The sequence below is a fragment of the Ruditapes philippinarum genome, unplaced genomic scaffold, assembly GCF_026571515.1.
Source record: "Ruditapes philippinarum isolate M1 unplaced genomic scaffold, ASM2657151v2 ctg5751_1_1_1_1, whole genome shotgun sequence".
Taxonomy (NCBI): domain Eukaryota; kingdom Metazoa; phylum Mollusca; class Bivalvia; order Venerida; family Veneridae; genus Ruditapes; species Ruditapes philippinarum.
In genome coordinates this window covers 28,032-91,818 of record NW_026858599.1, presented here as the reverse complement: position 1 = coordinate 91,818, position 63,787 = coordinate 28,032, and the positions used below count along the sequence as shown (strand labels likewise).

At 31.9% G+C, this 63,787-nt stretch overlaps 1 pseudogene; it reads left to right on the top strand.

Moving 5' to 3' along the window:
* Positions 1-7,725: 7,725 nt before the first annotated feature.
* On the top strand, positions 7,726-26,341 carry LOC132753697 (uncharacterized; annotated as a pseudogene).
* The last annotated feature ends 37,446 nt before the right edge of the window (positions 26,342-63,787 follow it).

Below are 63,787 nucleotides of genomic sequence, written 5' to 3'. Positions count from 1 at the left end.
AACAGCTTGGAAATACATAATTGTTTAACTCTGTGATGCATTTGCCTGTAGTAATTTCAACATGAGGGATGTTTCTGAAAAAAAAACCTCTTAAACAAGGCCAAACTAAAATTTGCTCCCTCATTCATATCTTTTCACAAAGTTGCCAGCAAGATGCACATGAATTTGTAAATTCAATTATAGGGGATATGTCAAATATAATTAAAGATAACTTAGAAATTGAAGGAATGCAGTTTTGCTTACAATGTTATAAAACTACATATGAAAGAAAAAGGTCTTGAAATAAACTTGTTATAAATCTTCAACCTGATCTGACTCATTTATCCATTCCAACTGTATTTGAAAACATATTCTTAAGTGAAGATATACACTTTGCAGATTTCACAGTTGAAACATGTCATAAAGTGAGAAAAAAATAATAAGCCTTCCTGACACTTTGATTACAGTTCTTGGATGCTATGCAGTTCATAAAGGAAATTAATTATCATGTCATTGTTATGCAAGCATTGCTAATACTTCTTTTTCTGTATTGAAAACTTTGAACAAATATAGTTTTGCATGTTAAAAAGTGTTATTTCGGCCGGGTATCGTTTTAAAAAGATACGTTTTGTTATAAATATATTTGAATAAGCACAATGCTTAATAGTTTAATTCTTTGCTTATTTGTATGGGAAAATAGTGTGTAATTTTGATTGTGTGTGTTATGATTGCGGCATGTATAAATTGTACAAATTCCGAGAAATGTGTTCAATGTGCAGACATTCCGTTAGTACAAACTTATTATTTTATTAATGTACGTCAAACGTGTCTAAAGAACTAACCGCTATCGAGTTGATATCACATGTGAAAGTCACTTAATCTTAAAGTCATCTTAATACTGTCTTTCATAACTGCAAATGATAAAAACGAATGTCTTTAGATTTGACTTTTAAGCATACTCTTTGAAATTTGTTGATATGTAATAATATTTGATGTTATGAATTATTTTGAACAAATAAACATTACTATGTAGTGTAATTAGTATTCTACCAAATTAGATATTATCATAGTAAACTTAATGATATTAATTCCAGAGCGCATTATTTTCTAAATTAGTTTAATTAAATTGAATGCATAGTTTCATAGGCTTTAATTTATCTTTAAATGTGGTGTATAAACATACCATAACACATATTTACGACATGTGAGAAGACCAAACTTTAACTGATACGATGCAATTAGGGTAATTCTCTATTATATCACGACCAGTATCCGTTCGCATATTACTTATTCGTTTTTCTTTTATATTAAGCAAAGATATCTTTGCACCGTTTCTACTCTTTGATGTTTTTCTTTTGATATCATGTCTGATTAATCATAAAATATTTGTATAATCTAATTGACATTGAAGTAACTGAACAAAATAATCCAGAATACTTAAAAATAACGAATGCTTATCAATAAAACTATATTAAGATGATGTGTTATAATAAGTATTTTTGCTTTTCCACGACTTTTGAAATGTACAGGTCTATTGTTTGTGTTATAATTAATTTGAATAAAACATAAATATCTGTTTCCGGAAAATATAAAACGGGCATTCACTTAAAATGATGGCATGCATGAAATTTTACAAACTAACAAATTTCAAGCAATAGCTTTTTCACTTGTTAAAGTTGAGGGTAGTGTAGTGAGTATCCTAAATATATTCTATTAGCTGGAACAACCTTGTCCGATGTTTCTCTATTGGCCATTTGATATAATTTCGCTGTCCTTATAACCAAAAGTTCAATGAAAGGTTACTTGAATCGTGTGCATAGTTGTATGAAACTATTATACTTGAATTCATATTATAAAAGTACCTTTGTAACTTGTAATGGTTACTTGAACTATTTTGTGAAGGATACGAAGTAGCTCTTTGTATAAATATATGTTATAGGTTTAAGGTTCATTATGATTAATTCATATCACTCTAAATTAGCGAATCAAATCATATTATTTGTTGCGTCATTTTATCAAACTATATTCTATTCTGTTCCAATGAAATTAGAAATTACCAACAAACATTTTTACAAAGTTTAAATTTTCACTACAATGGCATTGGATCATTATATCTATTATATATTATTACCTAATACATACAAAGGAGAAATGAAATTAAAATATTTTAAGTTGTAACTTCCTGTACAACACCTTTAATAATATTAAAATATCTACTCCCTATCTCAATAATTGATCGATAAGATTCCGTATCAATAAAAAGACGTTAATATTAAAATATTACTGTCAAAATGACAATTAATAATTATAATCAACCATTTAACATACACTCACAGAAAAAGGGGAAAAACAGAAAATGCTTGAAGAGTATCTGAATTTTGACATTTCTATCATCGCAAAATTTACTTTTTCGAACGTCTTATACTAAGCCTGTATAAAAATGTAGATTTGAAGAAAGCTTCCTGTTTTCCTTATATATAACTCATCATACCTTTTAGCCTAAATGTCATATTAAAAAAACCCACATTGTTTATAATTATAATACTGTAAACATCTTTGTTTTTGTTTGTACACGAAACAGACGAGTAAAGAAAGTAATTTGACAAATTATGATAGAATATTCGTTTAGTTTATCATCTCATCGAACATTTAAATACAAATAAAATTTGTTATGTAACGACTTTTTTCCCTAAGAAAGAAACGGAAGATTATCATGCAAGTCGTCTTTTTAAAAATATATATATATCTTAACTGAAATGAACATTTCAATTTTGGTGAACCATTCATACACGTGGTTTAGGTAAAACACACATTGGTATTTAACAATATTATTGTTTAAATCTAAACTTAACTAAATTTCAACGGAAACAAGCGCATAAACAATTTGCAAAATCGGTAAGAGGCAATAATAACATAATTCATGACAAACATACGTAATATTTGTGATATGAACCAATATTGTAAACTGTAAAAGAAAGCTCATTTCTTCAAAGCTCATACAAATACATTGATTCTTGAAAAATCTTATAAAGATTTGGATTAACATAAACAATAGAGACAGCAGAAACACCACTTACACATAGATATTGATAAACTTTGACATCTCTTTTTTCTTTTCTATCTTCTCTTTTTTTTTGCATTCCCACAAGACAGTCATTTAATACTTTCGTAAAGAATCGTAACAATAAAGAAAAAGAAATGACGTAATACAATACTCTAAATCTGGTGAAAACGATAATTTGATATTCTTAATGATACGATGATATGGAAGAGGCATGCACATGGGATAAGTCTTCCCTATCAATGTACCCGAAAGTGTTGTATTATCATTATGTGGATGATGTTCAAGATTCGGCTGATAAGTAATACATTATTGTGGAAAATAAAAAAAAGATTATAATGTTCTTTCTAACCGTTGCTTTGTGGATTGATATTGAAACAGCATACTGATTGATATGACTGGACGATCGTACAGGGATAACTTTCTAGGAGTATACACTTAAGTAACTTCATGATAAATGTATGTCTATATAATAAGCCTATAGAAATAGATTAAGAATAAAGTAATTAACCTTCCAGAAAGAAATGAACTTTTACGAACAATTTTACTACATTAACCTAGAATTGAAATAGTGCATTGAAGCGATTCATGATATCTATAATGTTAACGTTTTATTGCATTTAACACAAGTATGGACTATTTCTAGGAGAAAGGCGACTATAGTTTAGAAGCTTCTTTATAAAAATCATGTATGCTATCTATAAGAAGGTGGCATTTTTGAATAGGCTTACTCCGGAATATGAATTGTTGGGGTTTTCACCAGCTATTCTGTAGGTTCAGAAAAGCTTTTACAATTACAGCATCGACAATATCGAATTATGATGACTAGTCTATTGTGATGGATAAAGCACCGTGAAGCTTTACGGTAGAAGTGTGTTTAAACCTACGGATTAGATTAGAAAACACACAGTCTATTGAGAGACGACACCCTACTTGTTATTACAACAATGTGTTCTTATACTTGATCAGTTCCAAGAAGCCGCCACATGTGAGTGGATACAAATTGAAAACATGTATTTACTTTCGAGGTTAAATAAATATTTTCAAATATCATGCCTCAATCATACTTGAGCAATTCGTTTGTGTCGATCATTTCTTACTCAAACTTTGGAGACAAAACAATAATTGCCATATTGAACTTTTTGTATGTAATCTTCAAATAAGCCATCTAATTATTTTAGCTACGATACTAGCTTAAGACTAAACATCAAAGCATATTGCACAATTCTTTGCATGTCTTTTTTTCTTAGAACATGTCGTCGTTTGCTTTTCTGACTGGATTAAGGGCTGAGACGATCCAATTATTGCTCAACATCACTTTGCATATGTCTTTTTTTATTTTTTGTTTCTTGTACAAGTATTTTGTATTTCATTAATGAAGTTCAACTTACTTACAATCCTTAATTTATGTTAAAAAGTAAACCACGTAACCGACGTGCATTGAACTTAAAGCATTTATTTCATACTCTAAATAATTTGCTTAAAACCTATATATATCATGAATGATACTTTCATTGAAAAATATCTTCTTTTCCCGTAAGATATTAAATTAAAGCCAGTGCAAATATATAATATTTCGTTTTCTTTACTCTTTGCCTTTTATATGGTATTGACACTTAAAACGAAAGGTTTGTTTTTATGTAATATAATCATGAATTGTGTGTCTTCCTTCGCTAGGGGCGTCCGTGGCCGTTGACTTCATACCACTTGCCCCTCACCGATGTGGGTTCGAATCCCGACAGAGACTTTTGATACATTCATGTGAGGAAGCTTTCCAGCTAGCTTACGGAACGTCGGTGGCACCTGAGGTCTTCCTCCACCAGTAAAGCTGGAACGTCGCGATATGACCTATACTGTGTCGATGTGACTCAAACCCAAAACAAACAAACAAACAAAACTTTCTACACTAAGATCTAAGACATTTTAGTAGAATTTTTTGTTCGTAAATGCCTAAAGTCAATACGAGTACTTTTTTAGCACATGTAATATTTAGTTTGATAATACAAATATAGGTTTGGCCCTTCGATATTATACCAGTAAACATTGCTCATAACGTTATATGCACCACTTATGTTTTGTCTGGCAATTTTATTTAAGATAAAAATAAGTAGCTAATAATGTATACTAATCCAGTTCATATCATCATGATACGATAAGATAAAACATGCCAACGATGCTGTTTCAAGCTTTAATTCTGTAAAATTTTTCTATTTATTTAATATTCATAAAACAAGAGGCTTTACCTTGTTTTAATTGTACAATGATTAATTTTATTTTGACCGTTTTATCTTAAGCATGTATATAGATATAAGTTAATGTAATGTAATGTAATGTGTAATGTGATTTTTTAAAAGCATTTTGATTTTCCTTAATTCAAAAGTTATTGTTGTTATGTTATAACCATCTTGGCGGTGTTCGTGTTAAACATTTCACTTACCATTTTCTGTTAATTATATTGTCAATAATTATAAGCAAAAATTAAAATTACCTATTGGAAAGGTACAGATATAATGCAGTGCGGTAGAGGAACGTGATGGCGTTGATGATTTTTTTTTTTAAATTAACATCCTCCTGAAAAGTATAGGATTCATTAAAAGACAAGCAAAAAGAAGTTGTGTTCTCAATATGTTGTTATCATTAGTCCATCGTGCATTGATATGAAACAAATAGATATAGCTGATAACATCTGATAAAGCGGTTTTCTGGTTTCGCCATTAATTAATAAAAAAGTTCCTACGAACGATTTTCTTTTTAGATTACTCTTTAACTTGTAATCTTGGCATTTTAGAGTGATGTATTTCATCGCACTACATTTATCATAGAAATATCTGAGGTACGCTACATTATAGTTTTTTTCATAATGTTTTTATGAGTGACATATTCTAGGAAGTTGTTTTTGAATTTCAAATTTACAATTATTATTATTTAGTTTAGTTCTGACATTTTCCGGATAACTACGTCTAGTGTTAATATGCTCGCTAAGGGCATGCGAAGTATGCGGTTCAAATTCAGATCCAAGTAACGGAAATTTGTTTTATGTCTTTGTTATAGTGATTTGAACATTTCTCCTCCAGATATTGGATATAAATATGCAAATCAAAAATATGGTTGTGATTTAAACATAGATATGAATATATCTACATAAGTACAATTTAGAAAAACAGGCCTAGCAATTATGTATACTTTACAACTTTTTATTTAGTTTGAAGATGCTCTTGAATAAAGCTTCACATTTATAGTTATTTGACGCGCCATTTACTTAATTAAATGTAGATGCATCCAGTGTACAAGATACGTGTACATATTTGTTCATTCAAACTTATTTCACTCACTCTCGATTGCGATGAATATAATTTTGGTAAGAAATGACTTTTTAAAAAATGCGTCACTCCTACTAGTAGCTTTATGAAATGACATGAGCTGCATTTTGCATGGATGAGTATATATATATCAGAATAACCGTTTGCATTTATCTGTAAGAGTATCACAAACGTACGTTATATTAGTCTGAAACTGAAAACTGAAACTGTTCTATTTAATTAAACGCCTATTTCTATATACATATTCAATGGCGTTGTACAAAAGGATAATAAAAGTATGTACATAAAGATAAAAAAACAACACATATGCATGGCAAATGAACTACAAAAAAATATGTTAAAGATATCAGCCGTGTAAAATATAAAGATTTAAAAACTTTAAAAAAAAAGAAAGAATAGTTATAAAAATAACAATAAAAAATAATTTAAAAGGAAATAAAAATTAATGGTTATTTCAGTAAAATTTCAAACACATTTCCACATCTCTATCAGTTTACAGCCCAATCACAATCTTAAAACAATGCGTAAAAATCTCTAAAATAGTAGGTTTTGACATTTTTCTTGAACATGTCCAAAGTCGAAGACTGTCTTATATACAGAGGCAATTTATTCCAGAGAGTTGGACCAACGGTACTAAAACTTCTGTCGTTAAATGTTTTCCTTTTGTTAAAGGGGACAGCAAAACAATAATCCATATTATCAACAGATCTGAGATTTGGTCTTTTTATGACAGGCTTGTGTAACAGTTCTGTTAGATAAACCGGAGCATTGCCCATAAAACAGTTATACATTGTACATAGTATTTTAAAATTGATCCTAGCTTTAATTTGTAACCAATGCAGTTCCAACAAAGAGTCTTTGGAACTATCATATTTTCCGCGTTGCAAAACAAGTTTAGCGCACTTATTCTGGATACGCTGTAATTTCTGTAACTCACTTTCTGAAATGCCAAACAATATAGCGTTGCAATAATCCAAATGTGAGATTACAAGCGACAATACTAGGATTTTTGTGGCGTCCTGAGTCAGATATTTGCGAATGCTCTTTATTCTCAAATAATTTAACACAGCAGTTCTACACTTGGTCTTAACATGTGTTGAGAATCTTAGGCCCTCGTCTAAGTAGGCACCTAAGTATCTTATGACACTGACATTTTGAATTTTATCACCGGCGATATCAATTTCTTTAATTGAACATTTACCAAGTTGGGCTTTACTACCAAACATAATGAATTCTGTCTTAGTGGTGTTCATTTTGAGTTTATTGGCATTCATCCAGTCATTGATGATTACAACACTGTCTTCAAGTTGCTTTATAGCGTTAAGTTCATTGGTCACTGAAGTTGGTCGAAAGCGTTGACTAGCAATGTGGTCATCAGCAAAGCCGTACACAGATATGGATGGTGGTATCACATCAAATAGGGTTCCCGCATATGTGAGATAGAGCCACGAACCAAGACAGCTCCCCTGAGGTACACTGCATTCCAGCAATCGTGGAGTCGATTCAGTAGAATTAACACTGACGCGACAACCACGAGGTCGCGAAAACAATTTGTTTTATCCCACCACATGTATGCCCTTCTTGTTTGCCGTTGCCGTAAAGAACATATGTTTCTAAATATAAAAAAAGATCTGGCTCAATGGATATTGCCTGTTCGGTTGAATCTTAAGTGTATACGTATTTTGATATTCTAGCGACATCATGACAGAGCTAAAACCTTTTCATAGATTTCCATCAGTTCGCTAAGTATATTGTTGTTTTTCTAAAAAAAATATTCGGATGGCGTAAACTAAGACATAAAAGCATAATTTACTTAGATTGAAAAAAGTATTAAAACGATACGATGATATGGGTTTTGTCATGCTAATACAAATATGATATAAAACGAATGTTATAATTACACCATATATATGTAACGCTAGTTTTGTACAGAAATAGAAAGACGGAAGCGCAATGGTTATATATGGCACCTGAACAATTTTGTTGTTAACAAATTAAAAAATTGTTTAATCTTTAGTTAGTTCAGTAAATACAAGTATTATTTATACAACCTACATGTATTTATGTCAAATATTATATCTGATAAGTAAATAAATTCAGACAATATTATCCTAGTTACTGTCAGTTTATCAACGATGGTTCATCAACTATATTTTAAGCATTACTCTTTTTAACGCGTTTATTAAGTTTACCCTTTTTAAACATGTGTAGAAAACTAGAATTTAATTACATAAATCACATACTGTAAGCAGTTATACGGCACATAACACTTTTGCTAACTCAACCAACATGATTTATTTCAACAGCCCATTTGCAGTGATTGAATTGGTAATGCGCATGCTTTATAACCGACACTCATATAATTTAGTTGGAAGGTATTGAACTAAAATAAAGCAATTTAAAGTGATCTTGAGAACCTTTCTTGACAGATTTAGTATCATCTAGTGATATCTATGCAAGGGCTAATTACATGAATTAAAAGGCAGGAAGAAGTAATATTTGACAATTGCTTCTTAAAGAACTAAATATAATAAAATAATCTCCCAATCTTGTCAAGATTGGTTTTAAACCTGACACACATATATATATTCACGAACCCAATTCTTTTGTAATACCGTATTATTCCGTGCTTAGTAGAATGTACCGCATATCTTAAGTTACTTTTTTGGTTTAAACGATATCAAACAAATAAATCTCAAATAATTATTTTTAATTAAATTTAAATGATTATCTTACTTGTTGAAATGTGTATTTTAAAGCAATGATTATTTTTTTAAATGCAGGAAAAATATATAGTTGTATGTGTGTACAATTAACGTCCGACTAATATTGTACAGACAACCAAATCACCAGACGCGTTACGGATATATATTGTGGCGCCTATATTGTTTATCATTATTATATGATAATATTATCAAAGGTTAAATACTCCTATGATATTCTTATAATTACATAAATATAGGTAATTCTAAAATACACATTACTTTACTTAATGTATATCCGATGTACATGTATTTAATATAATGATAATAAATTGAATTGCTAATAACGTCCTTTAGTCGGACATTTATCTGACATGTCTGTCACTAAGAATATGTGTTAAGCGATCAAATATTTTATTTACCTTCAAGAACATTAAAACAGTTTTATACCAAATGCTACTTTGCCAAAGTCAATTTAAATACTATGTTAATGTTTGATTGCGGAATTCCATTTGTTTTACTTGAACAGTGACAATGCTAATAGAAACATTATTCCCGCTCTGAAGGAAAAAGTGCTTTATGTCTACTTAAGAATTATATGGTATTGAGGGTAATATATAGTCTTATTGTGCTAGTGCGAGATTTACGTTATTATTTGTAAGCTCACTCTGTGAAACGAGCAACATTTGGAAATAAAATTATTTATAAGAATATTTGAATAAGCACAATGATTGTTTTTTATTCCTTTTTTGCTTATTCTTTTATGTGTAAACAGTGTATTATTTTGATTCTGTGTGTTATGATTGCGGCAAGCATAAATTGTACCAATTCCGAGAAACACGTGCAATTTGCAGACGTACCGTTAGCACAAACATATTGCTAAATTAATGTACGTTAAACGTGTCTATGTCTTCTGTAGTACTAACAGCTATCGCGATTATGTCACATGTTTAACTTACTTTCTAAAAACTGTTATCCAATACTGCACAATTTAAGTATTTCATGACAAGAATAACTTAAGCATACTCTTGGAAATTTGTTGATTGGTAATAATATGTGTTATTAGGTATTTTTTTGAACAAAAAATCCTAATTATGAAGTGTAACTTGAATTCTAGCTAATTAAGTATTACCACAATGAACTCAATGATTTTAATTCTAAAGCGCATTCTTTACTACATTAGTGTAATAAAATTCAAATGATAGTTTCATGGGCTTTAATGTATCTATAAATGTTGTGTTTAAGCGTACATAAACACATTTTTACGACACATGCAAAGACTTAACTTCAACTGATAGGGTGCTTATTGTGCCGTTAGAGTAATACTCTATGATATAACGACCAATTTCTGATGGCATATTACTTATTCGTTAATGTTAAGCCAATTTATTTGTGCTCCGTTACTGCTCTTTGATGTTTTTCTTTTGATATCATGTCTGTTTAATTGATTAATATTTATATAATCTTACTTACATCGTAGTAACTGAAACAAAATAATCAGACAGGATATTTCGAAATAACAGATGCTTATCAGGACAACTATTTTTGTTGCGTCATTTTACCTTTACCAAATTATACTCTATCCTGTTCAAAAATTGAAAATTATTAAAAAACATTGTTTATAAAATTGGAATTTTCTCTACAATGACGTTGGATACAAAATATCTAATTCATTTCTTTTATGCAGATGTTTATCTAGCTTCTGCAAAGACATAAGTTTATTTGGTCGTAAACAGATTGATTGCTTGTTACTTCTAAAGTTCAACTCATAATACCTTTATATGATGGATGTTTAAATATATCGACTCGAATTTGACGTTACGCTTTATTCACGTGTTGTCAATAAAAATATTATTGAGCAATGAATATCAAGTATAGTATTCCTTAAATTTGATTTACTGTTTTCTGTATATTCATTCGCATTATTCTATTCTACAAGAATGGCTTATTTTTAAAAAGCCGGCTTGTTCTGTTGGTATTCGAATTGAGTCATTATTTTTATCATTTTAAAGATTTTGAACTGAAAAAAATGTGTTTGTTTCATACCTTGCATACTGTATGGCAAAATACTAGCAAAATCGTATTTATCTTCAAGTTGATAATTACATTACATCTATACGACTCATATCTATTCGATTGTGAAATATCCCACATTGTAGTCTGAATTGTGTAAACTCATCTGTAAACAAAGTGCATTTATGTGTTAAACTAGAACTTAAGATATTTAATTTAATATACAGCATTTCGCTAGAATAGTTGAGAAAATGTTAATGCATTGAATAAGATACATGTACAATATTGGAACCAACAGTTTTTATTTACGATAAAACAGTCATTGGATAAAACTTTTTAGTGTTAAGTTAATACTTCAAATCTGATTCATTTTTGCCTCTATCGTTTATCTGTCTAAAAAATCTAATTTAATAATGGTTTAAAAAAATCCGTTTTTCTTTATTTTACTGAATCAACAGTAACCGCGTATGTAAAACTATCTTTATGGGAATAGTTAGAATTATCCCGTCTAAAAATAAATGAAATAAGTTGTAAAGATGTGCACATTTCACAAAATATTTACGATGTATTGATACTTATTGATGTTAGAAACGGAATAGCCAGTAGTGGTGCCAATTTCTTGTCTATAATTAGCGTGTTCATATTACTTTCACCGAAATAATTTCTAGATTTATGGTCTTTAATATACATGTATTATGCATTCTCTTTATTCTGATCACAACTTCATGGTATATGGATATGAGGCATAATGAGTTCTACTTGCCACGCTTATATTTAAGGTCAGCATAAAAAGGTCAAGGTAACTTGCACCAGTATACATTAAATTCATATGAGATTGCAGTTTAATATACAACGTTCAATGTGAAGAATCGGAGCACGCTGCTCTTATTTATATTTTGACTCGAAATATTTCCTACGTACATGATTTATGGTATTGATAACCCAAAAGCAAGACAAAAAGAATTACATTAAATAAATAAACACATAATGCTTATATGTTTAATGCTTCCATGTTACTAGATCTAAAACATATCGATGTGTTTATATCGACATATTCGAAATATGCATTTCGTAGCACTATTTTTATTCCAGAAACATCTTAACTGTGCTGATAACATGACGTTTTGGCATATAATTAAGATAAAAACAAATTTACATGATTTTACTTTTGAGACAAATCGTGTAGTATTTACTTATTTTTAAGGTTTTTGTAAATGTCATCTTGAAAGTTATCTGAACATGTGTCACAAATCATTGTAACAGCTTATGTTTGGTAAAATACATTGTATATATTTACTTTACATTTTTTGTATAATCCTTTTTACTTAGATAGTAAAGGGTAATAATCAACACAACAATAATCAGCCCGGTGTTCTATGTCCTGTCACGGGAATACAAATGCGTTCATGAAATGAAGGTAAAATATACAATTTACACCATAGATATGTATCATCATAGTTCTGTTCAGAACTCTGAAGACTTGAGCGTTATGCCTGCGTTCACTCTGGAAAAAAAACTTTGGCAGACTGCAATATTTAGTTATGATAGTGATTTGTTTATCCTCCTATTTTAGTTTAGTAAACACTAGTACTATTTATAGATTCTACTTATGTTTATCTGTCAGATAGTATATTCAATAGCTAATTCCAACACTCAATTATCCGTTTGTTACTGTCAGTTCAGCCACGTTGGGTAATCGAATTTAATTCATGTTTTATTCTGTCATATGCGTCTATCTAGTGCATTGTTTTTAAACATGTGTAGAAAACTAGAATTTAATGACATGGTCACATACTGTAAATAGTTATACGGCACAAAACACTTTGGCAAGCTCAACCAATAATTTATTTCGACAGCCCAATTGCAGTGATTAAATTGATAATGCACATGCTTTCCAGTCAATAATCAGTAAATTTACTTAGAAGAAAATTAAAGAAATGCAGTGATTTAAATTGGTGTTTTTTTTTTAATTTGACTTATTGTGTATCAAACCAAGCCTTTTAATATTATGGAAAAAAAAGAAGGGAATCAGCTGTGTATGACACGCCTTGTACAATTATCAAAACACAAAATGAGAAGGAAATGATTTCTTAAATCATTGTTAATAATTTGTTACACTTAATCGTTCATATCAAAGATTTAAGAAATACCGTATTTTTCCATACCTAGAGATTAAAAGATAATAGGCGGTTTCAATTAATAACCCACATTAAGTTTATATAATTGTGTTTAAATTATACTCAGTGATTGTCTTATTTGCTAAAACATGTAAAATGTGTATTTGTTTACAAAAGCTAAGTCTACAAGAACTTTAAACACCGACATATGTTTTACAGACAACCAAATCCAAGATTCATTCTCTATATATTTTGGCGCCTTCATTTAACTATGATAATATTATCAAAGATTTAATATTGAATCAAATTTCGCGTGATTAGATGCATTCATATTTGAACACTCCTTGTATTACAACAGTTAACTCGAATGATTTTAAACTCGTTTCATAGAATTTATATAATAGTTTCATAAAACATAATTATTATATTTTTTCAAATGTGGTATTAAAACATACATTTTAGTTAAGCATACTTAAGACTTAACTTAAACTCATGGGGTAGTTGCCTTACCCACATAATGGTTCAGTAAAATTACAAGACTTGCCGCAAGGTTATGACTTATTCTGAACAATTAATGTTAAGCTTCTTTATTTATTTTCAATTTCCCCCGTTTGATGTGTTTCTATTTTGTTTTTATATCTTTGTTATTGTAACATATTAGTATAATCTATTTATATAGCAGAAACTAAAATAAAAATAATAAAAGACAGACTTTTACGAAATTACTGAAGAAGATATTTGATAATATTTCAGTATAAAAATCGTTGTAGAACGTGCCATAACTGGAACGGAATAACCTTTTTACTAGTAAGATATATTTATAAAGCCTTTGCCATTAGTTATCATTTTTATAAATTGGTATTTTGAAGAATAAAGAAAAACCACACATATATCTCTCCTTGTCATTGTTTTCAGCAGGAAACGTCATACGGAACGTGATCGGTTTTACTCTGGCAAATACCTGGAAAAAAACCCTGAAAAAATAATAATACTCGTAGGTAACGTGACAAATTCCCTAACAGTAAAGCTTGATACACACCGAACGATTTGAACAGTGTTGATGTGCATACAAACACTAAAAAACAAACAACATTGAACATTATATGTACAGTGATATCGAGGACTTGTGTTTTATGAAAGTAGAAAGGGTTCAAATGAGGTAAGTGTATGTGATGATGGTAATGAGAAATATAATTTTCAACCACTTCTTATAAGTTCCAAACAGGGTGTTCTTAAGGGGCTTAATCGGCTGAAACGGCATTGCTGAAATAGATAAATACAGAATCCCTAAAGAAAGCCCAACACGGCAAAATTGACAATGTTGCAGGCTCGGTTTGATTGAGCCTGTTCATGGACGGTACTGGAAAGTGCAAGTTACCGTCCACGCCCCCTAGCACCGGCTAAAGCAGAATTCAACATTTAACATGAACTGGTAAAATTTAGAATTTTGAAACATCCGCAGATGTGTTCATATGGCGGTTATCATGGAACCTTCAATGTGACACGGTAGTGCCATTCCATGAAAAGCGGCATATGGTCCCCAAGTAAAAAAATGCGTGTGCCCTAAACGAGAAAACAATGGGCGGAACTAAATAAAATGGAATTTTGAAAGGGGATCTGAGGTTATGAAGCCTGCGTATCACAGATAGGACGTCAAAAGACAAATTTAAAAAGCAGGCAACATATCCTAAGGGTGATTCAACATTATTCAAGTAGGAATATTGGAACCACCCAACTAGAAAGTGCCAAAAAGTTGAAACTAAAAATACCACAAGCACAACAATAATGTCGTGCTGAACGATCTTCAAGGATCGAAAATATAACATCATTGATTAAATGTACGGGGAGACTTTTTACAGCCGCCACACGGCACAAATAACACGGATGTGATCATAAAATAGAAGACATGTCATTGAATCATCTGTCCCAGGATACGGGAAGACATTGTACCTGTTGTTAAACGTTGTAAAAATAACGATCTTTAAGTAATAAGTCTAATCTTGATTCATATTTTAAGTAAAGTCTGCAAAACTTGTAAGTATATCATGAGAACAAAGAAACTGATGACTGTAGATAACATAATTATAGTGACAATGCAAATATATGTAAATATTGTATGTTGCTAATGACTGGCTTTATGATTGCGCAATTAATAGTTCGGTTCAACACTGACATACGAAAGGATTCAAACAACATGAGTGTGTAATTTGCAACCTTTTTATTTTCGTTTTTTAAACCCGACGGATCTCCCTTTTTACATGCTTAAAAGATGTATCTTGTTGTATCAACTAAGACCCAATCAGCACTATACAGTATTTGGTGAGTAAAAACCTATGGAAATTAGAAAACTGTTGTTTAAGGTACATACAGAGAAAACGCAAATAACATATTTCACAAAGCCTTTTATTTGTATGTACATTTTAATATATTATTTTAAGTTATGATTTGAATTTAGTTTATGGTTGCAGCTTTACGATTTCTGTATTATGTATAATTCTAACATCACGAGCAGTTTTCCCTATTGGACATGGAAGAGCCGAAAAAGTATGTTATTATTCAATGAATAAATCAATACAATCACTGTTGACGTTGTATTTTTAGACATATGACGTAAGCATTACACATGTGACTTAACCATTAAAAATGCAAAGCTCTGAAAATAATTACGGCTTGTTTGTGTTGATGTCGTGTTAGAATCGAAACAATATATTCCAGCCATTAATTTTATCGCTTGTTAGTCATTGTCGTTCGATTGCGCATCATTATGTCACTGGGGCTCCCTCCTCAAATATTTAAAATTAGTCGCAATAAATAGTGAACACCAAATTCTTATAATTAGACACCCGTTCAGTATTTAGTAAGCGTGTTTGGAAAATTACCCTTTTGAGAATAGTTAGAATTCCCCCTTCTCACATAAAATGCAATAATTTATAAGGTTAGCGCATTTGATACTTACTGAGGTTTGAAGTGTACAGACTTGCAGAGGTGCTAATTTTCTATCTAAAAAGTAACATGTTTATGTTCTTAAGGCAACTCTTTCTCCGTTATAATTGTTTGGTTACAGTCATTTAGACGTTATGCATTCTCTTTCAACCTGAAAGCTACATAGTTTGTTTAATTCATCACCGTCCTAAATTGTAATTGCATAATATTGATTGATAAGACGTTTAACTGCTGACAGAAGCTATATTGTAAATGCTACATAAACACGGCACAATTTATCTTTAGATAAAACAGAATAACATAGTGTAATATATCCTTTTATTGTTTTGGTGTTATTTTTTAAATCAAACTCATAATTTCATAGTAATACCTTTTTTAGTTTCTACTCCGGAAGTAACGGGCTCAATTATCACGCTATGATCGGTTATTTACAGCAACAATAATCTGACCACATATTGTTATATTTAATATTTGTCTCGGCGTGCAAAATCTATTTCGTAAGTCAAACATTTTTAAGATCGTGTTTTTTTTAGGTTTTACTGTTCAGCATTGTGAACACAATTGTTACTTGTCTAAGGTATAATTTTACTGTTAATAGTTTTAAACACACAAAAAGAATCAAATGTTAGCCTAAGAAGTACATGTTGAACAGTACACTGTCACAGCAATAAGAATTATACAAACATAATACATTGAGTATTGACATGAACAGTGTCAACAATCGCGTCTGTTTGACAGTTAAATGAACCTTTATTCCTTATATGCTTCTGCTTCATTAATCTTTTACTTACTTTCCTGGGACTAACAAATGTGCCATCAGAATAAAAACAAGGGGGCCATGATGACCCTAGATCGCTCCGCTGACCCATCAACCACATCAGAGCAATGTTTGGATCCTGGCCAAGTTTGATGACAATGGAGTCAAAAATATGAAATCTAGTGTGTTAAAAAGGTTTTTCTCCATATTCGGGCAATGTGACCTAGATTTTGACCCCAGGTGACCCATATTCAAACTTGACTTTGAAATCATCGAAATAACCTTCCTGACAAATTTCCAGAATATTTGGATCAAGACTGGAGACACTAGAGTGTTTACAAGACTTTTTCTATTTTTAGCTCATGTGACCTAGCTTTTGACCGGAGATGACCCATATTCGATCTTGACCTAAAATCCATCAAAACAACATTCCTGACTAATCTTCAGAATATTTGTATTAAAACTGCAGCCACTAGACTGTTAACAAGATTTTTTGTCGCTCCTGTGACCTAGTTTTTGACCGGAGATAACCCATATTCAAACTTGACCTAGAAATTATCAAAACAACTTTCCTGACAAATTTCCAGAATATTTGGATCAAAACTGCAGCCACTAGACTGTTAACAAATTTTTATTTTCTTTAGCTCCTGTGACCTAGTTTTTGACCGGCAATGACTCATATTCAAACCTAACATAGAAATCATCGAAGCAACCCTCCTGACCAATTTCTAGGTTTTAAATTAAAACTTCAGCCAATAGAGTGTTAACAAGCTTTATCTCTTTTAAGCCTCTGTGACCTAGTTTTTAACCCGAGATGACCCACCTTAGAAATTGATCCAGAAATCATCATAGCAATCTTTCTGACAAATTTCCAGAATATTTGGATCAAAACTGCAGCCACTAGAGTGTTAACAAGTTTTTTTTCTTTTTTTTTTAGCTCCTGGATGACCCATTTTCGAACCTGATTTAGAAATTATCAAAACAACCTTCCTGACAAATTTTCAGAATACTTGGATCAAAACTGCAGCCACTTGAGTGTTAACAAGATTTTTCTTTAGCTCCTGTGACCTTGTTTTTGACTCGAGATAACCCATCGTCAAAGTCGATCTATATTTTATTGAGACAAACTTTCTGACAAAGTTTGATGATGATCCAATCAAACCTGTGACTGCTAGACTGTTAACAACCCAATTGTGGACGGCGCACTACGCACGACGAAGGACGCCGGACATAACCCCATCACTATGACTTCGTATAAATTATAAAGTAATATACAAATGGTAGAAAAAGGAAGAGGTGTGTACCTTTTACTTGTTTTTCACTCAAACATGTCATTGGTGTTCTTCAAACGTTTCTCGATATTTGAGGTAAAGAGAAACGCATATTGATAATATCTTTAACGATATATTTCTACTACTAAAACAGTTTCATTCTAAGGAAAATATTTAACATGACCTAAATGAAAAAAAGAAGTTTATGAAAGCAATAGTCTCTTTTATCATGGAAATAGGGTCGCATTATAAAAAAACCAAAGCTATCATGGGGATAGTATCATATTACCATATAGTGTTGTATTTTCATTAGACGGAAACCTTTTCAAGCTGCATAGATCCTAATGAGCAAAAATAATTCAAGAAGACCAAACTTGAGATTCAATAACATACAACATATGATATTATGAAAAGTATATGATTCGCGTTTCAATTAACACTTTACACGTTATGTGCGATTAATGATTGATTTTGCAGTTGTTACACATTATTTCTACAACATATTGTGACTTTTTTTATATGGATTGTAAATGCCGTCATTACAAAATATTTTACATTTTATAATATTTTTAAATACATTATCATTTTTTTTAATGAAAATATACATATATGTTAGGGCATGCTGCTTTGAGATATGAATAAGAGGTTCACATGTTTTGTAGAAAAAGGTTATTAATATACCAGTATTCAAAGAAATATTGAATGTAATCGTTATGTTCCACAATTGATATTACAACAGCATACTGATACCGGTTAAATTGCGGATGAATAAAAATTTTTTTCTGTATATTCATAGTGTCTCTATCTAAATAGAATCGCAGAAATTTTAAGGAATTAACAGACTGTTTAATTTCAAAATATAGATACATTTACACTTGCATCTAATGGACATTTGTTTTTTGTTATGAAGTTTAGTTGTATTAAAAGCTGAAAAACGAACATTACGCAATCTTACCGGGTTGCATGAATGTTGAATTCTATAAAACCAGATGTTCAAGAAAAGTTGCATTCATTACGTACTGTCGGATATTACTGTACACATCACCGATATTTCTTACTGTTTCTAAGATTCCTCAACTCGGCCACAATACAGAAATTGTCACATTGTATTACTCGATTCGATGACTTTGATTGACTCGCTAACAAAAATTTTGTCATTTTCCTTAAGGATAAAAATCAGTTCTGTAAATTGACAAAGTTATAAAAAAAAACAATTTTCATTTTGTAAAATCACGAGTGACATAACAGCCTACATTACTTTACAAACCTATGTATCGTAGTTTGATTTTTATCCATACTCTTCTGGAAAAAAAACCCCAAAAAAACCATGCAATATTAACTTTATAATTGATTTGCTTCTACATTCCTAAATTTTAATCAGTTTGTTTTTATCAAATATATGTTTTATGTTATTTCACAAAATTGTCAATGATTGATTGCCGTTAATCTATCAATTTCTAACGTAGACACATTCGGGTGTAAAACTAACTGTGAAATACGCTCGTATCTTGTAGAAACAGTATACATGTAAGGTAGTTAAAATTGTGTATACTAATTTAAGACTATTTTTCTTTTACTAAACCATTTTAAATATTTATTTATTGAATCAAATTTGCTGACTTTTGTAATATACCACTTTATAGAATTCGCTAGTCTGTAATTGAATAGATACATTTAGATAAAAAGCAATATTATATTATAGACAATATGCAGATATGATGTTCATTTAAGTTTTACATAATCATAATTTTACACCGTGTTGTTTTATCAACAATAGTCGCTAAAACAAGCTCTAGCTGGGCGATTATCTGTCTGTTTTCTTTATATTTATTTTGATAATGTTAGATAGCTGCCAATGTAAATAAGTAAAGTTCCTATCACTTGAATAATAGTTATTAAATCGCCCAACACTATTAACGGAAATTGTAAACGATAATTAACAGGACTCACGCAATCATAAACTGAATTTTCGTTAAATGCAAACATAATTTAAACATGCTAACGTGTTTTTGTTATTGTCCCAACCCTCAATAACAACAATTTACCATGTGTGGCAATAAGACAAGCTATGAATCGTACACTCTGATATTTCACATGTAGTTGTATATCTGACATTAAATATAACGTAATGATATGATCTAGAAGTTGGTTCATTTATACGATGAGGTGTGTTATTTTTAATATTTCAGTTTTAATGTTTATACTATGTTTAAAAAAGAATGCTGAATTGGACTAGCATATTTATATATAACTAGTCTTTGATGGTTTATCACGTCTTTAAAAGTGATGATTTAAGCACTCTACATTTATATGTGTATATGTCAATATTGTATGTTTTTGTAGACGGTATAATTAGTGAAACAGCAATACTATAAGAGCATTAAACGTCGCTGATTTTTAAACTGAATTATATCGGACGAGTATACTGCTGAGAAATCTTTATTTGATGCGGTGTGACGAATATAGTTCACGTTTTGTAGCTGTGTACCAGTCCAAAAATTTAAAATGATGAACTCAACAATGTATAATCATCACTTTATTTCAGACCAACGATGCTTAACTAGTTTGACTTTAATGCTTCGGATACGGATTTGATAAGTTTTTTTTCATTAATCAAACTTTAAAAAAGTCAGTTTCAATTATAACATGTTACATGTTTTGTGTAATCGTTAAAATAGAAGGCTACACTCGATCGATCCAATAGCAATAACTTTTCGAAGATCAAATGCTGCAAACATACAAAGGTTACTAAGTTACATTTTACAAGGTTTGAAATTATCTTATTTATTTGTGCTAACTGAACCAAAATTCAAATGATTTAATTATATAAGTTATTATTTGCACAAAGCGAGTATTTTGCTATCTGAAATGGTTTTATTTTTTATTCTGATGTGGGTAAACTGATAATTATAGACATAAGTGTGTCATTGGGATGCCCATTACCAGTAGATATATAGAGGATATTTGTTTGTTTGTGTGTAAGATGAAATTTTATTTCATCGAGTGGGCTTTAAAAACAGTATTCTCACGAGTGGCTACGCCACTCGTGAGAATACTGTTTTTAAAGTTCACGAGATGAAATAAAATTAAATCTTACACAACATACAAACAAATTTTCTTTTTATTTTATGCTAAAAAACAAGTAAAAACAAAATTTCCATAATATAAACGTAAATATTAAAATCTGTTTTCCCCATTGAGAGCCCCATTTAGTCGGAATTTCTCATTAAAAACAAGAAGTCTTGAGCTGTAAAATAAGTCCGACAATCAACGTTAAATGACAGTGATATTATTTATTTTGTTAAAAAAATATGAATGATCGCTTGTTTTAATAATAAAAACAAACAATTCTTGTAGGAGAAAAATTCCAACCATCCATCCATATTTCTGTTACTTACTGCGTATTTATATTAGACCTGGCTTTGTTAAATGTAAGCGGCAGCCATTTTTTAAAGTTGTGTATTTCACGGGAGGAAAATAATTGTGTTTGATTCAGAGGGATATCATTTGGATTTGTTAGTCATACACCTTTTTAAAAGAAAGAAAACATATTTGAGGATTGAAACAGACAAAAAATAAGTGTTGACAGGTGTGAAAACATGAAAAAAGCAGCTATGAAAATGGAAAACTTGGAACTTGCTCGGAACGCTGGGTGGTTTAATTGTTCTACGAGGTGATAGCTGTCATTGGCATTGCTTTTCAATTTTTCATAAAGCATACAGCAGTTATTGCTCGTAGGATACTTTAATGTGCCAAAATGTCATCAAGAGCAGTTTACATGTGGAATGAATGTATTTGTCAGACTGTAAAAATGAAACAAAAAATTTAGAGATGAAATTTGGTGATTGGAATTTGAATGAATAGAAGTAAGTTTTCTTCTTTTTATTACTTTTGACATTTAAGTTGATTATCAATTTCAGCTTTGCGTTTTCTTTAAACAGCCTGACACTGTCAGAATTGTTAGCAAAAATAAAATTGAGGTACCACATGGGAAAAATCTAAAAAAAGTAGTTTCGTCATTGAAAAGTGTGAAATTATATTTTGATAATTTTCACTGTGAAATTATCAAATATAATTTTCACGGATAAATCAGTAATCCACTGAAAAGCATAAAATAAAATGCAATTATTATAACTTTTAAGGAAAAGGTTAATACAGTTTGAAGGTAAAACAATGTCCTAAAAGATAGACAATATATTATGTGCGTTTGTTAAAGCCTTACGTGTAAATTCTTCTTTTTCTCATTGAGTAATGAATTTTCAGAATATTATCTTTAATAGTTTGATATAGAAAAAAAAAGTTCGTTTTAACGAATACATAGTTCTGTCGTTGAAATGAAGTTTTGATACTAAATACAAGTTTGTTGTTTCAACTGCATGGATCAAAGTAATCACACCCGACCTTTATTTTAAAACAGTGAGTATAATAGTTTCGTATACTGACATCGCCTGATATAGTAAATATTTACTTGCGGACCGACACATATCTTGAAAAGATAGAATGTATATGAATCGAAACGTCGAGCATGATAGGTAAATGTATTAGAAATATCGAAATATTTAAAAGACATTAATTAATATAATGATTGTACACTACATTATCAATTTTAAGCTCTCTCCTACAAATAACTGCAAGCTGAACATAGTATGCATTAATTCATGTAAGTTTTAATGGTGTTGAATTTACTATTGATGTACTGTTTATATCCAGCTACATGTTAAACTGAGAAAGAATATAATGATGAAAGTGAAAACGTAATTAAACGAAATTTCGGCACGTCATTTTTATCAATTCATATTTCAAATTGATATATTTTAAGCCAGTCATTATTAAAATAGGAACTGTCCAAAGGCAGAATCACATTAAATGAAGCTCGCGGAAATAACAGACAGTCTTTATGATATACAATTATCATTAGAGTAGAAATTAATTAAGATAAGTAAATAGAATATTGTAAACATACTGTTTTACCTTAAGCTTCTCTGTCTCTGTTTTACTTTTCCTTAGAATATTTTTAATATCTTATCAAAGCGCAGTAAGCACCATATTCCTGTAGAAACTACCTCATATTGAATAAATGTCTCTAGTACAAGCATATTGCCAATTGATCGGGCAATTTGATTTCGTTGCAAATTAGACATTGCAATGGTTGAAAGATGCTTAAAAGCTTATACAAAATAATAATGACTGCAAGTTGCGCGTTTCTCATACACCAGTTAAGCATTCTAGGCAATTGCATCTACTTGTATTTCGTAATGTGGTCAAAATACATTTTCTGTATGACACTGGCAGTAGAGCGTTGTCGGGTATATGTGAACCATCGGCTATTTTGGACCACATCTCATGATAACGCTTATAAGTTCTTTACTTTAAAATAGCAATCAAGTCGTCCTTTTCATGCAAGCGTCTACTCAGCGTCTGCACGTTCAAGTAAGTGTTGTTATTTTTACACGTTGTGAAATTTTCAAGGATCACGCCACTATTTTATGATAACCTTAAGACATTTTAGTAACTATTTAATTTAATAAAATCTAATATGATATTTTTTTGTACAAGCAAACTTACATTTTCGGGTAAAAAATCTAATTATCTGATTAACGTGTGAGCGTCTGTCAGATGTTTTGACAACTTGATTCATTATATAATGTGGTTCCAATTCTCCCGACAACATTTAATAGATGTCGGGTGTTTTGGGACACCGATATATTAAAAAAATATAGTGTGTAACTTGGTAGAAAAAACGCATTATTTACTCAGTTAAGTTATGTATAGTTAAGGTGAAACATTTAAAATAATAGTAGATATACTATGAACTGCTTTCATTTTTTTCTATTTCAGAATGAGTCGCCAGTTACAGACTAAGCAGTATCGGAATTATACTAACGAAACTTTAAGTCATACTGTGAGTTTGATCAGGAGCAAAGGAATTTCACTTCGTCATGCAGCAAAAGTATATGGCATACCTAAAACTACACTGTCTAATACAGTTAATGGAAAATCTGATATCGGCTCTCGCAGTGGTCCTGGAACAGTGTTGACAAAAGCAGAGGAGGATATGATAGCAGACTGGGATAATCAAACAGGATGGGAGAGTTTGCCCATTTGTGAACAGTAGACCCGGGAAAGACTGGTATTATGCTTTCTTAAAGAGACACCCTGAACTGTCTGCTAGATCACCACAGCAACTAGCAAAGGAGCGCGCAATTATTACACCTAAGGGAGTTGATCAGTGGTTTTCTGATTTTTTTAAAATTGATGTCTGAAGAGGTGAACGACCCCCTTTTATGGAAAGATCCCACAAGATGGTTTAATGCAGACGAATCGGGCTTCCCTTTATGTCCTAAAAGCGGCAAAGTATTAGCTCCAAGAGGTGTTCCTAACATATATAATTTCACGTCATCCGACAAAACACAAATTACTGTGTTGGCCTGTATGAATGCTGCTGGCTTATATCTAAGGCCTCTTATTGTATATGCAGGACAGAGATTTACATATAACCCACTTGAGGAGTTTCCTGAGGCCATTCTAGGGCGTACAGACACAGGTTGGATGGATTCTGACTTGTTCTATACTTGGCTTAAAGATGTGTTTGCTCCGGCACTCGAAGAACACAGTATAAGACGACCAGTTGTATTGTTTGCTGATGGTCATTCAACTCATGCTACACTTAAGGCATCAAAATTTTGCAGAGAAAATGATATTATTTTGTATTGTTTGCTAGAGCACGGCAGTCATTTAATGCAGCCCTGTGATATTGCACTGTTTAGTGCGCTAAAGGGAACATGAAAGCAAGCTGTTCGCGATTACCAAATAAGTAATGTCGGTGAGTTTGTTACAAGGGTAAAATTTGCCAAAGTCTTTAAGTCAGCTTGGGAATCTGCTTGTTCTGTGGAAATTTCTGTTAAAGGTTTTCGCGACAGCGGGCTTTTTCCTTTTGATCCGACCAAAGTCCTCAGTACGTTAAAGATGGAACCGAGTAGAGTTTTCAGGACGGAGCAGAGTGAAACTGTCAAAGATATTAACATGTCCACTCTAGTATTTTCAAGTGCTGGCTTATCTACCGACACTGTTACCATTTCATCCTCAACGTGCACATCTCAATCTGACTTTCTTCCTGCAGACGTCTCTGAATCAAATGCAAAATCTTCAATCCCGGCTTCTTCCTCAGCAATGAATTTGCTGATCACTGACGCGCCCAACATTCAGACTCTGACTGTTCGTTCTACAATCCAAGAATCTACTATAGTCACTACTCCATCATCTGAGCCTGTAACAAAATCGCCGAAAGAAACCCCAGCACTTGCTCCGGCAACAAATGTTACAAGTAATATGCCTTTTACATCGACAGTTCCACCTGTAGTTGCAATAACCCCCGACAAACAATCAGACGTTTCTCGAGGTGACACACATCCAAACGCATGCCTTAATGTCCGTAGGTCTGAAACCACTATATCTCCAGCCGTTCATGAAATATTGAAACTTCCTGTCGCTAAAGCAACATCACGTAAACCAGAAAGGAAAAGATTGGTACTTCCAAAAGCAATATCAGGCAAAACATTTCATGATTTTTTACAGAAGAGACAAAAAGAGAAGGAAGAGGAAATTGAAAGGAAAGAAATGAGAAAGAAAGAAAGAGAACAAACTAGAAAACGTAAAGAAGAATAAAAACAAAGGAAAGAAAAGAAAAGGAAAGAACAGAAAAACAGATTCGACGAGAACAAATGCTTAAAGAAATGGCAGAAAAAAGAGGATTAAACAGATTGAGGGACAGGAGCGTGAAAAACAGAAGCGCAAAAGAGAATCTGAATCCTCAGATTCAGCTGTATCAGTATATTGCGATGACGATGATTTGGCAGACATGGATACAAGCATTAAACAGGCATGCTACGCTTGCGACATTCCTTATGATAATAAAACCGATGAGTGGATTATGTGCCACTCCTGTGGTCGTTGGCTACATAGGCTGTATGTAAAAACCATTGATCTGTTTTCCATGACCGAAGGTGAAATAGCTGATTTGGAATTTGAATGCGACTATTGTTAGATGTAAGATTTGTTGGTCGACAGTTTAATTGTTTACAGTTTTTTAAGTTATGCAAATTTGAATGAAGTATTATAAAAATCGAAATGAACAAAAATAAATAGATTTATGGTTAAACCATTTGACATTATATACACTATATGAAACAGAGAATTATTTTTATTAGACTCTAAGTCTTTAAATAAATTAAAAAGTTTTGCATGCAAAGCAATAAAAATGAATTTTGCAAAATTAAATTTAGTATTCTAGTGTTTTGTTCTGTTTTTATAATAAAATATATTGTCCAAAAATGCCCGTCTTGGTGTCCATAAATACCTGACACGTCCCAAAACTGCCTCTTAATAGTGTTCTGTTTAACGAGGCATAACGTGTTGTTTTGCATATGCATATGTCAGTGACCCAATATAAAAGATAGTCTTACATAGTTTATCCTATATACTTAATACTGCACCTTTCAATTAATTCTGTAAGAACAACACTGACAGGTTTAATAAAGTATAATTTATACATCTTTTTATGAATTTTTTAAACTGACTAATTTCAACTGCTGGAAAAGTCTGAATATCATAACAAAATAGCTGTTCTCATAACCGCTTGCCTGTGATTGAAACATGAGAAAATAATCACGATGCGCTCTAAGCAACTTTCAACCTATTGATGTTAATCTTTTTGAAATAATGTCCGTTTCATTTTAGATATTTGTAAGATCTTTTTTACACATCGGTTTCTTAAAAAAGAATGATGAAAGACATATTACTACGCAATTATTATAGTTAATTAGAATAACAATTATTCTTGAAAAAGAAACAATCTCTCACTAAAATATGCACTTTTGCTTGCTTTTAAGAACATACGTCCCCTTTTGTACTTTTAGTTATATAAACTATGTAAATAAGTACTAGATTTAGATATAGTTTCAGCCGAAATTATCATGAAAGAAGTGTCCATAAGATTCCGTCATAATGTTATAAATGTGATGGTAAACTTTTGTAGCTGCTTACGCTTATCCTCAAACGTGTGTGTAATAATGCATTGTATTTCTGACAGATATTCCATGGCAATAAATTTAAAAAACCGTATAAAATAACATTGTCAAAGTCGGTCAGCGACCAATTTTATATTCAATTTGTACACAATTTGATTTAATTTTGATATAGATTGTTACGAGCAAAGGTTCAAAGACAATTTACTCATATACTGTTTGTGTTTAAAATTGCGCAATGGAGTCTTTTTCACCAAAAATAAAATGAAAAGCCGTGCGTTACAAACGTTATAATGTTCAGTTTACGTTAGTTAAAACAAGTAGATTGTTTTGTTTTTTTACCTTAAAAGATTTCAAGCAATTCTGAAAGAATTGTTTTATAATTTATTAAGCAGTAAAATTATGTTGTTTTTTATATTATGGTCGAATCTCAAAAACGTTAAAGCATATTCAACATGCATAAATAATTTTTGTTCTCATATTTATTATGAGCTAGTGCCATTTCCTACTTTGCAAATATACAAGCATATAATTAATTATTTTATACAAGCATTTTGGAGTTATATTATTCAGTATTATTTTCACCACCATAGGTAGCAGACAATTTTTATCAATTTTTAATACTTGCCAATTTGTTTTTAAACAATATTGTAAAATATGTTGTTGTATTTTTGGTTGTTTATACATTTGTATCAAAAGTTTAAAGAAGTTAGATAACGTTTATTATAATATGACTTTTGAAACATTGTTAATTACATATCTCATAGCTTAACAAACCACAGATGGCATAGTTGCATTTAAGTCGTGACAACAAAAGTAATTTGATATTAACTCATAGCTAACCACAATAAAGTCACCATGAATACACGTTAATTAGAAAATCCGCTAACCTTTTCACCTCCTTAAAGATGTTGAAGAATGTTTTTACACATTTCAAAATAATGTTTATAACACGGATTTACCTAGAAGATTAATTCCTCCTGACAATAAGGTTTAATTAACTCTACTAATGTCACGAGATTGGAAGTTTATAATCCTATTCGGATAATGACAAATTATCATGGGAAATATCGCGCTCAGGAAAATGTTTTTACAAATATGTCTTATTAAGGAAATCGTTAAAAGGTAAGATTTTTTTAGCATGTGGAAATTATTTCCAGATCATATGCTCATTTTGTTATCATATGAAAAGCTTTTAGCAAATATTTCACAAATTGCACTATAGTTAAACTAACTGTTCATGGTGAAATGGCATTGTAAAACGGTAACCTAAATATTTTTAGAGTTTCCTCTTTAATACATTAATTGCAATATATGCGTGATTTTGATAGATATCTTCAATATTTGCAGGAATCGTACACATTGGCTTGTCAGCGTGAATAAATATTTACAAATCAAAGTGACAAATAAATCTAATTTGGCTGAGACACATATTCTCGGAGCCTATATCTCTATACGGAATATGTCAAACCAAATCAATCAATTATAAAATATGATTGACTTTTAGGCGGCAGTTTATGGTTACATTTTTTAAGGGAATTGAGTGCAAAATGTTCTACTATGAACAGTAAATTAAAAGTGTTATAATAAATATTAAAACAGTAATTGCGTTTTGTTTTCAAGTATTTCGTAGAATATCAAAAATATCTACCAAAAATATTAAAGGCAAAATAAGCCTTTAAAATGCTATAATAATTATCTTTAACTTTCAATCGCTTTTTTAACACTTTGTTTACATATTTCTACTTTTGTAACAATTTTAGCGCTATTGCCCTTAAGTGAGGTAATAAGCGACACATATGTAAGATAATTACAACATGAAATCATGGGATCTATGATTGTCCTAGATCGCTTGCCTGAAAAGACTGCTAGAAACATGTCACAATTTTTAAATGCAGAAGTAAACTATTAGTTTCCATTTGGTGTACCAACTGCATAATTTATAAAGCATTTGCAAGGACATGCAACATGCCAAGATCTGTACAAAGAAAACTTATATGTGTTTAACTATACCAATCTTTATAAACCAAGTGATTCCGTTGCGAACCAAATTTTGATCCCTGGAACATGATTTATATAACTTTTGAAGAGGACAAGGTTATGCTACCTGCTAAATATCTACGTTCTCGTCATGTCTGAAAGAAAGTTATTATTAAATACATTTTTAACATTTTTAGCTCTAATATAAGCTCTTACCTACTTATGAACCCTTTATATTTAACGTTTATAAAATATTGTTTATCAAACCCTATTGGCAAAAAATTGACACATTGCTTTCAAAACGGCCCCTGTGGCTTAATATTTTAACAATTTTGGAGGATATGTGTGTTTTCATGTGAAGTAAATTATTAATATGCATATAGTTTTAATATCAATTACAAATGTTTCTAACTCTGACATGGATTTGGACAATAATATGCCGCCTTGTACTTAACTTAAACAATATTGTGTCATTTGTATGTTCATATTGTCTTCAATAATCAAACATGTCATTTTTGATAGATAGGGGTGGTCATTTGATAGAAACATTTCATTTGAAAAATTGAAAAGGATTTTATGTCAATATTTTATAAATTAACTTTGTCTCATCTGCTCCCGGTTGTGTTTCTATGCCCCTTCTTATGATTGGTTGCGTAACAGATAAGAAAGTTTGTCTATAAGTTTCTATTATCAAAGGAATTTAGATTTAATATTGAAGTTCAATTATTAAAGATAAAACTCTTTTATTTTACACGAATGACACATTTCTTAATTCATCGATCATTTGAATTGCGTATCAATACACATGCTCAGTCTGAGAGCTATATTTAGAACGCTATATAAGGAGCTGTGTCAGCCCGCTGCGTCCTTGTCTTTCTGGAACTCAATATAGCGGCTGCTGTTGTTTTAAATTGCTTTTCCAAAATTCTTAACAAATTAGGATTTTAATTTTGTAAAATATAAAATTTAATTTCATACGCTAACTAATTGAATGCTCGTTTTATGTAAAGCTTTATAAAATATAGTTGTTATAAATTAAAGAACAAGAAAAGCATTGATGCTTAGCAGCATCAAAGGGCGTCCAAACAAGAAATGCAGCAAGTGAAGATGAACAAGTAGACATTTGATGACCAGATATTCTTATAAACTTTTCAATGGTTAATTGGTTTTTACCACAATTTTTATATATAAAATAGAATATTATATAATAGCTTTAGCTTCGTCATCGATTGCAAATTACCCTGTAATTTTATGTTGGATTTTCGCCAACGTGCTTCAATTTATGGCAAATTTGTGAAAGGCAATGCCTAGATTTATTGGTTGGGCCGCCTATGACTCGAGCTTTAGGCTGAAAAATGATGATGTTACCCATAAAACCAATTCAGTCGGTTGGTCTTTCAATTACCTCACCTTTCTCGAAATGTATTTGCCTTTTAATACAAAGGCTTCTGCGTCAACAGAAATTGCTGTGTTGCATATAAGTCTATAAAATACTCCGGAAATCACCAGTCGGTACAGTGCATCATTTATAGTAAGCAGATACGACAGGACCCTTCGTATTCTCAAGATGCTCCTTCGAAATTTAATAATAGGTCGTATTGTTTCTAGTCCAAGCAACTCCCTCACTGTTCCAGTACCAATGTTGTTCTTCTCGACCGGAATATTTATGGGGCCTAGGTTCGACGCTAATTAATATAATTACCCTTAAAACAATTGACAGGTTACAATAAAACCGATGCTTGTTTTATATTATTTAAACATTTATAAAAAAAATAATTATACTCATCCAAGAGCACCAGTTTTCCCGGAGAATCTCGCGTCAGTTTAACAAATTCCAGCAGTTTTAAAAAAACCTCATGTGAGGACAAACATTTGGATGGATTGTCGGACCATAAAAGTAATCACCTATTTCCAATTGCGAATTAATGTTGGTGGGCTCGTTCTTAAACTCACGGGTGCCTCGAAACTGATAACAATTTTGTTATTTCCACCAAGTAACGGCGTAAACGAATTTATCAAACCAGTCTACTAGCATGTCAAATATGCACAAATCGACGAAGCATGTAGTATCATTTGTTCAACGTAAAGCAAAATTGTCTGTTGCAAAGCTGATATAAAATCATATAATTTAATCAGCTTTTAACTTGTGTCTTTTATTGCCAGGTGACGAAAATCTGACTTACTTGGTATTATGTGTGTTATAAATGTTACCCCAGGGTTCCACCTACGACTGTTTCATTTAAAAAGAATGCTTCTTTCTTAAATTGCCTTGTTAAAAAATGACTTTTGTATGGCAAACGTTAGTTTTTCCCTGTCTGGAACTCTTCAACGTATTCAAACTAGTTGAGACCTTGACGTATCACCATCTGTGCAGGTCTATTAAAAGTATCACAGACTCGGGGCTTGAAATAAATATGTCTGTAAAAAACTATCACTTATTCGGGGCTTGAAATAAATGCGGAGAATTAAACCATTAATGTTCCCACAAAAAAGCCACATACGAGCTTTTTGGCTCATATCTTCAAAAATATGTATCTTTGAAGGAACTTCAGTCTATTACTTAACTTTATCACAAAGGTTATCCCTACAGGCAGAGCTTTCTTGCGAAGATTTTATGATTCTATGTAGAAGGTTCAAATATATTTCTATTTTATACATGTTAAGGGACGTGCGCGAATTCGCCATGACCTGCAGACATTTTCACAAAAAATCTTACGATTTATCTTAAGTTTTTCACTTACGATAATCGTCAGTGAAATCTTAAGTCTGTTTCACAAAACAAATCGTAAGTGAAAAAAAAAAATCTCACGATATTTTTTTGCAAATTACACTTACGATAAATCTTAAGATAAAAAGCTTCCGTAGCAACGTACTTTCGGTTTCGGTGCGCAATATTACTTTCCGGTTTCATAATCGCCTGCTTGAAAAGAAAATGGCCGCCTCAAAGAGAAAGCCGAACTGGTCCAATGATGAACTGGACGCTCCGGCGCAAACAGTGTCAGAAAATCTATTGACTATCAAAAGGAAATTTTCCCCAGGGCTATCAAATGCCCAGAAAATGAAATGCTGGGAAAGCATTACAGAGCGGTAATTTGACATGTTGTATTTATATGACCTAATTTTCTCTCTTGTTGATACTCTATATATAGATGCATATTTTTAACGCTGGTGCGCATGACCTCATTAATCATTGTTTACATTCTATATGCATGTATACATGTATAGACAACCGATAAATTCTTATTTATGAAAATGTTAAGATTTTATTTAGGGGTTGTACATTTAGTTGAGGAGAGTTATTGGTTAAAGTTTATGTCTTTTGATAATATTCAAAGCCTACTGAAAAAAAAAATCACTCGATTCATTTTACTGCATGACTTTTAACTCCTTCAAATGGTAGCAAGACACTTCACCCTTCAAATTTTGAAGACATCAAAAAAAAATATATATATATATATATGTATTTCTCCAGTTCAAAAACTTAATATCTTTTTTAATAAATTGGTGTCTATTTACTGTAATAATAGTTGTAAATATTACTACTTAATTTCAGTATAAATGCAGTCAATGTCTCCGGTGTGAGGAGGGAGACTGGTGAAGTAAAGAAAAAGTGGTTAGACATGTCCAGTACCACCAAGAAAAAAGGGAGCCTCAAGGCTTAGAGAACTTAGAATGACAGGTGGGTGTACTGGACCCACTGATGACCTAAAGTCTTGGGAGAAAGTTGTAAGTATCACATCATTATTTTAGAAAAAAATCAGCTGAAAATATGAATTTTCCTTAACAAGACTACTATTTTAAGTCATAACAATAACAAGATATTCAAAGTCTAGGTCCCCAGCAGGGGTCTGACTTAATGGAAGACAGATAAGGTAATTTACATAAAACGGTTTCCTAGCTGTGATAAAGAAATGACATGAAGCCAAAATTCTAATAATTATGTTGACTTTATAACTGCATAAGCCTGCTAAACGTATGGCTCAGAAATACTTGCAAACTAAATTACATGTAGTAATATTAAATTATCAATTCATTGTCCTGAACAGAATTAAACGTATATGGTAAATTTAACACATCATATATTCATGGTACATTATGATATCAAATAGAATATAATTGTTCTATAACAAAAAAACTTGTTTTATTAAAATAAAATAGATTGTGAGTTGTCTGGCCAAATGTTCTGTGGAAGCTGTGTCTGGCGGAGTGGAGAACTACTCCGGAAACGAAATTCGGACGGACGGATGGACGGACAACGCCAAAACTATATCCCCCACCCGATTCCATCGGCGGGGGATAACAAGCGCTGGTCACTTTACAGCTGTAGAGAAATCAGATGATTCATATTTTTTGTTTGCTGTAGTGATATTAGTATTACTGATGTAATTAATGATGTTTTTTTTTAAATACAGCTTACATAATCGTATATGACAGAGATGAAATTGGTCTAGTTCTTCAAAGGACTACTTCAAAGGACATTTGAATTGTTTTATCCATACCGACTGCCTTAAATATTTATTGAAACATGAAAAAAATTCCTTTATGCCATCCAACAAAACAATCTTATTCAAGATTAAGCTACGCATAAGGGTTTCTAATAGTTATACACAGAGTAATGTTTGATCTTAATTCACAATAATATAAATATCATGAAGCCATAATAAAATTGTTGATGTTGTGTAATTCTATGTTTCTTAATTATATATCTTAAAAGAAAGACCGTACAAGCAGTAGTATAAAGAGTGAGTAATTGTAGATAAAGTATCTTCATTTATACAGGTATGGAAAATGTGAATCAATGTAATTAGTTATCAGTTATAAACATCATTGATAACGCAATATGACTTTAATAGCAACTTTCCTCAGAGTCATATTCACAAATGAACATTTTTGTCAATATAATTCCATTTATAAGAACTTTTTCTTTTTGTCTCAACCCAGTATTCTAGTTTGTCATAAAAACAAACTAATTAAGTTCACGTTGAGTGATTTCCTCATTCTTGATCTCTCAAAATAAATTGAAATTCGTTTTCGTCATTGAGAAGTATGTGCTTACGGTTGCAGTGAAACTCAGTTCAAAGCAGCCAAGAAACTAGAAATGTGTCCATAGGACACGAGTGCCCCCACCGCGCCACTGTTTTGTCAATCTTTTTACTAAGTCAAGGGAAATAACTCTACAAATACTGGATAAATCCACAAGCGAAACCCCAGGTGCAAATCTAAATATGCTGAGCAACCTGCCCATAAGGTTTATTGACTATGTCAAATCCTTTTTGAGTAACTTGCGACACAAGTTGAAAATTGCATGACTCTAGGTCAAATACTTTTTGAGTTACGTGCGACACATGTTGAAAATTGCAAAATTTCACTAAGTCAAGGGCAATAACTCTGAAAATACTAAAAATATTCAGATGAAAATACCCAGGTGCACAACTACACATGCTGATCAACATTCCTGTAAAGTTTCATGACTAGTCCAAATACTTTTTGAGTTACATGCGACACAAGTTGAAAATTGCAAAATTTTACTAAGTCAAGGGCAATAACTCTGAATATACTAAAACTATCCAGACGAAAATGCACAGGTGCACAACTACACATGCTGATCAACATTTGAAAATGTTTTACTATTTTATTCAACGACTTCTGCTCCTGTCAATTATATGCTCCTATGACAAGAAAGGTAGATGATTCCAAATTGCCAGTTTTTTTATTATATGATACATTGACGGAAGAAAAGGTCATTCACCTTAACATTTATTAAGGGTTAATTACTAAACAGTTTTATAAATCTATTTCAGATGAAAGCGCGCATGGCTCCCTTTTCATCATATAAATGTATATTTATCTGTCATTGCAAAACAATCTAAGCATAAAGGGCATATCGTAGATTTTGGCTGGTTTGGTGCACCATTAACCGGTTTAAACTCCCCAGCAGTCATTATTATGCTGCTGACCGTTCCAAGGCGGCGCCCCTCTGTGTTCCTCAGATGTATGTCTATGTCGTTTCTTACTGTTTTGGTGACACTTTTGCTTGTGTCCCTTGTTGTTTTCTCGTCCAGGGTAAGTATCTTCCACATTGCCTCTAGTTTTTATTTCTTTGATTAACGCCCCCCCCCCCCCCCCCTTCCCCCGGTCTCCTATCCCCATCCCCTTTGTGGGCATATTATTCTTTTCTTTTAATTCCTAATCAGTTACAAATTATTTATCATTTAATGATTAACCCGTCCGTGTTCTGTCTTTGCCCTGTCCTGTTTTTGTTTGGGGTCCACCTGGGCTCCTTGCCACTGGTTCTTGTTGCTGGGTCATATGGGGGTTGCGTTCATTGAACGCCGCCTTTCCTTGTTGATCTTGTTTATCATATTTTAGCGGAAGGATGTGTAAATATAGTAATCCTGAACAGATAATATTGTACGTTGATGGTGTTGAAAGTGGTAGTTTTTGCTTAAATATTGATTTTTTATGCATATCTGTGGATGAAGTGAAAAAACACTGGGACAGTTCCTATAATTGACATCGAAAAAAACAAGATTGCATTTGAGAAAAATGCTATGCCACCGCATTAATACAACACTAAATAGTAGTGTAGGAACAGATTTTTTTTGTTTCTTTACAATTTTGAAGATTGTCATAAAGCATAGATCCCTGACCTATCTTTTTTTTTATTAGATAAGTGGTTAAATCTAATGTTAACTCAATAAAAGATCAGAGTAGGAATATATCAATGCACTCAAGTCTAGTGAATTTGGTGGTAAAGGTCATATTTCACACAGCCTAAATTTCATGACTACATCAAAAGCAACACAGTAAGACACTTTGTCAAAATCTAGGTCAGCTGAAATCAAAGTTCACTTTACATCTTAATCTGTGCACAGGGTTCAAAATTTCATAGCTGTACATCAAAGGACAAGAAAGAAGGTCACATCAACAAAATCTAGGTCACCTGATATCAAAGTTCAATTTTACAACTAAAACTGTGCACATGGTCAAAATTTCATTTGCTGTACATCAAAGGACAAGAAAGAAGGTCACTGTCCCCTTGGGCAAGGCAAAATTTTGGACCCAAGGGTTTAATTCAAAACAATCTTGATACAGGTCCACCAAACAACATTTCAAGTAAAATATCTAAGCTGTAGCATTCTCCCATTCAGAAAACATTTGTTTTATTTTCTGTTTTTACTATGTGTACATAATGAGAATCACTGCCCCCGGCAGGGCCAATTAAATTGACACCAGGGAAAAATTTGAACAACTTTAGTAGAGGACCTATAGATGATATTATATAGCAAACATCAAGCTCTATCCCTTGTTCCTTCAGACAAAAAAATTTTTATTTTTTTACTATGTGTACATAGTGAAAATCAATGACCCCTGGGGTGGGGCCAATTTTGACCCCAGGGCTATAATTTGTACAATCTTGCTAGAGGTTCAATACATAATGTTTCATGCAAAATATCTTAAACTCTAGTCTTTGTAAATTTAAAGAAGAATGATTTTTTTAAGTTTTTTACTTTATACATATAAGGAAAACCTATGGCCCCCAGGGCAGGGCTAATTTTGACACTAGAGGCAAAAATTTGAACAACTTTGGTAGAGTTCCTATAGATGATGATATCATTTAAACAAATATTAAAGCTCTAAGCCTTGTACCTTCAGACAATAAGATTTTTTACTATATATATATTTAAAATCAATGACCCCTGGGGCGGGGGCAATTTTGACACCAGGGCTATAATTCAACAACAATCTTGCTAGAAGTTCACTTCACAATGTTTCATGCAAAATATCTAACCTCTAGCATTTGTCAATGCTAGAAGAAATTTTTAAAAGTTTTTTACTATAAGTTTTTACTATATACATATAAGGAAAACCAATGACCCCCGGGGCCGATTTTGACCCCAGGGCTATAGTTTGAACAATCTTGGTAACAGACCAATGCCTTAATGCAAATATATCTAAGCTCTAGGCCTTTTGGGTCCTTACAAGAAGGTATTTTAAGTTTTTACTACATGTACATATAGTGAAATCAATGCCACTCGGGGCGGGGCCGATTTTGACGCCAGGGCTATAATTTGAACAATCTTGGTAAGGGTCTACCAGACAATGCCTTATGAAAAATATCTAAGCTCTAGGCCTTTTGGGTCTTTACAAGAAGGTATTTTAAGTTTTTACTATATGTACATATAGTGAAAATCAATGACCCCCGGGGCAGGGGCAATTTTGACCCTAGGGCTATAATTTGAACAATCTTGGTAGAGGTCTACCAGACAATGCCTTATGCAAAAAATCTAAGCTCTAGGCCTTTTGGGGTCTTTACAAGAAGGTATTTTAAGTTTTTACTATATGTACATATAGTGAAAATCAATGACCCCCGGGGCCGGGCCAATTTTGACCCCAGGGCTATAATTTGAACAATCTTGGTAGAGGTCTACCAGACAATGCCTTATGCAAAATATCTAAGCTCTAGACCTTTTCAGTCTTTACAAGAAGGTATTTTAAGTTTTTACTATATGTACATATAGTGAAAATCAATGACCCCCGGGGCGGGGCCGATTTTGACCCCAGGGCTATAATTTGAACAATCTTGGTAGAGGTCTACCAGACAATGCCTTATGAAAAATATCTAAGCTCTAGGCCTTTTGGGTCTTTACAAGAAGATTTTTTAAATTTATTCTTTAATTCCTTTTGGTTGCCATGTCAACCAGATTTCTGCATGGAATGAAATTCTTTGAACAACTTTGGAACCCCTTCACCCAAGGATAAATCCTGCCAAGTTTGGTTGAAATTGGACTAATGGTTGGACTAATGGTTTTTCACAAGAAGATTTTTTAAGTTCACTATATAATCTATATAACACACACACACACAAACAAACAAACAAACACACACACACACGCACACACACACAGGTGAATCGCTATATGCCACCGCATCGCAGATGCTGCGGTGGCATAAAAAGAATTATTTACTGTAATTTGCTTGGAGTAAATGTGAAAGTATTTGCGTTCTCTGCGTTATGAAACACTTATTAATTCTAAACAAATACTTGATTTTAAGACATGGAATGTTACATACTATACTGAGTTGCCCAACTTTCCGCTACAAACAGATGGTATTAGCTTTGGTGTTTATGTGTGTGCTATTTTTAATGCGGCGTTATATACCCAATTTAGTTGGTTTTAGAAAATCCACATTGCCTTTTTAAATTTCTGGAATTAAAAAGTAATGTAGTTTGAACCTTAGACGTTACGAACGAATTACGTTGTAAAGAAGCGCGTTGTTTGCAGAGCAGTTTAAAATAAATATCAACAAGGTGAATAATGATAAACATGATCATCAAGGAAATGCGGCGTTCAAAGAAAGCAGCCCCCACCCGACCCAGTTACAAGAGCCAGTGGCAAGGAGCCCAGGAGGACCCCATACAAAAACAGGAAAGTGCACAAGGCAGAGCTAACGTTCACAGGACGCAGCCCACGACACAACCAAGTAGAGCACCCGGAAGACACCAAACAAAAACCTGGGCTGGACTAAGGGCAGGAAAGGAGAGGGACATGTTATGTTTGTAATAAGATAAACTAAAACGGGCCCATATGGGAATTAAAGGGATAAGGGTGAAAAGGGGAGGGATATAAAAGGGTTTGGGGAGGGGGTGAGAAAATACGCACCGTAAACGTCAATCCAACAAGACAGACATTACAAAAAGTAACAATACAGACATGCAAAACACGTGAAGGGTACCGCCTTGGAACGGTCAGTGGCAGTTAAACCACTGGAGAGTAAAAAATCTGGAAACAAAGCTTCCCTCGGAAGCATTAATCACAACAAAATTACGTAAGAATTGCAGACTCGGTTTGATTGAGTCTGTACATGAGGGATAATGAATAAGTGCAACATCTCTCACGCCCCCTAGCACCGGCTTGGGCGGTACTCAATTCTCAACACTTAATAGTGCTTAAAACCACTAATGAACGCAACCGTTACGTCACGCTTGTGGGTTTGATTCCCAGCAGGGACTTTGGAATTTTTTATGTGATGTAGCTAAGGAAATGTGAGCGGTTCTACTCTGGTTCCTGTTTGTCTCGTTTATAGGAACATGGTGGGGCTAAGAGCGAGGTTTGGTGCACCATTAACCGGTTTAAACTCCCCAGCAGTCATTATTATGCTGCTGACCGTTCCAAGGCGGCGCCCCACTGTGTTCCTCAGATGTTTGTCTATGTTGTTTCATACTGTTTTGGTGACACTTGCTTGTGTCCCTTGTTGTTTTCTCGTCTACGGTAAGTATCTTCCCCATTGCCTCTAGTTTTTATTTCTTTGATTAACCCCCCCCCCCTTCCCCGGTCTTCTGTCCCCTTCCCCTTTGTGGGCCTATTATTATTTTCTTTGAATTCCTAATCAGTTACAAATTATTTATAATTTAATGATTAACGTGTCGTTGCCCTGTCCTTTCTATGTTTGGGGTCCGCCTGGGCTCCTTGCCGTTGGTTCTTGTTGCTGGGTCATATGGGGGTTGCGTTCATTGAACGCCGCCTTTCCTTGTTGATCTTGTTTTTCATATTTTACAATATTATGTAAAACTTTGTAAATGATAATAAAATAGAGCCAATCAGATCCTTGAATACAAGTTTATCTCTTTCAAATAATCGATGATGTTTTTGATGGAATTGTATTAAAGAGTTCTTTGAGTGAGTTTACATTATCAAATTTGTTACGGGTCTGTGGAAAATCATGACATTCCAGAAGAAAATGCTTGACAGTAAAATTTTCATTACAACCTACACAGAAAGGGGCATTGTAATTCGTGAGGAGATAAGAATGGGTAACTTTAGTGTGTCCAATTCGGCATCGAAGAAGAACTGTTTGATCATGGATGGCGGTTTGACAAATACCGAGATGGTGACACATCAAGAGATGGGTTTATATCATGAAATTCTGGAAACAAAGTGATCCCTCGGAAGCATTAATCACAACAAAATAACATAAGAATTGCAGACTCGGTTTGATTGTTAAAGACGGCATTGTCCCAATTTGCCTTCCATTCAGATGAAACGAGTTTATTTATAGCCGTTCTAAAATCACAAGCAGGTAACAATAAGTCAGTTTTTTGAAAATTTAATGCTTGTTTAGCTAAAGCATCTACTTTTTCATTTCCTCGTATACCTACATGACTTGGAATCCAATATCATTTAACAGATTTTATTTTAAGTATATCATGAAATCGTAAAAGAAGTTTCTTTATCATGATATTGTCAGATTTTTTTATTTTTAATGGATATTAAAACGGAAAGCGAGTCAGAAAATATCACAAATTTATCAGGGGTATGCTGTTCTATGTATGACAATGCTAAATCTATAGCTTTTGCTTCAGCAGTAAAAATTGATGCATTATCTGGTAACCTCATACTAGATGTAAAATCATTTTCATACACAGTCGCACCTACTTTGCAACCTTCCTTTGAACCGTCCGTATAAATATGTATAAAATTTTCATGTTCTTCCTTAATTGCTAGAAACTTCTCTTTGAAATGTTCATGTGAATTTGATGACTTTTTTATATTTGAAAGGTTAATATTTATTTCAGGGGAATTATAAGTCCAAGGTGGAACATCCTCATCGTTATCTTGAAAGATACTGACAGGATTAATTTTAAGTTTATTTAAATCATCTTTTAAACGAAGGCCTAATGGTTTAATTTCCTTTGGTTTGTTAACAAATTTTTCAATATAACGTGGTTTGAAAATAATATTTTTGGCTGGATTTTTGCTGTTTGATGAAATTCTAGTTGCATATTGAAGTGATAGCTTTTTTCGACGAAGTTGGAGCGATGGTTCCCAAGCTTCCGCATTTAGACTTTCTACAGGTGAGGTGCGAAATGCACCTAAAGCTAACCGTTAACCCTGGTGATGTATGGTATCTAGCATTTGAAGATATGATTTTCTTGCAGACCCATATACAACAGAACCATAATCTAATTTTGATCGGATAAGACTTCTGTCCTTTTTATGTTTGGGGTCCGCCTGGGCCCCTTGCTGTTGGTTCTTGTTGCTGGGTCCTATGGCGGTTGCGTTCATTGAACGCCGCCTTTCCTTGTTGATCTTGTTTATCATATTTTCTGTATAATTTCAGTAATGTGGAAGAATTTGATCCCCAATTTGTACTTGATAAAACCTTAAGTAAATTTAAAGCTTTAAGGTATTTAGTTTTCAAATGTTTAATATGTGGTATAAAAGAAAGTTTTTTGTCAAATATAATTCCTAAAATATGATAAACAAGATCAACAAGGAAAGGCGGCGTTCAATGAACGCAACCCCCATATGACCAGCAACAAGAACCAATGGCAAGGAGCCCAGGCGGACCCCAAACATAAAAAGGACAGGGCAACGACAGGGCAAACTTAGCTTCATCAACTACTGGAATTTTAGAACCAGATATGTAAAATAGATAAATACCGAATCCCTAAAGAAAGCCCAACACGGCTAAAGTTCAGGGTCATTATGGTGTTTCCGCAATCGACAAAAATGAACACATTGTGTTTTTGACTTTGAAAATTTAAAACCATTTTCGATTGCCCACTTTTGGATTTTATCTAAATTTTGTTGAAGTTGCCTTTCAATTGTTCTCATACTTTTCGATCGATAGCAGATAAGAAAATCATCTACATATAGAGAACAATCTATGCCTGGTGTAAGAGCGCTAGCAATATTGTTTATTTTAAGGCCAAAAAGTGTAACAGAAAGTATGCTTCCTTGAGGAACACCTTGTTCTTGTTGGTGATCCTCAGAAAAAGTTGAACAAAGTCTTACTTTAAAGTTTAAAAATCCAGAAATGAAAAGAGGAAGTCTGCCTTTAAGTCCAGCATCCTTTAGATCTTTTAGATACCATATTTCCAAGTAGTATCGTAAAAAATTCTGGAAACAAAGTGATCCCTCGGAAGCATTAATCACAACAAAATAACATAAGAATTGCAGACTCGGTTTGATTGAGTCTGTACATGAGGGATAATGAATAAGTGCAACATCCCTCACGCCCCCTAGCACCGGCTTGAGCGGTACTCAATTCTCAACACTTTATAGTGCTGGCATCAATGATCCCGAAGGACCAGAAAATATAACAACACTGAAGTGAAGTACGGGGCAACTTTTTACGGCTGCCACACGGCACTTGACACCTGCTGTTGTGAAGTACAAAATTCTGGAAACAAAGTGATCCCTCGGAAGCATTAATCACAACAAAATAACATAAGAATTGCAGACTCGGTTTGATTGAGTCTGTACATGAGGGATAATGAATAAGTGCAACATCCCTCACGCCCCCTAGCACCGGCTTGAGCGGTACTCAATTCTCAACACTTTATAGTGCTGGCATCAATGATCCCGAAGGACCAGAAAATATAACAACACTGAAGTGAAGTACGGGGCAACTTTTTACGGCTGCCACACGGCACTTGACACCTGCTGTTGTGAAGTACAAAATTCTGGAAACAAAGTGATCCCTCGGAAGCATTAATCACAACAAAATAACATAAGAATTGCAGACTCGGTTTGATTGAGTCTGTACATGAGGGATAATGAATAAGTGCAACATCCCTCACGCCCCCTAGCACCGGCTTGAGCGGTACTCAATTCTCAACCACTTTATATAGTGTTGGCATCAATGATCCCGAAGGACCAGAAAATATAACAACACTGAAGTGAAGTACGGGCAACTTTTTACGGCTGCCACACGGCACTTGACACCTGCTGTTGTGAAGTACAAAATTCTGGAAACAAAGTGATCCCTCGGAAGCATTAATCACAACAAAATAACATAAGAATTGCAGACTCGGTTTGATTGAGTCTGTACATGAGGGATAATGAATAAGTGCAACATCCCTCACGCCCCCTAGCACCGGCTTGAGCGGTACTCAATTCTCAACACTTTATAGTGCTGGCATCAATGATCCCGAAGGACCAGAAAATATAACAACACTGAAGTGAAGTACGGGGCAACTTTTTACGGCTGCCACACGGCACTTGACACCTGCTGTTGTGAAGTACAAAATTCTGGAAACAAAGTGATCCCTCGGAAGCATTAATCACAACAAAATAACATAAGAAATGCAGACTCGGTTTGATTGAGTCTGTACATGAGGGATAATGAATAAGTGCAACATCCCTTACGCCCCCTAGCACCGGCTTGAGCGGTACTCAATTCTCAACACTTTAAAGTGTTGGCATCAATGATCCCGAAGGACCAGAAAATATAACAACACTGAAGTAAGTACGGGGCAACTTTTTACGGCTGCCACACGGCACTTGACACCTGCTGTTGTGAAGTACAAAATTCTGGAAACAAAGTGATCCCTCGGAAGCATTAATCACAACAAAATAACATAAGAATTGCAGACTCGGTTTGATTGAGTCTGTACATGAGGGATAATGAATAAGTGCAACATCCCTCACGCCCCCTAGCACCGGCTTGAGCGGTACTCAATTCGGTAAGCCTTCTCAAGATCGAAGAAAATTGATACCAGGTGTTGTTTATTTACAAAGGCTTCTCTAATAAAAGTTTCAAAATCTGGAAACAAAGTGATCCTTCGGAAGCATTAATCACAACAAAATTACAAGAGAATTGCAGACTCGGTTTGATTGAGTCTGTACATGAGGAATACTGAATAAGTGCAACATCCCTCACGCCCCCTAGCACCGGCTTGAGCGGTACTCAATTCTCAACACTTAATAGTGCCGGCAAGTCGTACAAGATGATCGTTTTTACTTCGCTGTTTACGAAAGCCTGACTGAAAATTAGTAATAATTCCATTATTTTCTAGATACCAAACTAACCGATTATTTATCATTCTCTCGAATGTTTTGCAGAGGCAACTTGTTAGTGAAATTGGGCGATAATTTGTAGGGTCGGTTGAATCTTTTCAAGGTTTAGGGATAGGAATAACCAACGCATTTTTCCAAGTGTTAGTTTGTTTTTGTTTGTTTGGATTTTTACGGCACGTCAACACATAATTGGCCATATCGTGCCGAATGCTATTAAAGGCTTAAAATGTTATGTAAAACTTTGTTAATGACAATAGAAATGAACCAATTAGATCCTAGAATACAAGTTTATCTCTTTCAAATAATCAATTATGTTTTTTGATGGAATTGTATTAATAAGTTCTTTGAGTGAATTTACAGAATAAAATCTATTACGGGCCTGTGAAAAATCATGACATTCAAGAAGAAAATGCTTGACAGTAAAATTTTCATTACAACCCACACAGAAAAGTGTTAAAAATTTCAAGAAGCAAGTCAAGAGATTGGGGTGGTAGATGTTTAAGAAACTGGTAGAAAATTTCGTCCGGGCCTGCATCAATGTCTTTTGCAGTTTTAATTGAATAAATTAAGTCATCAATAGAGAAAAGGGAATTATAGTCTTCATCATTTCTTGAAGTAAAATTAATATGTTCTTTCTCAGCTTTACATTTGTTTTGTTGAAATTCCGAGGGATCACTTTGTTTCCAGAACTTCCTACTTAAATACTGTATTATCACCCTTAGGATATGTTGCCTGCTTTTTAGTCCCCTACCGGTTTACCGGAGGGGACTTTAGGTTTACCCTCCGTCCGTCAGTCCGTCTGTCCGTCCGTCAGTCCGTCCGTCCACAAAACTGGATCCCGTGATAACGCAAAAAGTACTGAAAATATTTTAATGAAACTTGATATATGGATAGATGGCAGTATGGAGATTATGCACGTCTTTTTCTTTTCTTCCTATGTTGAAAATTCTGGTTGCTATGGCAACAAATAGACTGAAAATATGGCAAATTTTACACATAACCTGGATCCCGCGATAACGCAAAAAGTACTGAAAATATTTTTATGAAACTTGATATATGGATAGATGGCAGTATGGAGATTATGCACGTCTTTTTCTTTTCTTCCTATGTTGAAAATTCTGGTTGCTATGGCAACAAATAGACTGAAAATATGGCAAATATTACACATAACCTGGATCCAGTGATAACACAAAAAGTACTGAAAATATGTTTATGAAACTTGACATATGGGTAGATGGCAGTATGGAAATTATGCACATCCTTTTTTATCTTCCTATGTTGAAAATTCTGGTTGCTATGGCAACAAATAGACTGAATTTCAAGATTTCTGATTCTAGTTTTTAGCTCGACTTTTTTTTTTTTGAAAAAAAAAGTAGAGGTATTGTTATAGTCAGGTCGGCGTTGCCGTTGCCGTTGCCGTCCGAAAACTTGTACCTGGATCATAACTTTTTTATTTCTTGGTGTATTGTCTTCATACTTGGCCACAACAACCCTTGGGACAAGACCTTTCAGTAGACCACACTAACCTTGACCTTCATCCATAAATGACCTTGACCTTCAAGGTTAAAAGTCCAATTTTTGCTTGTTCATGCTGTTATTGGCTGTTACTTTGTTATTTTTGAATGGATTGTCTTCAAACTTGAACATAATAATCTTCAAGGATATCCCTTAAAAATAACCAGTCAGACCTTGACATTCACTCATCAATGACCTTGACTTTGAAGGTCAAATTATTGAAATTTTCATTTGTTTGGCTATTATTGGCTGTAACTTTATTTTTGAATGGATTGTCTTCAAACTTGAACATAATAATCTTCAAAGATAACTGTTAAAAATATACCGAAAGACCTTGACCATCACTCATTAATGACATTGCCTTTGAAGGTCAAATTATTGAAATTTTCATTGTTTTGGCAGTAACTGACTGTAACTTTGCTATTTTTGAAGGGATAAACTTCATATTATAACAGAACATTCTTAAGGACCAGACCTTGTTGTTTATCAAACCCAAATTTGCTTGGGCTCTTTAATGACCTTGACCTTGAAGGTTATATTACTGAATTTTCTCAGATTGTGCATTTATTGGTGTGTGTGTATGTATAGTATATGTATTAAATATATATATATATATATAAATGTGTGTGTGTATATATATACATATATGCAGGTATATATATATATAAATATATATATATATATATATATATGCATGTATATATATATATATATATATACATATATAGATATATATATATATATATATATCAAATATATATATATATATATATATCAAATATATATATATATATATATATCAATATATATATATATATATATATCAAATATATATATATATATATATATATACATATATATACATGTATATAATTGCGTCATGTTTTTCTATTTTTAGAAATTGCGTCATTTTTTCTATTTTTAGAATTTGCGTCATTGTTGCTATTTTTAGAATTTGCATCATTTTTTTTCTATTTTAAGAAATTGCGTCATTGTTGCTATTTTTAGAAATTGCGTCATTTTTGTTCTATTTTTAGAAATGGCGTCATTGTTTCTATTTTTAGAAATTGCGTCATGTTTTTCTATTTTTAGAAATTGCGTCATGTTTTTCTATTTTTAGAAATTGCGTCATGTTTTTCTATTTTTAGAAATTGCGTCATGTTTTTCTATTTTTAGAAATTTTTTTCTATTTTTAGAAATTGCGTCATGTTTTTCTATTTTTAGAAATTGCGTCATTTTTTTCTTCTATTTTTAGAAATTGCGTCATTTTTTTCTATTTTTAGAAATTGCGTCATTTTTTTTCTATTTTTAGAAATTGCGTCATTGTTTCTATTTTTTTAGAAATTGCGTCATTGTTGCTATTTTTAGTAATTGCGTCATTTTTTTCTATTTTTAGAAATTGCGTCATTGTTTCTATTTTTAGAAATTGCGTCATTTTTTCTATTTTTAGAAATTGTGTCATTGTTGCTATTTTTAGAAATTGCGTCATTTTTTCTATTTTTAGAAATTGCGTCATTTTTTCTATTTTTAGAAATTGCGTCATGTTTTTCTATTTTTAGAAATTGCGTCATTTTTTCTATTTTTAGAAATTGCGTCATGTTTTTCTATTTTTAGAAATTGCGTCATTTTTTCTATTTTTAGAAATTGCGTCATTGTTGCTATTTTTAGTAATTGCGTCATTTTTTTCTTCTATTTTTAGAAATTGCGTCATTGTTTCTATTTTTAGAAATTGCGTCATTTTTTTCTATTTTTAGAAATTGCGTCATTGTTTCTATTTTTAGAAATTGCGTCATTTTTTCTATTTTTAGAAATTGCGTCATTGTTGCTATTTTTAGAAATTGCATCATTGTTGCTATTTTTAGAAATTGCGTACTGTTGCTATTTTTAGAAATATGCTTAATGTTTCTATTCATATATATACAAAATATATAAACAAAACTAATGTGACAAGACAGACCAACTAAATTTATAAAAAGGAAACATCAATATATGTTCAAACCTTTCTATGTTTGCATTTAGAAAAAGTAAAAAGTCGAGCGTTGCCCCCGCCCGGCGGTGGCTCTTGTTAAGCTTTTTCACTATAAGTTCTTTATTTCTTAAGGTATTTTCTTCAAACTTTTAATATAAGTTGCTTGTCATCAACCACATCATATGTGACAAGGTTTACAACTCTAGCACAAAATTTATCAGAATTACCTCCCTTGAACTTAAAATTTTCATGAAAAAAACATTGTTTTTTAAGTACTGAAAATATTTTTATGAATTTTGATATATGGATAGATGGCAGTATGGAGATTATGCACGTCTTTTTCTTTTCTTCCTATGTTGAAAATTCTGGTTGCTATGGCAACAAATAGACTGAAAATATGGCAAATTTTACACATAACCTGGATCCAGTGATAACACAAAAAGTACTGAAAATATGTTTATGAAACTTGACATATGGGTAGATGGCAGTATGGAAATTATGCACATCCTTTTTTATCTTCCTATGTTTGAAATTCTGGTTGCTATGGCAACAAATAGACTGAATTTCAAGATTTCTGATTCTAGTTTTTAAGCTTTTTCACTATAAGTTCTTTATTTTTAAGGTATTTTCTTCAAACTTTTAATATAAGTTGCTTGTCATCAACCACATCATAATGTGACAAGGTTTACAACTCTAGCACAAAATTTATCAGAATTACCTCCCTTGAACTTAAAATTTTCATGAAAAAAACATTGTTTTTTTTAATAACTTCTTTTTCTGAATGTATCTACTTCAAACTTCATATAAATGTTTCTTATTGTCACTCAACATTTGTGACTGTTCAATACTCTAGCAAGACTATTTCCAGAATTATGCCCATTTTGAACTTAGACTTTTTTTTGAGAAATTGGTAATTTTTACTCCAACTTCTTCAATCATGATAGGATTTTAAAAATGTTATATTTTGATAACAGGGATGCTTAAAAAATAACTTTAGAGTGTCCTTCAGTCCGTCTGTCTGTACATAAAAACTGTTTCCTGTGATCACTTTTAAATAACTTTTTTAACAAATTTACTTAAAATAGGAACCTAAGTGAATGGCCAATGGCCCTTCAGAATGTTGCTTGGGCTCTTACCGGTAGGGGACTTATGGATTGCTTGCAATACTATGATAATTGCTTGTTAAATTAGTCTTTTGACGTCTTATCTGTGATGTGCATGCTTCATAATCTCAGATCCCCTTTCAAATTCCATTTCATTTAGTTCCGCCCATTGTTTTCTCGTTTAGGACTCAGTTTAATTGAGCCTGTTCATGGACGATGCATTCTCATGTTATTTTGTTGTGAGTAATGCTTCCGAGGGATCACTTTGTTTTCAGATTTTTATACTTGTCAATGCTGTTTGGCAGCTGTAAAATGTTGCCCCGTACTTCATTTTAGTGTTGTTATATTTTCTGGTCCTTCGGGATCAATGATGCCAGCACTATTAAGTGTTGATATCAGTTACTTATTATTTATGATTGTAGTGGTTAGCCTGCCCATGCTCTGCCTTGTTCCCTGTCCTGTTTTTGTTTGGGTCCTCCTGGGTTCCTTGCCACTGGCTCTTGTTTCTTGGTCGGGTGGGGGTTGCGTTCACTAAAAGCCGCATTTCCTTGTTGAGATTGTTTATCATATTTTGAGAATTAAGAACCGCTCAAGCCGGTGCTAGGGGCGTGAGGGATGTTGCACTTATTCATTATTCCTCATGTACAGACTTAAACCGAGTCTGTATTTTTTTTGTAAAACATGCTTCCGAGGGATCAATTTGTTTCCATATTTGTTTTACTTGCTTTTGCCCTATTTTGATTCATGGGTTCTGCTGTGGGCCTGAGTGGCTGCGTCGTGTAGGGGTTGCGTTTACTAAACGCCGCCTTTCATTGTTATATGCCGAAAGAATTTCGGGCATATTATGTTATACCCCTGGCATCCGTCTGTCTGTCTGTCCGTCCGTTAGCAATTCGGTTTCCGGGTCATAACTTAAGTTCCATTTGGCCAACAATATTCAAACTTCATAGGATGATTGTCCATATTTAGTAGAAAACCCCTATTGATTTTGGGGTCACAAGGTCAATGGTCAAGGTCACCATTACCTTAAAACTGAAAAAACGTTTCAGGAGCATTACTTTAGTTCCATTCCACAGTGTTCACACTTCATAGTATGATTGTATTAAATAGAAGACCCTTATCGATTTTGGGGTCACAAGGTCAAGGTCACTATTATTTTTAAAAACAGTTTCCATACCATAACTTAATTTCCATTTGGCCCACAATGTTCAAACTTCATAGCATGATTTGGTGAGTATCTTCCCCTTTGCCCCTAGTTAGCTCACCAGAGCCGAAGGCTCAGGGTGAGCTATTAGTATCAAAGGGGGATGCTCCGGTGTCCGTCGTCATGCGTCAACAATCGTCTTCTCTAAAACTACTAAGCAGATTTACTTCAAATTTGGTCTGTAGCATCCTTGTGACAGTCACACTTGAATTTGCTCATGCCATTCCAATTGGCCCCTTTAAGGGGTCAGCAGAGCTAAAAATAGAAAAACCTTTAAACATCATCTTCTTCTACAAAACTAATGGATGGATGATCACCAAACTTTGTCTGTAGCATTCTTGGGTAGTCTTTTATCAAGTTTGCTCATATGAATTTGACTGGCCACTTTTAGAGGCTGCTAAAGCTAAAAATAGAACTACCTTTAAGCGTCTATTTCTTCAGAACTAATTAATGGGTGATCACCAAACTTTGTCTGTAGCATTCTCAGGTAGTCTTTTATCAAGTTTGCTAATATTATTTTAATTGGCCCCTTTTAGGGTCAGCTTAAGCTAAAAATATAAATATCTTTAAATGTCTCTTTGTACAGAAGAAATGGATGGCTGATCACCAAATATTGTCTGTAGCATTCTTAGGTAGTCTCAAGTTTGCTCATATTAATTTGCTTAAAGGGGCTGCTAAAGCTAAATATAGAAAACCTTTGAACATCATCTCCTACTGAAATATTTGATAGATGATCACCAAATTTTGTCTGTAGCATTCTTATGTAGTCTTTTATCAAGTTTGCATTAATTTGATTGACCCTGTTTAAGCTAAAGCTTAAATGCCCTAGGTCATAGCATTTCTTCAAATTATTGTTTAAAGATATTCTATGCTCAAATTTAATATTAGAAAATAGGACAATGGATTATAAAATAATCGTGTGTTGACTTCACACAGAGTAGTTATGTTATGTTTTAAACTCTTCACACTATAGGTATCAATATAGTGATAGTGTCATTAAAAAAACTGTTTTTTGTTTGTTTTTTTTATAGAAAAGACCAACTTTACTTGACCTATAATAGGATATGCATCTTCCAATACATAGACTAGTTTATTCATTCTTTTATCCAAATTAGACATATTCAGTAAGAATTTAATAAATTTCATTAAATTTCTATGACTCAAAGATGGGTATAGGATATCTTTTCATAATGAAAAGGAAACAACTCGTGTTGGAATGTGTACATATGTTATTCAATTTTTCCAAAAGAGGTTCAATGGCTTGGAGAAAGTCTTAATATCATGACCTGTTTATGATGTGTGAATATCGCACACCTCTAGAATTCGGATATCATATTGCATCTTTGTAAGGTCAGTTGTAGGTCATTAACCAGGAAAAAATAGGCCTAAAGAAACATTAAATTTGTTTCTCGAGTACCGTTTTAAACAAAGATGAGTTTGTATGCTCATTTTTTATTGAATTGTTAAAAATTGTATTTTTTTTGTTGAATTGGATTTGAAAACTTGAAAAAAGCACATTTCAATAAATTTTGGGACGTTTCATGTGCATAATTGAATTTTGGTATCAGTGGAACTATTTTTGATATTTTTGAAACCATTGTTACATACTTTCTTGTTTTTGATGTACAGAGACTTGAATTTGGAATGATGTATAGAGACTTTAAATTTGGACCAGGAATGTAATTTCTAATGCGTCACGAATTAAGATATCAACTGACTACTGAAGGGGTTTAATTTCTGATCCTGAATTGATATGATATTTGATATGAACTGGCCTACTTTTGATATATTTGATATCGCTTTACCTACATTCTTTGTCTTTTATGTACAGACTTGAAATTTAGACCAGGGGTGTAATTTGTGTATTTTTTTTATGTTGAACTCAATTTTGATACCAGCTGACCTACTTTAGGTATTATTGACACCATTTGACCTACTTTCTTGTATTTTGGTATTCAGATTTTAAATTTGGATCAGGTTTGTAAATTCTGATGCCGAAATGAATGTTGATATCAACTGGCCTACTTTTCATATTTCTTACAATGTTTGAAGTATTGTGTTTTTTGAGGTACATTTATGTTACCATAAAGAATGTATAAAAAAATTTGTTGTCCCAAACTGTAAACTTCTACACCTTACATGTTTTGCATGTGACATTTTGTGTTTTCATTCAAAAAAGTTGTAAAAAAATTGTCAAGTCAAAATTAATCCTACTCTCGTGGTCATTTATTCTGCATTTATTCTACATAGTCTCATAGGAACACACTTGCAACATACATATTTTAACAAAGCCTTTCCAAAATATTAGGGCAAAATATTTCAATTTATATTGTGAATAATGAAATGATGGGTTAAATGAGTGATTTAGGGCCGTCTTAGTGACCCTATTGTTTATTATGAAGAAAAACCTAAAACAATCAGTGTTGTGAAAGTATATTACTAGAGGGGCAAGTTAAAGTTGAGTTGAACTTGCCGAAAGAGCTGGACTTGCCTTTCAGCAACTTCTTTTGAAAAATAATTTCCAACACTGAAAAGCAGTTGTTTCTGGTGAGCGACTCAGGGCCATCATGACCCTCTTGTGTTAAACTTCTAGACAATTTATACGATTTTACTCATACTATTTACTATTTTCAGTTCAATTGTTTAAATATTGTTAATTTGGCGCTATGCCTCCATTTCATGAAGTTAATCTTAAATCATTATAAAAATATAAGTCAAATTAACATTTCTTTCTGTCTATCCATACCATCTGCAGACTGGGTACAATTGAAAAATAATGTTCAAGTCCTTAATAAATTGTCAATATATGGATTGACATAAATTATTTCACATTTGACAGTTGAATAATAAATAAGTAGACACTCAAGAATTCGTCAGTAATTTTCACATTTAATTGTCTTACTCGTACATTGTACAGATTTGTGGATTTTGTAAGATTATTTATTTTGAAAATGAGATTTAAACATATTCGGTATGAAATGTGTTGTTTTAAAAATGTGTATTTTTTCAGCTCAATTATTGATTCCTTTTTCGAGATAAATAGATGATAGAAAGTTTTTTTCCCAACTTTTAGTTTTATTTCCAACTTTTCAAAGAGACAAAATAAAATCGCTGTACCATATGCACAAATTGAAGGACAATTGTCTCGAAAATGACGAAATTTAGTTTATCCATCTAGAAAAACCTGTCAGGGAAAATCGAGGACATCTGTTCTGGTAATTTGTTATATTTAAGATGCCGAAATACTTACAATTTTGGAATAAAACAAAATTTTAATATACAAGAAAGTTCATTTTCTAGTTCTAGAATTTATGAAACGTCGAACATTAGTGAGAATGAGTGTAATAAAAACAAAATTTGTCTACGTCATTGAACCAGTTCTTGTCATCTTATACTGAGAATTACATTGTATATATAAAGGATGCCGGAAGAAAATACCATTAATTACATTCTGAGAAATAATGGAATGTTGGTAATAATTACAGCTATAAATAATGCCTTTAAAACACTAGATTGTAAATAAATGCATAACCAACTTTCATATAGAACAATTTCAATGTTTTAGCTAGCCTGTAGCAATTGTAACATAATTTTACTTCTGTTTTATTTAACCTAACATATGTTTTTAGAGCTTTGAAATGGAATGAGTAACTTGTTCATTTTTTTAATCTTTAAAATTTTAGACATGCTTTTACAAGACTGGCTTGGCTACAGATGTTAGAGATAGTACCTATTTGTTGTAAAGGGACTCAAATACGGTATTTTGACATGATGAAACTGGAAATAATTTTCCAAGACTGATATTCCATTTGAAGTAGATCTTCACCAAAAACTCATGTGTACAATATAACATCATTCGCTCGCTCCGTTTTTATAGAATAATGATTCTAATTATGAAAATTGTCGAAAAAAACAAACGAAAAGCGTTTGCAACGCTTTTGACTCAAATTGGACTCGATAAACACTAAATTACGAGCTTCAATTTATTTCTGAATTAACTGGTAAAGAGAAATTGGAAAGTATATATTTTTTTTAAATCTCTATCATCGCGTTATCAAGCAAATCAGTATTTTAAATTAAATGGTTCAATTAATAACATTTCAATACAATGGATTTCAACCTAACTAGTAATTATGAACTATTAGCACATTCAATATCGGAACATATATTTATACTCTAAAGGAGCATTGTAGACTTGAGAAAGGAGAAGAGAAGATGTGCCAAAAGTTATGCTAAATGGGGCGATGCTTGAGGTAACAACATACGCGGGTTTTTTACACTCACTTTACGTATCATTATTTGGGTCATTTGTAGATATGGTTGAATGAAAAGGTGTGTGTATCAAATTAGATGAAGCGAACATATGTATCCAAACAATGATTTTCATTCCTGAAAAGTCAATACAAGATATATTATTTTAATTTGTACAATGCACCAATGAAGTTTATTCTTATTTTAATAGACCTACGTTCACTGTTTTAATCAGTATATTTATTTAGTTTGCTCTTTATTTTTGAGTTTTACAATACTGATAGCTGTAAATTTGGGAATACAGTGTTCCAGGAGGCAAAAACTGTGCTCATTTGAACGAATCGCAAACATCTAGTCATACCTTTTTAATATAAATAAACCGAATTTTATCAAAACGTGTTTCCTCTCTTAATGCTGTTTAATTAACACAGGTAATAGTAATTTAATTAATATTTAAAAAAAACAATCCTGTAGAAGTTACTAAATAAGTGAAACTTGAAAAACGCCAGGTCATGTTCACATCTGAATTCGTCTTAATTTAGACTTTTTCAATACTCTTGTAAATTATAACAAAATACACGTTTTTTTCATCAAAAGCTTTACTGGTTTATTTGCTAATGTCAAAAGAAGAAATATGCCAACGCGCTTATTTAAATGAAATTTATTTTTCCAAATTTAATTTACTAAATGTTCGACGACCAACAGATTTCATTTACTTTATAAGCTTTTTTTTACAGTGGATGAACAAATCATAGTAAAAGCAAGATAACTACGTTCTGGCAAGACCTGAGGTTTACAGATTGCATTTCATTAACTTCGTTAAACCCTTTTTGTGGTATGTATGTTTTTCATAATTATACGAAATTGTACACCAAAAATTTAAAACACTTTTAAGTTTAAGTTTAAGTTAAGTTGTCAGTTCATAATAAACCTGACGTTTTAGACGTTTGACTATATTAAATAATCAGAAATAGAATTAGGTCATATTCAAAACATCAGTAATAATTTGTTTATGTGAAAACTATTTTTTTATTCAGCTATACACACCATGTACCGATGATATTTTTTTACACTGTACTTAAACACAGTAATGTTTAGTGAAAATATTCATCTTATAGCAATCACATGCAGTAAAGTGTGGTAGTGGTATCCTTCTTGTTTGGATAATTTTATTTAATTTGTGATTTCGTTTTCATCTTTCTTTTTGAAGTTTGCTTTGACCTGTGTGGGTATTTATCTGAGATTGCTAAGTACATAGTGTATTATGTACTTACATGGAAATGTTATTGACCCTATACTGTCTGCTAGAACAAACCAAACAAGACATTTGTTATTACAATGATAGAGTGTATAATTATTTACAATCAGCTGAGTGTAGAATCCATTTTTCTTACATTCTTTATTGTGTTTATATACTTACCAAAATAATTCTCCGTGTAAAATAAATAAAGAAAGTGTTCATTTATTAACATTTTTTGCAACTTCTTGAGTTTTCCTTTTATGTTGCGAAGGCATTAATTAGACACGACATACATTAATCATTCACTAGTGCCGTATATATAAGAAATAACTATTCTAAATTAATCTGTTCTTATGCTAAGATTTTGTTCGTCTCGCGTAATCAATACAAAAAGTCATTTTGATTTACTTATTATAACAAGTACAGCTTAAATAAAGATTGTTTATTATTTGCCAAGGTATAAAGTATAATAAACCAATGGTTAACTTGGGACTTACGTGTAAAAAAAGAGCATATAGAACGCTATAAAACAGCAACATTGAAAAGTCTCAGTTTAACTGAACATGTTCATGAAGGATAGTGGTAAATATACGGTTAACGCCCGACCTCTCAATATTAAAACTTCAAAAAAAATGAAATTTTGAAACATCATCACATATGCTTATACTTGGTTATGAGCGAAGATCTTAAACAAGTAAATATATCAACCGTAAGCACATACTAGTTTAGGAAATGTTCAAGTTGTATATGATTATCTTTGGACCTTTCATGTACCTTTAAGTGAATAGTTATTGAAGGCGTTGGGTGCCTAGCCATTTAAACCTGCTTGATTGTACGAGGCGACAGAAATAAGAGTTAAAATGCTGTTTTTTTTATGTTTGCATTTTCTAAAGAAGAAACAATTCGTTTCTGGGGCATTCTGTGACTTGTACGTTTGATTAAGTGCGTCTACACTGGTAGGTTTTCACATTGCAAGCCATCATTTTAATATCTTCCGGATCCAATAGAAGAAAAAGAAAAATTCCGAAAATAGCCTAACCACTCAATAGCAATAGCATCATCATTTCTCATTGACCAACTTTTATAACATCAGATTATATTAAAAAATCTTGGAATAACATAAGAACATGCAATGCGGAAATTAAAACTCTTCAATGACATTTGATCAAAATGATAATACATTTTCATTTCGTTATTTTAATTAAAATGATTTAAGTTTGTATGTAATTAAAAGAAATTTGATTTGTATTTGATTAAAAGGTCATGTTTCCCCCTGTAAGAGGGCTACAACTGTCCATTTAATTTTAAAGAAAAGCTTTGTCATGCAAGTACTGATGCAATAGAAATATTTAAATTGAAAAAGTAGCACAATTTCATTTACATAATATAATATTGATTTAGTTTTATAAGCCATAACGTTATTAGCCTTTTTGCGATCATACCAAAATTAAAGCTAGATATCCAGTCAAGTCAATCCAGGCAAGACATTCAGTGTTTATTAAATAAGCTATGTTTTGAACATATATTTATTTGTATAATTCTATTGATAACATGAAGTATGAGAAAGATTATCTACAGTTAGACGTCATTCAATTAATGCAACCTAGACAACACCGACCCACGAACAGGCAACCCAGCAGGGCACCAAACAAACGCGGGAAGGGCATAAGAACGTAGTCAGGTTGAGACATCGCTAAAGCTTTAAGTGTAATAATGGAAGTCTGAGGAAACACATGGAAAACACATCAGATAACTAAAATCTTCAAAAGTAACCAACCTAGTGTCTCTTTTATGAGCATTGTATTATCTTCATTTATTGCTGAATTATTTTTTATTCATTCACTTATTAACTTTGACTTAAATATGAGACGAAATTAAAGTGCAACAATAAATTATGGTTCGAAAAGGGAAATGCATGTAATCTTATGTATTCTATGAAGAGTTGACAAAACCTTAACTTTTTTTGTGTAACTTACCTGTTATTAAATAACTGAGGTACAAAATGTTATAGTCACAAGCTTACCCAAATAATTTGTAAAATTTCCAGTACCCCTAAATGAGTAGCATTTCATTACTTGCCTGAATAGGCAATGGAAAGTAATATACTATTTTAGAATTAAAAAAGAATAAAACCGACAACGCAAAATCATCGGACATTTTTAACAATATTGCATTTGGCTGCCTTATTCATTGATAGAAATGTATTCAGAATCATATTGTTCTTGTAAGATTTTTAACAAATAATGCCCAACACTGCTTCAAAAATAAATTAGTTACATTAAGGAAATAAATTCAGCTACTGACTCGAAAACTGACACAAATTTTAAAATAAAATAAACACTGGGTACTGATCGTTTATAGATTAAAATAAAGTAAACTTAATAAAAACAAAAGCCTCATGGTAATTATTTCAAACATATTGTCTATATTGTGAAGTTATAAAAATAACTAAAATGTACATATAAAAAAAGCGTTTCATTTTGAATTTTATCTTAGGACACTAAACGCATTTTCACATTGCATAAAATAATTTATTACATATTCTTTAAAATTTGCAGGCTCCGTTTTTTTTAGTCTTTAGAGGAGCAATTGTAGTAGCTTGTTCAAAACTACCTTATATTTAGCAGTATAATTGTTGTATCACAGTGATAATACATTTTCTTCTAATTATTCAACATTTGTTGAAATAAAGGCCATTTACACGGAATATTCGTTAATTGTATTTTGAATGTCTGGATACCTACTTAAGAAACGAACTGAACAACACTGTTTAGTGCAAAATCTAAAGTTCAGTCCATAAGTTTAATTTATTGAATAGATGTTAAAAGAGAAATGATATCATGAACTAACAAAATCTCGTAAAGGCCAAAGAACCATTATCAAATATACTGCAGCATATGTACATAAAAAGCAGTAATATCAGTTTTTTTCACCTACTTAAAATATGCTGTATGCGCCGTATTTTTGTCTCCATTGTCCTTGTTTAATATCAAATCATATATATTCAACTTTATTCGTAAGGGGAGCAAAATGAGATCAAATAAGCCATTTTATCTGTCAGACTAAATTTTGTAAATGAGGCAATGGTTCGGATGGAACTATACGATTGGGTGTTGCCATTACTAATAATGTACCAGAAAGTTTTATATTTTCATTACGTGATAAGGTTGAATGATGATATGTTGTCGTGATGAACGGAATGGTACTGAATTGTAACTGCCATCCTATTGTTTTCTCTCTATTTAAATGTGTTGTTTTTTTATCATTTTTGTCTAAGAATTTTATAATTGTCTTGATAAATAATTTTGTCTATTTCTGAATATTTGTTATGTGTATTAATGAGAAAATTATTTAAACATCAATCATATTATTTCGTTAAAAAAGATCCGCGTTTTAGAAATAAACCATTAACCATTTGATGGCAGTTTAATTGTATTAAAATGCAAATCATTTTCTTACTTCCTTCAACTTCGATTATGTTCACAGACGAATCACAAAGGCAACTTAATTACATCTTCATTTGTAATTGTTTGATATTCTTTACGATTAAATGATAACAAATATTATATTGTTATAATTATATAAAGACATGCACGACCGAAATTAAAACAACATCGAATCTGAATGACATTTAACTTTATTTGATAACTTAAATCAAGCTAAACTTTTTTTCATCCTTATTATTAAAAAATAGTAATATCGTTTTCTCTATCATAGTTAAAGCTGTGTCAATACAGCACTGATGGTGAAGTATATTTAAATGATTATAAGTACTATTCGATTTGCATTCTACTTTTCTTAAAAACATTTAACTGGACAAGACATTAATTGATTATAAACGTATTATGTATATGGACTTATGTATTTATGCTAATATATTGATATATCCTAATGTATTTATTTCAGGCACGAACGGGCAACTGCGTTGAAACACCAACTTTCCTTTATCTAGCTGGATAGTATCCTCGCATAATAAAGTCCCTGGTGGGATACGAACACAAAGCATGTGGGGCAAGTGATTTGAAATCAACGACCTTAACAACTTGATCTTGGACGCCTCATGGATAATATCTAAGGGTATGAACATTAGTTGCAATGCATAGCAATAATAGGTCTGTTACTTTACAAAGATGTATATTGTTAAGCACTTCTTATCGATATCTGGTTTAAACAATGCTAAATATCTTTTTGGACGTGTCCATCTTTAAATTTGGGAAAACTGCATTATGTAAGTAAACTTTTCAAAACACAAACCGACTTAATGGACGCACCAATTGTTCCTGTTCTGAACGCAGAAACAGTGCGAGCCTTCAGGTTTAATGGTATTTTGTTTATACGAGTAAATAAAATGTTTTTATAAAAAAATCAAAATAGAATATCGAGATAAACATTTTTTGTCTGTTTGTTTGTTTGTTTTTATCAGATTTAAAAGAAAGGTCGTTGAGACATTCCAAATTTGTTAAAGATAACAAATGATTTTGAAAAGTGATATGATAGTTTACTGCACCTTAAAATTTATGACATTGCTGGCAAAATACTTTCCTTAAAATTGTTCATTAATATCAGCTATCATTTTGATGAGTAAATATAAATACTGTATACGATATTATTGTTTCTGTCTTTACAATAAATCCCTAATAATAATGATTTCCCTATAGAATAAAACTTCTCTCGAAACATTAATCACTTTAGTAATGATAACAATTATCATTTACATTCACTCCTTGTATAAAGACTAGTTGATGTATATTTCTTTTTTACGGAGACAAAATGATGAAACATTTATCTTTTTTTTTCTCATTTAATGGTGAAAGAAAGATCGGGGAAGTACATTTGTATTAAACTTATTATAAATTTCTGTATTTTACTGATATTTCCATAATTCCAATCTAAAGATTCCGACATGATGTATAGCTTCGTTTTTTTTTATTAATACGTAGTAATTCTTCGTTGATATTACAATTCAGTAAGGGGTTAGTTGAGTAGATACCATACATAATGATGCAGCCGAACATAATGATTTTTTAAAGGAAAACATGTTTTCACAGTCTTAATCGTATTTTGACAATCAATGCATGAATGTGTATTTCCTTTTTGACAATGCATTTTCGGGGAAAAAAAGTTTTTTTTTTGTTGTTTTTTTTGCTAAAATAAATGATATTTCAGTGAAGTTATTTCTCGAGTAATTATAGAGACAATTGAGGGTGAAATAATCATTATGGTTTCCTGGTCGTTTTACAATAATTTCTCTAATTCATTCTTGAGTAAATCTAGAAAGGCCAAGCAGGGACTTCGATGAAAAGTACATTTTATCGATAATTTCATATTATTTTTAGATTTCAAATATTAACATGACTCGTAATTTTGTCACTATCTACAAGTAAGAACAAAGCCGGTGTAAAACTGCCAAGAAACGCTGGCTGTTCTCTTTGACAGCGTAAAAAGCAACAGCAACAATGATAATAAATGTATTGATATCTTTCGTTACCTGTATGTTTTGCTGTTGAATATAATGCTTAAAACATCTCAAAAGACACTAACGCTGTAGGTTGTGATTATAGATCATTCATAAGCAATGTAGTGTAGTTGTCCAATCTGCAAATTCGATCACAAAGTAACGCCATTATTAAACTTATGTAATTGATTATGAAAGCACCATTTTAAAGTTATTTAACAAGTTTGATACGTAAATGTAAGTGGTAAAATGATTATTGAAATTGAAATTTTGTCATTGTTTGCATTAAAATATTTCAAGGACGTGTCGAGATTTATTAGAAAAGTTGTAAAACTGTAGTATAATATTTATATTTTCTTCAAACTTATTACAAATGAATATTTTAGATCAATGAAACTTGGCCGGTACTAAGGCCGTTCAATTCAAATCGCATGCCCTCAAAACCATCTGTTATCACCAATGGCTTGGCTTTATAGACACAAACTAAAGAATAACGAAGGAAAATTAAAATTTAAAAAAAGGAGCGGCTTTCATCATAACGGTACAGCGCATTATGGAAACGCACTGTGCAAAATGCATCAGCAATTATTATAAAGTTGCATTAAGTACTCCGCATGTTAAATGTTAAGGAACCTAACTATGAATAATGATCTCATGTAAGAAAACTGCTTTCAAAGACAGAAACTCCCAACAATGTCCAGTCAAACCGAGCTATGGGTAGGATATCGAAACAGGAACAACGGGAACGATAGCAAACTATGCAAGGCGGGGAGACAATATGGCATTTTGGTCTAACGTCAATTGTATTGAATAGATTTTACGCCTTTGCATATTCCTCACCACGAACATACCCCTAAAGACAAAGTCTGAGATTTTAAACCACTTTACTTCTTCTTCTTCTTCTTCTTCTTCTTCTTCTTCTTCTTCTTCTTCTTCTTCTTCTTCTTCTTCTTCTTCTTCTTCTTCTTATTATTATTATTATTATTATTATTATTATTTTTTTATTGCTCTCAGTGCTCAATTCAAGATTTATTAAGCAGATGTAAAATAATAACGACATAATCCCCATGGATTCTGACATACCTTTGTTATAATATTAAACATTAAATTAAACTACGAAATGTAACAAACCACAGGCACAGATTATACGAGCAAAGAAACAACAACGTATGATTTATTGTCCACATTACAACATATTGAACAGTATCATGTCTTTCAAAAAAGTGTACTACATTTGTACTCTTCTAATCGTTTAAGTTTTTCTTCTAAAAATCATAAGACCGAAAGTTTTTGCAATTTGTTTATGGTACTTTGTACTCTTGTCATTTTGTAATTAGTTTGTACTTTGCGTGTAGCTAAGTATCTATCAAATATGATAAATAAAAAAAAGTATGAAAACTAGACAAAGGGTTTTGTATAACAATCATAAGCAATCTTTCCTAGGCATCATTATTTATGAGACATATCTTGAAGTATTTCTAAACAATCTGAACTTTTGTTCGATGTGTTACCAAAGTGTAAACCTTTTGTTGTTGCATTTGTATAAATTGTCGTCTGTGGACAAAGATCTAGACAGAGGCTATAAGAATACTTATTTTTTTATTATGTTTTACATCTCATGGAATATGATTTACAGGGAAACAATATTATTTTCTGAAAATTTAAATATTGTGCGTTTACAAAATTATTATTAAATGGCAGTAATGTGACATATCATAATAAGCAGAACCCGTCATTGGTAACGTAATAACAATAATTGGTTATAATTATTACAAAACAAAAATCGTATAATAAATGTTTGGTGTTTATCTATACACATGTTTAAATTATACTATACTCACATGTAATTCATATAAGACATATTCAGTAATAATTTACTAGATTTCAATAAATGTATTTGATTAAAATATTTAACTAAAGGATGAGCATACATTTGTATCATATATTTAAAGGCCTATTATTCCCTAGAAATGGTACTTTTTTTCTTTCTTTCGTCAAAACATGTTTATTTCTGGTATCTTTCTAAAGTTTCCAAAAATATACTCATTTGCTATATACATGAAATATCTTTCGGATCTATGGTTATGTTGGCAAATAGTATAATTATAGTGAGTAAGTATTTGTTATGGAAGCCAAAATACTACTTTGATTACATTTTCCTACCTTTCCGACACATAACTGTATTTATAAAGAATTCTAAAAATGGATTTAAGAGGCATAATGTGCCTTTAACTAAAAAAATAATCCTTTCTAAATCAATATTATATTATAATACGGAACAATTCAATGATGTGTTATATTCATATGTTAAATTAATAAAACATGTTGGAAACAAGATTAATCGCATGACCTGGTTACAGATACATTTGTAAAGGATCATTTGCCGTAGTTATGACATACTATTGTTCGATCCTAAAATAAATTTGTGATAAATTTGTTATATACAATACTGCTGATTTGTAAGAATTGTTTTAAAATTGAGACAATATATCATTTCAGGAATTTCTTTAAGTAGCTTTTTTAACATTATATGAAATAATTACTATTTTTTTCTGAATACATTTTAGTTGTATAATTGTTAGAATGACAGTCGAAATACTTTCAACTGTAAGTAATAAAATGGCATTGTTATATTTGTCCATATTTCAGCTGAATGAACATTGTCACTATTGGAACTCTAAGGAAGACAAGGCTATTTCTTTTTAAATTATCCCTACAACATTATTTTGCAGATGTTTTTAAATTATTAGTTCTAAACCATTTTATACTATATGTTCAAATATAGAGTTTTGCCTAATCGTATATACCTTAGCTTGACATTTGCCACTATCGTCCAAAAACAGTCTAAATCAAACTGAACCTGCTAAGGTTTCAGTTCTTTGTATTGGACGTTCTTTTAGATTTCCGTCATACAGACAAACATATTTCAAGATAAGTGATCATTTGTAACTTAAATGTGATCTACTGACGGAACATGTTGTAGACAAAATAAACCGATTCATCTTCGTTAGTGTGTACTTTTGTTTAAAAAAGTTTGTATAATAGATGATGAAATCAGGCGTACTTCTTTCGTAGAA